Source organism: Agelaius tricolor, unplaced genomic scaffold (assembly GCF_023055355.1).
Source record: "Agelaius tricolor isolate 1412-34295 unplaced genomic scaffold, bAgeTri1.0.p SCAF_1, whole genome shotgun sequence".
NCBI lineage: Eukaryota > Metazoa > Chordata > Aves > Passeriformes > Icteridae > Agelaius > Agelaius tricolor.
This window is the reverse complement of record NW_027269261.1, coordinates 66,845,948-66,918,036: the sequence shown is the minus strand read 5'-3', so window position 1 is coordinate 66,918,036 and position 72,089 is coordinate 66,845,948. Positions and strand designations below refer to the sequence as shown.

At 39.3% G+C, this 72,089-nt stretch overlaps 1 protein-coding gene across 1 annotated transcript; it reads left to right on the top strand.

The window, feature by feature from the left end:
- Positions 1–15,344: 15,344 nt before the first annotated feature.
- RFX6 (regulatory factor X6) lies at positions 15,345–48,973 on the top strand. The gene is made up of 19 exons (XM_071438126.1): positions 15,345–15,742; positions 15,945–16,101; positions 17,649–17,772; positions 19,051–19,112; positions 25,844–25,921; positions 28,417–28,444; positions 31,933–32,040; positions 34,360–34,437; positions 34,531–34,644; positions 36,632–36,681; positions 37,102–37,261; positions 38,649–38,793; positions 40,031–40,140; positions 42,147–42,264; positions 43,352–43,474; positions 44,748–44,957; positions 45,479–45,988; positions 46,947–47,165; positions 47,911–48,973. The coding sequence occupies exons 1-19, from the start codon at positions 15,574–15,576 to the stop codon at positions 48,075–48,077; spliced, it is 2,730 nt and encodes a 909-aa protein (XP_071294227.1). The 5' UTR covers positions 15,345–15,573; the 3' UTR covers positions 48,078–48,973.
- Positions 48,974–72,089: the final 23,116 nt, after the last annotated feature.

The window sequence follows — 72,089 nt, the reverse complement described above, 5'->3', positions numbered from 1 at the left end:
AGTATGCCAAAACACTCCCAAAAGAATGGGTTCAGTCATAGCATATATTGTCTGTGATTGTATAAAATCTAGGTTTACACAGAAAATTTCAACCAAGGTTTATTTACTGGCAAAGAAAATTAGAAACGGGTTGTCTGTTATGCATTATTTCTGATAAGCATAATGCATACTGTATAAATTATTCAAATTACTATATTTTGCTTGTTTTCTCAACAGTCTCTTTGTAGTAAAATATCTATTTACAACCAAGATACTTCTTGTAAATGCAAATGCAATAGGCAAAATACTTGCAAGCGCAAATGTTAATCTCTAGTTAACATTTGGTCTTTTTATTTTAATAAAACAGTTTGTATTTCTTTCATCTGCCTTCTTTCTTTCCATGTGGGATTCTCACTGCTGGGTCAGTGCAAATAGTAAACAGCTGTGTGCCTTTTCTTTAATAAATATGACCACATTTATTTATGGGCAGATGTTGATACCAGTTTATTCTGCTTCTGCTCTGACTCACAAAAATTCCAGCTATTCCAAAGGTTTTCCTCTTGACTTATAACAGCATTAACTGTAGTCAGATGCTGGCCCTGAGCTATGAGACATTCACCTGCAAATATTCATGTACTTGCTCCTTTCCAGCCATGTAATGCAAACTAAAGCCTGGTTCCACATACTCTAGTGTTTCCTTTACCTTGCATATAATTCTGTATATAAAGCTTGTGTATACTTAGATGTAAGTAAGGCATAAGACTGGAGCTAGCTATTTCCTTAAACAAGTCATAAGAAATATTAGTATAAAATGTAGCTTTTAAGGGCTTAACGCTAAATATTATTATAAGGACTCAATGGAAACACAGTACTGATAATTTTAAACTTCAAATTTGTTATGGTTTATTATTAGAAGCAAAAAAGGAACTTTACTCTGGCCAGTCTCTAAAAGCATATTAATTTCTATAGAAGAGGATTTTACCTACAAATAGAAAATCCTTACTTGATCACTTTGGAAAGTGGAAGTTGACAAAATAAACATCACATATAATTGATGCATAATTTCATGTTATTTATAAAAACACCATAAAAAGAGGTGTGCTTTCAAGTCAACTTCACGGATTTTATGTCACAGTGTTGTTTTCAAAAGAAAGAGGGTTTATTGGTTTTGTTTATTTTCAAGACCTATATCTCATAATTACTACTAGCAATGAGAGGTATGTAATAGTTTTACTAATATATCTCAGCCTAGTATTGCAGAATTGACTTGAACCATTTGCAAATATCCTTTCTTCAGCACTTGGATGCAATAGAAATAATTGTACAGTACAAAGTGTTCTTTGTTTCAAATGTAGTGGCATCTCATGGGCACGACACCAGACTTTCACAGTTGTCAGCACAGGAATATTTCCTGGCAGATAGATTGAAGCATAAGGGTTGGGGAAATTTGGTAAAATTTGGTACCATCATCTCTCAAAAGCTGCCTCTAATGGACTGTGCAAAGATGGAAAACGGGACCCAACAATCCCAAAGCTCCTGTGAGAGCCATAGGTGAATTCTAAGAGGCCTTAGAGGATCTTGTAGGAGACAAAGAAATCCGGTCAGTATCTCTGTGTGCCCCAGAGTTACTGGTTGCCATGACAAAGTGGTTACTTCCACCTGGACTTTGAGAAAGACCAGAATTAGTGGGGTTTGGAGGATGGCCCTTGCAAGCCCTCAGCACTAATCCTTCAGGTAACCTCCTGTAAATTTATGCCTAATTAATTTTTGGCAAAGTGTTGAAAAGACCCACAATTAACAACGTGCAAGAGAAGCTGGGTATGACTTGAGTGTGAGACCAACAGGGTGTAGCCTCAGAGCAGTGGACACCTGGGAGTGCATCACCTGCTCCTCCTGTCTTTGCAGCCTCTAGACCTGGACAGGCACATCTCTCTGCTTTTGTGCAGAAGGAAGTTTTGCAACTCTCAGTTGCTTTGTCCAGCAAAGAGGGACTATACACTGTTACATGAAACAAAGACCAACATTTTGGCTGAACTTCTTTGTCCTAGCTGTTGTTTCTCATGGAGATGATACTGGCTTAGATTCCAACAGGAAAATCTTTTATCTGAAGCCCATCCAGTCAGGTACTGTTAAAGGAGAAAGACATTTTTCATGACTTTCTATTTTAAACTGGTTTTAATTGTGGTGTTTCCAAACATACATCAGATAGCAAAATCCTTGGCCAGACATGCACAATAGCTAAGGGAAGAAAGAAAAAATTGGGTATTCTCACTGTTATTCATTTGAATAACATTTGAATTTCATTTGAGTAGGGTAGTCCCCCCTCACTCAGCCACAACTTACACTGACACAATGGCAATTGTCCTTTTTGAAGAAGCCAGCAACATTCAAATAAAATTAAAAAGATTAAATATTGGTTAGGATTGCCAGCTTTCTTCATCAATAGGACCATAGTGTTTAACACAGTGATTTTGATTTACTAAATTTCTTTTAAGGAAGTTCAAACAATGGGAGAAAAAAAAAAAGAAGGAGGCATTTAATGATTTAATTTCAAGTACATTTAAAAATTCTCAAATTTATTAGGACTGATATAGATTAATATTAAATATGAAAATTAAAAATGGGAAGATAAATATCCATTATTTTTATCTCTGGTCTGTTATAAAAAACAAAGATAAAAATAAAAAAATACATGAACAGTGAAATGGAATTTGGATGGAAGCCAACAGCTCACATTAATTCCTGAGAAACAAACTAACTCAATTTTCAAGTTCATTGAGTTTGTCCTCTAGAGGATGTCAGCTGAGCTGCATGGTGGGAAGGACAAATCCTATATTTCTTTACCAGGTCACAATGTTGTAACGTGTCTCCTGATGCTCCTTGAAAGTTGAATTTCCCCTGATGCAAATGACCTTGTTGGAGTACTTCTGGTTGAAAACTGAGATGCTGGGGCATGGAAGTGCCTTCAACCTCCTCCTCCTCCCTGGACTGTCAGGGACATCCTGGGCAGTCTCACAACAATTTCTTTTACAGAAAGTGTTTTAGTAATTAGTCCATGTTGTACTCATTCAGTGCACCTCTGCTGTTTATGCTAGGAAAAGAGTACAATAAATTAAAACAGAGATGTGAAAGGGTCTACATTTGAACTAATGCCTATATTTATTTTTTTTAGTTCTGGTCAGATATGTTTGTTTCACTTAGCTTTTCTCTGATATTTTAATATAATTAGATTAAATTTCAAGTCAAACACAATTTTATTGTGAAAAAATCAAGGGGATTTGAATTTTCTGATGTTGATAGAATATATTTTTAGCCGTTCCAAAATTGAATTTACTTGTAAAGGACCTGGTTGTTTTTTTTAAATAATCCAGCAAACCTAATCCTATCCCACCCACCCAAGATAGTCAGCTACATTGGTTGGATGCAGGACAATTTTTCATAAAAGCCAGCATGGTAGGCATGACCCAACTTATTGAGATGACTTTTCAGAATTTTTCAGGTTTTATGTCTCTCCTTTGTTCCATCTCCCCCTCTTTTAATTGAAAAACAAGAGAGCAAAAATGTTATTCATCTGTTGACAATGCAAATATTTGGTCCCAGCCTGTAGTGAAAAGGTCACTCAGAGGGAAAGAAAAGCTCTAACTTAGGTATTTGGGCTTTCTCCTGAGAGGCTGGAGGCCAAGGGTCCTTCTGCCCGTGACTGCTCTCAATCCTAGAGTTACATCTTTGCTACATAAAAGGAGGGGACTCAAATCTTTCTTCTTCCAGTGTCCCATACTTACTAGAATGTCATTGAAAATTTGTTTGAGAAAGCCCTTCTTGCCAGAGCAGTAAGAACCTTCCTAAGAGAACAGCAAATTCAGAAATGCCTGGGGTTGTATTCCCTTGTATATCTAGCATGTTTTGGAAATGCCTCTCAGTAAGAAAGTTGGGCTGAAGATCACGTCACACAAAAATGCCAATGGCAAGCAAGTATGAAGTGTGTGCTAAGCAACTCTCAGTATTATTAATAAGGAATAGAGTTCAAAATAAAATTAGGTTTATAGTAATTTTAAAATGTAAATGGTTACACATTTTAGACATCTCCAAGGGTATTGATTGTGGAGGATCTGAGAGTGTTGGTTTTGAATACGAGCTGTTAAAGGGACAGGTAACTACAGAAATCCAGATAGCCATCTTAGTGACCTTGTGCTTATTCTCATTAAATCACTTTGCAAAGAGCATTTAGTGATTTTTTTAACCCTGTCCCACCTAAGTTCCTTAAAATATGCACTTCTTGTCCCACCTAAGTTCCTTAAAAATATTCACATTTTTCTTCAGTCATTTTGGAGATAAAAGAGAACTGCTAATATTAAACAGTAACTTGAATAAGAGAAATGAAAATAGGTTTTGGAAGCAGGGACTGAAAGTCAGGTCGACCTTAATTTTAAGGGAATGCCTTAATTACTAAAATGTATCATGAAAGTACTCACCCAAATGTTCACGTCTATTCAAATATCAGAAGATATCTATTCAAATATCAGCAATAATAAGAAGAGAGGATTAATTTGCTTCTGTCCCTCAGTATACTTTAACACGAACACATTTGGAAAGCAAGGACTTAAAACTCTTCAGATAGAAAAGAAAATCAAGTCCATGTCTCCAAAATGTGCTGGCTGACAGGACCTAGAATGGCACACCAGGAAAAGAGAAGGTGTTCACTTTTCCATTCCATAAACTTTTATCTTGTCACTGTCTTGAAACCATGTATCTTTGATATACTGAATACTTAGTTATCTGACACAGAGAAAGATGCTTTGGGATTGGACTGGAGAATTTCCAGATGTCCCTTCCAACATCATCTATTGTGTAGTTCTGTGATAATGCCACACTCAACAGCATCTGGGAATAGGGGCCCATAAATGCCAAATTGTAGAAGATGCAAATGGGATTTGAGGCTCCTCCCAGGACAAACTACTCTAGGCAGTCCTGAGCTCAGCCAGCAGGTCTTGGGGAACTCTGTTTCTTAGAATTTAAATCTCCTTATGTTTGTACAGGAGATAAGCTGTTAAGAGCTCCTTCCCCAGCTGTGAGGAGCTCTTCAGGAAAGGAACAAGATTCCCAAAAGCAGAGAGGTTTTATGCCTTAGTCCAGGTTTGATGCTTATTGATTCAAGGTTGTCATTGTCACCCTTATTCTGGACTTTTTAATTTACTTTGGTTAAGATCTTTTGAGATCTTAAAAGATTTCAGTTCACCTTACAAGATTTAACTGATTGTGTTATAAAAGTAAACATACACCTGCAAAGAGAGTACAGGCAGAACAGGTGACGCTCATAAAAATTCCTTTCAGATAAGGAAAAGAACCCAAAATAGTAAATCCATGAATCATTCTGGAGGCTGACTTCAACCTTCAGATTGAAAGACTGAGGAAAAAAGAAAAAAAGTTTCACACATTAACACCATTGGGAATGCTTATTTCTAAAAAGTTCACAGTTACAATATTGTAGAGTAATATAACATTCTACACACTTCCTACAGAATATTGTGCACTATTGTTTAAGGACAGCTTACATATTCAAAAATACTGCATTGTTGACTTTGACTAACAAGAAAAGAGCAAAAAAATTTTTGCTGTAATTTCTGTTCCCTGACAAGAAATTATCTTGGAAGAAATACCTCAAGGATGGATACACCAATTAATCTGCGCTTATTCTCACAAGCATTCTGCTTATCCACATTCTTTTAGAAATACAATATGAAATGGCTACCAGCACACAAATGAATTTGATCTTAAGTTTGGCATTAAATCTCTTTGCAATCACCCAGCCTTTAAAGCTGAGGGTGATAGAACAACTATCATGACCTCTATTAACTGGAAGAAACAAGTTATGCCAGCAGCTATCCAAAAGACAGCAAAAATTTACTAGGATCAACCAATAACAGAGCAAAATTACATTAACTATGTGAATTTTTCTTTTACTTGTTGCCAGAGACTGGTTGATATTTTCTCCAGTATATTTTCAGGCATTCAGTTTTCGGCAGTTTTCAGGTACTTCCATCATGGCCTACATAAATGAAATGGTTATTGCCACACTGCCAACAGATATTTCATGATTTCATAGAAAAGCAAGGAAGTTTCATCTGAAAAACAAGAAAAAAAGTATTTTCCTAGAGGGATACTTAAATACTTCTGTGTTTAAAAGATAGAAATATTTACCAGTCTTTTCTGTTAGATGGGGCCACTCCAAAGTTTGAAAAGATAAGTAAAAAACCTTGTACTACAGGTTGTTCCAAGGATTCCCCTTCTTTCAATAGAAAAAGGGGCTTCTATCATTTAGAAATAATCTAGAGGGGCAGCAAGAAAAACAACTTAAGGAGTTTGAGGTCAATTCACATAGTGTTTTTCCATCTGTTGTTTTGGTTTGGTTTTTGGTTTGTTTGGTTTGGTTTGATTTTAAATTAGAATGGTTTACTTCTTTTCACACATCAATTCTTTTATGTAAATTTCCACCACCCACTGGGGGAGCTCTGTTTTAATGTCACTCCTAGTGATAAGAAAAATCATATTTGTGGGGCATCTAATGTCTAAATTGTTAAAATTTTTACCTCTAATACATTGAAATGCAGATACTGCTTCTTCTAGATCTGTAGAATAAATGTACTTATATGCAGAATGTACTTAGATGCAGAATCCTTTGACATTCATTTGTCTAAGCAGTTTAATAAGGGCAGCAGACTGTCAAGACATATAAAATGGTTTGAACTGAAAAGGACCATTAAAGATCATCTAGATCCAAACTTCCTGCCATGGGCAGGAGCACTTTGCACTAGACCAGACTGGTGAAAGCCCCATCCAACCTGGCCTTGAACACTTTCAGATATGGGGCATCCACAGCTTCCTGGGCAACCTGTTCCAGTGCCTCACCACCCTCATTGTAAAAATGTCTTCCTTATATAAACAATGCAAATCCACCCTCTCTCACTTTTAAGTCATTGCTTCCTGTCCTATCACTACAGGACTTGCTTAAAAGTCTTTCTTCATCTTGTAAGCCACTTTTATGTACTGAAAGACTGCAAATATTTTCTTATTGTTCCTGAGGTAATATCTTGGCTAGAAAAGGTAATGCCATTATTTCCACACAAATGCATTCACAAATTACCAACAAGGCACAATCAAAATCTGATGATGATAATAAAATGATGATGATGATGGTAGTTCTCATTAGAGTCTGTGGATATATCTGTAGGTTAATGAAAAGTGATTCGTAATATCATGATTACAAGAAGTGAGGCAGTAAAAAAGGTCTCTGCACAGGTGCCACATTTAGTCCTATCTCATTAATGAGAAATGAGAAAACAGAAAACTAAATTATTTTCTGCATTACACCAGAGTAATTTACAGCCTAATTCTGCAGAGGTGTTTAAACTACACTCATCTGTACCCCCCAGGACTGAAACATGATAGATCTCCAGATAAGGTGTGAGACTATCATGTTCAGAAATGCCCCAATATGCCTTCCAATTCAAAGATCACAATAAAAGATCACAATGTGATCTATAAAGTACCAAGGCTTTGCAGACACAAGTTTTAATATGTGGCAATGTAGCATATGCATCACATTATTAGGAAATAAATGTTAATGGAAACATAAAAGAAAAGAAATGGAAAGTGAATTTTAGAGTCAGAATTGTTTAATCCCATATATCCAACACAAATATTTTGAAAAAAAAACCCTAGTCACCAGAGTTTCTCATCAGGAATTTAATTCCCGTGAGAGCTTTCTCTTTCTCCAAGGTCTAACCCTTATTCAGTCTGGTTTATTTATGTTATTTCCAATTCCTAAACTGAGCATTTCCAAGTGCCTTGTTTTTTAATGGCATGTAGCAGTAGTATTTGATTGGAATTTTGATAAATGTGCACATATATCCATGTGTAGTTCTGCAAGCTTATATGCAAATATATGAAAAAATAAAATGTAGCTAGATAAAGACCAAGGGCTGGTCTCTGTTTCCATTGTTACCATTCTTCACCCCAAAATAGAATGCATTATGATATCTACAAAGTTTCTCTGTGGAATTGCCCTGGCTGTTGAAATAATGTGATATGGTATAGTGGCCATGGTGGTATTCAGTCAAAGGTTGGACTTGATAATCTTGGAGATCTTTTTCAACCTTAATGATTCTATAATTCTATGAAAATGATCCTATAATTCAAACAAGGGCAACAGAACTGGAGAAGGGTAAATCCAACATGCTAAAAGCATGGAATAAACCTGTTTCTTGGAGCACCCCTTACTACCATCACAGTAACACAGGCATCACTTCAGGATGCCCTTAACTCGAGTTAGTTCAGATTGCAGTGGGATGTACTGCTAAATCCTGCACAAATGCTCTCTGCCCTTAATCACAAAGTCCATCTGTTGATAAGACACACAGCAAAGACCTTTCTGGTGTTTTCAAAACATGTAGCAGGTGGAACAGGTGGTGTTGAAGGTGTTCTGGGTGAAGGAAAGGACTAGCTCAGGCTGGCGGGAGCTGAGGAGATACTCAGCCTCCTTCAGCTTGGTGTGTTAAACAGAGCAGGAAACAGGCAAGGTGGCTCATTTAATGTCAGGGATTTGGGAGGCACCCTGACCACCAGGAACCTGCCTGCTACTGAGCACATCCAGTATCCCTTTATCAAAAAATCCTTATCAATTTAGATCCTCTGCATCATGCAAGGTTTCATGCTGTGCCCTCCCCAGGGCATGCTTGGCTTTCTGTCCACTATCCCAGCTACCCCAAGGATCTTGTCCTTGGCCAGGATTTATGCTCAGAAGTGCTGAAAACAGTATGACCACTTTGTGGTTGAAGTTAGACCTTTGACAGCAAGCAACATTAACTCCTCTTATGCAGATATTTGAGGTAATTTTCCTCCAGACCAGGTTCCAGAATCTGTTACCAGCAAGAAGCTGTGAATTTTCTTAGAGCACAATACCTCTCTGACTGTGTACATGTGACAATGTGAACTTTCATCAAGTGTTTGCTTAGCAAATAAGGACCTAATCAAGAGCCCATTGAAGTCAGTGGGAAGGATACTATTGCTTTTGCATCAGGCACTGAATTGCTCTCACATTGTCTTAAATATAATGTATATATTAAATGCTTTTTAAAATATTGCCCAAATATATAATGAAGGAAAAAATAATTTTTTCTTCTGTCCCAAATTTTAAAATAATTGGCTATAACTTCTTCATTACTGGGAAACACCATTTCATCAGTGAAAAACAGGGGACAGCAACAGCAAACATTTGGTTCTTGACCTTAGAAAACACTTGTCTGAAGCAAATCAGAGGCAAGCAGTGCATGAGTGTCTCTCCATCCAGGAAACAGCCTCACCTCCTCATCATTCAAAGCCTCACTCCTGCATCTCAAAGCACAGCATAGGCTAGAAATGGGAATATGAAAAGGGGCAAGCAGTGCTTTTGTTTCCAGATTAATTGAGGGCCTGAGCAACTTCCAGGTGAAGGCACTGTTTGTCCCTGTGCCTTTGTGTAGTGTGGCTAATTGATCTCAAGAAAAAAAAAATTCTGGAGAGAAAACCAGAATTATTCAGAGTAATAGAACACTAGATTCAGATACAGAGCACTTAGTAGATTCCTAGTGCAGCATGCTTCTGTTCATGCCTAGCTGGAAAAACATTGATAATATTCCTTTAAAATAGAAAGGCAAAGCAAGGCAAGGCAAGGAAAGAAGGAAAGGAAAAAGGAAGAGGTGACAGAATTGTTAAGTTGCACAGTAACTATGTGAGATTATTTGTTTAAAGGTAGCTTCATTAATCTAAAAAGCACATCTTGCACATCACCCATTAATAGGTCTGTGGTTTCATAGGCAGTTCAGCAGATTTTATTGCTGCAAAAGTGAGGAAAACTTTCTCCCCTCCATTCTTATGTATCCTCTATCCTGACCATCCTCCTTCCCTTTCCCTCAGTCCTAGTGGCACCATCCCACCCACGTTCTGGCTCTGATCACACTTCTGGGCTCATTTAACAATTTGAAATATCAGAAAGCCCTTCATTGTTTTCTCTTGGCCTTGTTTCCTGTTACTTCACTAAATTAAACTGATACAGCAGTGTCGACAAGCGCTGAATGCTAGCAGAAGGAGTGTGTGGCTAGGAACAGGGTGGACAGGCAGACACAGAGGGGGACACAAAACTTGTTTTGAGAAGTGGTGAGCTCTCTGTGAATGGAGCAGTTTAGTGAGCTGCACCCAGCTGGTGGTAGAACCTTCAGGACTCAGCTTTGCATAGAGAGAATAGTCCCTTGACTTTAGCGGTTTGCTTCTGTTAACACCTATTTAGAAGTTGTTTGCAGATAGGCTAGTTATACAAGAAGTGATGCTAATAGATCTGTTTGGAGTACCTGCAGAAACTCTCAGAATCACTTCTTTAAGGGTGAACATATCCTCTAAGCTCAGCTCTACTCTTGGATCATTCATAGAGGAACACAAGGTGTTTGAATAGCTGCTGAGTGCAAAACTCTGCTGGCCTCCTTAATATTTTTTTCCCTGAATGTGCCCAACAAAGCACAGTGCAAATACATGAATGGTGAAGTGGCTGTTCAGTCTGTAAGCTTGTAGGAGCATGTACTTATATGAATACAAACATTTTGTCCCAATTTGGCACAGGAAAAAAGAATACATACTTGGCAAAAATGGCATTTCAAAATCAAGATAAGTAACCTGAGACAACTGTTTAACATTACCTGAAGAGAGATGAAGAGAGAGGTAAGCATTGAGATTTTTTGCTTACATGTAGCCACATAAGGTCAGAACTGTACAGTTTACCTCAACTAACCTACAGAGCATAGAGTCTCTCTGGGTTTGTAGAGGACAGAGACATGTAAACTGTGAAAGGGATTAGTGTAATTGTATGGTTTATTTATTTTGAAGTTTGTTCTTTGGGAAGAAAAACAGAAAGGCCCACTTCTATATAAAACAGAATGGGTTTTCATTTGAAGATCATAGGAAGAGGCAGTGAGTAAAATATCCAGACATAAAGAGACAGAGAGACAGGTCTGGCTTTATCAGCTGGAGACAGACCAGGAAATACCTTATTAAACATCACCATCTACTGGATGCCAGCAATTTTTCCTTATAAAGGAAACTGTAAGCTTCTATACTGAATTAACTTGTCAGACAAGCTGATGCTTCCACAGACCTGGCCCTGCTTTTAAAGTTATTGGCAGGGCAAGGTTTGTCCATCTTTTCCATACCAAGTTGGGAAAAGATTTTCAAAATTACAGAAACTCAGAAAGTTTAGGGTGATATAACAAAAGCTATGAAATGGCTAATAAGGCAGAATGAGAACCTATAAAAAGAAGGTGGGAATAGTCATGCATGGAGGCAATAGCATCCTTTGGGTAATCAATTTACCTTCTTGTGGAATTTTTGAGTAGATACACACGCACATGTTCCTGATGGAGTTGAATGATTCTCTTCCTGGGTAGTCTGTGCTTATTGCAGTTCCATATTAACTTTTCACTCTGTTGGCTGCACAGATAAAGTTCAACCATATTGTTGTGATTTTACAGCATCAGGGCTGGGAGTTCACAGAGCTTGCTGGGGTCAAAAGGCACCAGTGCAGCCCTGCTATAGCTGTTGAGCTGGACTAGGTGGGCAATGAAACATCCTCCTTCTTGTCCCCACTGAGAGCAGAAGTCTCCAGCCCCACACTGAAGGATGCCACTTCCCTTGCCTGGTGCCCTCCCTTCACTTCCACATCTTTGTCCACCTTCCTCTACAAGCACCAGAGAAGCCACGGCATAAAGTGGCAGCAGTGGGTGATACAAGTATCCTCCTCTGTGGTAGAAGAGAGACAGAATGGAAAAGTGCTTTGAGGACCCTCCTCTTTCTTTCCCTTTGCTTTCTCTAACGTTTCACCTGGTTGAATGCACAAAACTGGTGACTCAAGACACCAGAAAGAAGCAAATTCTGTAGAGAAATCACTTATTGCTGACGTTTAAGAACCTTGAGAAGGGCTCAGAAAAAAACTGCAAAGACAAAAAAAAAATTCCCTTATCACTGAGTGATGTTCTCAAGCCATCATTACAGTTAATTTATCAAAAGGAATGATTCAATAATTATTGGAAACAATAAAGCTAAGATTTTGGAGGATGTTTCAATTTGTTTCAAATTTGACCCTTTAATTTATATAGATTCTTATCTAAAGAAATTTTTGTAATAAAAATCTATTCTTGGATATATGCTTTCAAAAGGTGTTGCCAGTGACGGCGTCAAATGCAGGAGCTCTTAGCTTAATGCACCGATTTTTAATTTTTTTTTTTAATTTTCAAGATGAAAATAACTCTCAAAAAGTAAACACTGAGATGTGGAAAGGACCAAAATAAATGGGAAAGCTATCTTGTTTGAATTGGTGCTGATTAAAACTGTTTCTTGCAAGGAGTCACAGAAAACCAGAACTGGAGTTTCAGGAAGAGCTAAATAGGTTCATGCTATGTCAAAGCAAAGAGAATGACAAACACTGACAGTTATGACAAACTAATTTATTGTATCCCTGTGGAATACTGGTAGGTGCCATACTTTACTTTTATGGTACTATCGGCATATTTGGAAAGAAAGAGGTGTTAGAGTCTACCAAAGAGTCCTGGCATCAATACCGTATCAGGGCTTCTGTGTAGTTCATTTGTCTGGGGAGGATATGAGGTGAAACAGTTTCCAACGCTTAAGTAAACATCATGCAGGATTACACAGGAACAGATCAATAACAAATTGTATTTCTATTGCTGCATTTATCTTCCAAACATTTTGCAGTTCAAAACAGAGAACCCCTCAGGCAGATTGTTGTTAATGGCAAGTCACACTGATATGAATAAAGTTGAAAAATGTTTTGTTTTCATGCGCTGTGTTGGCAACAAGGAAAAGAAAACACTGCAGCAAGATGAAATGGTGCAATACCTGAGTGCTGATAGAAAAGATATTTTACATGTAAGTTATAGAAACAAATAATTCTGGTGTCCTACAGAGCACATGTGTCTGATAATTTACTCCAGGCTATACAACAGACTGTTGAATTTTGGTGGGATTACATCATTACAAAATTTACCTAAAACTAAGCAAGGCTCCCTAGGCTCTCAGTAGAGACCTAGAAGGGAAACAGATTTGTGAGAAGATGATCTGTTCACTGGGTAATGTGCCTGGTATGAATTAGCTCTGAGAGACACCTTTTCTTCTCCACTGGCTCTAAAGGGAGACTGAGGTGAACAGATTAGACTAAGACCTACATAGATATATATGACCTATATATGACCTATATATGATCTATATATATATAGATATATATTAGACCTACATAGATATATATGTAGGTCTCTGTGTGTGCACAATTTTTAAACAGGAAAATTCTAAAAAGCCAAATATACATGGATATATGTTTTAACAGTTCTACTTCATAATCAGATTTTATTCAGTAATAAGCAATATGGTTAGGACCATGATTCTCAACAGACATAGCCCAGAACAATATTAAAAATTTCTAGGCACAAGCAATGCTGTAACATCCTTGGTACTTGTGGTTTCAGCTAGCCCAGTTCTATACCTGCCCCATCCTTTCTGTCTCCCAAAGGCATAAATCATACATTCAGGTGGATTGCTGACTCCAACAAGAGGGAGTGGGGAAGGATTGTCCACCTGCCATAGCTTTTGGGGTCTGTGCTTTGCTTCAGCAGGATTACAAATGCTTGCTGCAGGGTGGAAACTAGCTGGTCCCTGGTCTGGACCCCTCACTCAGTTAATCCCTGTGTTGATGATGATGGATAGAACTCATTAGTGCCACTGAGGATATTCTGCCACCATAAGAATCCTGTACTTTAAGAACAAATAGCTACATATAGCTCCATAATTCCGAAGTATCCATGTTCAATGTCACACTGGATTTTGATGACAAAAGATTCAACACAACAATATGCAGCTGAGAAGTTTTATCATACAATGGAAATACTGGTCATGGTGGACCAAACTGTGATCACTCGTGCCAATGCTCAAGCCAGCCAAAAGTCAGAGGGTCAAATGAGATTTTCCTGCAGCCTCAAACAAAGCCGTTGGAACCAGATGCTGAACTGTGCCAGTGAGTTACAGTAAGAATCGTCACAGGCACGTGTGGTCAAAGCCATACATAGCATCGCTTAATGAAGGAAAAAGGGAACATGGAAACAATGAAGAAATGTTGACTGGAGTAACCAGTAAGGAAAGAAATAAATTTTACACAGTGGAGGGAAGAGGTGTGAGCAGAACAGCAGAAAGTTTGGGCTAAATTCCATTTTTGATTCTGGGACCCTCTCACAAGTCTGCCTTGGGTCTGAAGTCCATAATTTATTCTTGTGATGAGGTTTTTGGCCTTTCAGCAGATATGGGCACACCATATTTGTTAAATATGGATTTGATAGATGATAGCTGGTCTGACAATGCATCTCTGCAGCAGTGGAAGTGGTCATATTCTGCTGCTTTGTAGTGCTGGTGGTGTCAATGACTTGAGGTGCAACAGAAGACTGGAAGAGAGTAGAAAGGAAACAGCTGTTCATGAGCTTTGTGTTTGTGACAGCCCAGCAGTACTTAATGGCTCAAAGAATGCTTCACAATTCATCCAATATAACATTTCAGGGCTGCTTGCTACCACAAGTCATACTACAATTTCCCAGTCCTTATCTGCAACAGCACAACACCTAACATTTTGTTTTAATGAGAATTTATTAAAACAGTAGATGTTGCAGAGATCAGACTAGATTTCCATCCTACTGACAATTTTGTTCTCTGGAAAAAGCAAAGACCACTTTCTGTGATTCTCTGCCCTGCCATCTCTCAGTCAGCATGCTGAAATGGAGCAAAGCAAAGCCACGTGTGCCAGATGAATGTACAAAATGAAGATGTTTTGCTCCGTTACCCACAAAATTACACAGGGAATTAAGGAAATACGGACAGTGACAGACAGTGCCCAGAAGGGTCCCACCACTGGCCCTGCGGCTGTCAGAGGCAGCTGCGAAGCGCAGAGCGCCCGTCGGAGGGGAGAACAAGGAGAACCTTCTGCCCTGGTGGGACGAGGGGACCCTGCGGCCGCCCCCTGCCTCGGCCGCCGCGCGCCGGGAGCTGCTCCCGACACCGGCCGGAGCCACCGCCGCCGGGAGTTAATCATTAAATCCCGGCAGATCCGCTCCTGGCCGGCTCCCCCGAACCTCCTCGGCCTCCAGCCGAGCCCTGTCCCCTTCTGGCCTGACCGAGCGCTGCGGCGGGAGGGGAAGCGGAGGCAGGGACGGAGACACCTCCCCGCCGCCGCCGCCTGCGGGCCCGGTGCGAGGCGGAGCCCCGGGGCGGGCGGGCCGTCCCTGCCCTCTCGGAGCCGTGTCGCCTCCCTGGACGGCGCCCTAGGGCACACCTGTCCCCCGCTGCCGCCCCCGCATCGCCTCTCCTCCCCTTCACGGCGGCGCTTGGCCGACGTCGTCTACGGCCGCGGTGCAGAGCCCCGGCCCACGCCTCAGCCCCCGTCCGCCCGCTCCCGTCCCCTCCCGCCGCCCATGGGCGCCGCCCGCGCCGCGCCGGGGCAGAGCCGGCGCCACTGAGAGCATGGCCAAGGGACCCGAGCAGGGCGACGCCTTCCTGCGCCTCCCGGCCGCGCAGGCGGCGCCCGCCGAGGCGCAGGAGGAGCGCTACGCGGGGCTGCTGGGGCCAAGCTTGCTGCCCTGCGCCCGGGAGGCGCTGCCCGAGCCGCCGCTGCCCGCCGGCATCAAGGCAGGTAAAGGCGGGGAGCCGGCACCGTGCCCTGCTCGGCCCGGCCGCGGCGGGCAGCGGCAGCGCTGCTCGGGCTCCGGCGGGGACGCGGCTGTCGGGTCCATCCCTCAGCCCGCGGCGGGCAGGGCGGCGGGCGGGAGGGGGCGGCTTGTGGCGGGACCGTAACGATGCCCTTGGGCCTCTCTTCTTGTCCCCGCGGCGCTCAGAAACACGCCTCGACAGCGAAACCCTCTCCTCGGAAGAAGAGGATGCGGATGCTCGCGACGGCACGCTGACAGCCGCCGACCAAAGCCCGTGTTCGAAAAGGAGCATCACGCAGATCATGAAGGACAAGAAGAAGCAGACGCAGCTCACCCTGCAATGGTAGGGCTCCAGAGAGACCCCGTTGCCCGCCCTGGGGGCTCCAGGACCGAGCCGGCGTGGCCGTCACACTCAGAGGGACCCTTCTCTAACAGCTGAGCCGGCGAGGAGGGCGACATCTCTTTTAGAGAGAATTTGGGTTTTTTTTCTGTTTTTGTTTTGCGGGTTTCTTTTGGATGAGCCTCATCTACAAATAAGGACACTCATCCCCAAATTTCTGAGTTTTGAAATTATGAAAGGTTTGTCACTTAAGTCTTAGTCAGATTCTCACACTGCGTGGCTATCAATGAAATGCATCATCAAAATGTAGAAAGGAAACATTATTTAAGAATTGCATTTGTGAATGACTGCCTTAATTATCCTTTAAGGTTGTCACAGTTAGATTTTCACTGTCTTAAAATGCATTTCTTTTCCATTACGTTCTCCCACCCATTGAGGCTGTAACTTTGGTTTATTTTATCTGGGGAAAAAAAGTTAACCAAATAAGAGGTCAAATTCTGCAGACATTAATTGATAAACGTTTATATTAAAATACACTTGAAAATAGGGAGGAGGTCTGTTGAATTAAATGGGAACTTAATTACGAAATGCAGCCTGTCAATAGAGATATTTTTTCCTTCTAACTGAAAAATTAGACTAATCCAAATTATTCAGTTTCTTATTCTAGTTTACTTCTGAGTGTAAATAGTTAAGGATTTAAGTCTGGGAAGTCAGTGCAAAATTATTCAATATGCAGCGTTTACTACACAGTATTTTCTTACAAATTTGTGTAATTTGAGAAACAAATTTATTGCACATCATCCAAGGAGTATTGAACAATGTAAAATGATAAAAAAAAAAAACAACTAACAGGACAGAGGAATACCCAGCTCTTACCAAGGGTTCTCTTCAAGTGAAAACAGTCAGGTTTTTGATTCAGTTTTAAAAATTTTACTTTAATGACCATCACTCAGCACTTGTATTCTGCAAACTGATTGGGAAGCTACACAGAAATTCACCTTCTTTAAAAAACACTGTTTTTTTGTTTTTCCCACTGTGATCTGAAGCATTTCCAGGTCCAGAGTGGAAATTAAAAAGCAAAACAATGAAGAAAAGAGACATTAGCTCAGGTGTTGAGGATACAGAAGATGGGACAGAAGATGCAAGTCCAGGTCCCTGGTCTTAAATCCTTTCAAAGGACTGACTTAAACCCAGGTCTTTCATGTCTAGTTAGGGCTCTTCTTTTCAAACTAAGGCTGGTTTGTAGGTGATGATAATTTAGTAATTTAAATGAAGCAAAATTTGTCTTAATGAGTCTTGAAAAAGACTCATTAAGAACAGGGATCTGGCTCCAGGTTTTCCATATTCTGCATCTAGCCTAAGCATCGAGTGTGGAGTCTGTCTGTAGTGCCTGTCATGTTCAGGAGAAACTCATCTGTGTGCTCTGATGGAACTCTTCAGTAAAATTAAAAAAAGAAGAACAACCAAAAAAAAGAGAGCAAAAACTGGGAAATGCAATCAGGAGAAATGCCATGCTGCTTCTTACTCTGGCAGTTTCTTTCTCTACACAGGCTGGAAGAAAACTACATTGTATGTGAAGGAGTTTGTTTACCAAGATGCATCCTTTATGCACATTATTTAGACTTCTGCAGAAAAGAGAAGCTGGAACCTGCCTGTGCTGCAACTTTTGGGAAGGTAATAAGCAAATGCCTTAATAATTTGTTAGATCAGTTGTTTGGAAGAGTCACAGTTTAGTACACCTGTGTAAGAATTCTTCTGAAATTCACATGCTTTCTACTGCTAATGTACATGGAATCAGACTAGCTATAACTACACTGTCTCCTATGAAGGCATTTCTTAACATCACCTTTAGGAGATTGAAGCTGAAATTCCCTTTGATTTATTGTTGTTTTTACAAAAAAAAAAAAAAAAAAAAAAAGGCATTTTCTCTGAGTGCTTCTTTTCTTTCCCTTTTTGTTCATGATATTAATAGGTTCTTTCCACCAGATCTGACATGGAGGACACTTAATAATTATACTAAAGGCAGTGTAAGGTGAGATGTGACACAGGCAATACTACTAGAAGGGAAAAAGAAATTAATAACACAAAGAGCTTCCAAATGAAAATTTGTTGATTCATCCTCTTTTCTACCCTTCTCTACAATTAATCCTGAAGTAATTTAATGTAAGAGAGATGTGAACTCTCCAAATTAAATCCTGAGTATTTAGTGAAACAGGAAACCAAAAATGCTTCAAGGATCATCTTTTTTTAAGCACTACTGATCTAGTAATTTTTTATAGATAGGAAAATGCATCAATTTAATTAAATAATGGATTTAATGGATTTTCTGGTTCATAAAATGTTAATTTCCTATTTTATTCCTCTTGAACTGTTTATACAAAAAAAGTGGATTATCTAATTTTCATATACAGTTTCAGTATAAATGAGAAAGACAATAGGTTCCATTTAAACATTATTTTGACAGTGATCTGTCTATTAGATATATCTATTTATCTATTAGATCTACCTCTATTACTGAGTTAATTTTTCAGATCACACATTCAAATAAAAAAAAATAAATTTCATTCTAGTTGTTTGTCTTTGAAAACAGAATAGCTAGAGGGCTGAGTTTCCCCTGATTTTGTTTAAATCTCTGAAGCCAAAAATACAGTTGTACTTAAGGAACTTGAACATAATAGGATTCTGGTGAAGACAACTAGATTTTAAAATGTAATAGTGAAAACAGACAGGGAAAACAGGTGGGAAGACTGGAAATAGACAGCAAGATGGGCAAGGATGGAAGAAAGCCTACAGTGTGAAACATGGCCTAATCGTTTGTGTTGTGCCATAAGTGTCAAAAATGCTAATTCATGAACTACCTTAGACCATATATTTACACTACGATTTTTCTGTGAACAGATTGCTAAGAAAGTTTGCTAGTATTAGAAACTAATGCAGTTATTTTCTCTTTAGACCATTCGCCAGAAATTCCCTCTCCTGACCACAAGGCGGCTCGGAACAAGGGGCCACTCAAAGTAAGGCACCATTACCTGTGTATCTGCTTGTAGAACGCATTTTAGGAATCAGCTGTATTTCCATGTCTCCTTAATATGCACTGATTGGCAGAGGAGTTTATTCAGATGGTACACTGCAAGTGATAACTTTCATGTATATGTTGAAACTGATACTCAAACTCAAGCATTTAAGTTTGAAAATACTGCTGCATAATTTTTAAAATTAAACTGATTAAGCTTCTAAATCTTGTCATTGCATTTATAGACCCATGCGTATATTGCAAATATATGTCAAAATATTAGATATAAAAATCATTTATAATACATGTCTTTTTATAGCTTCTCATCTTTCCATAAATAGTGATTTTATTTCTCCTTTGCAAGCCTAACAACTTTCATTGTGATCTCTATGTAACAATAAGGGTTCACCTAAATACACCACCAGAAAATGCATTGTTTTAAATTGAAGTTAAGGTATACTTCTGCTCTTTGTTGTAGGTGTTTTATAAAACTTTGAAAAGTACACCATCTATAGTGCAGTCATTTCATAAATAATGTATCCTATTAATTTGTATATTTGATCTGTAAAATATTAGCTTGTAGGAATAGATCATAGACAACTCTAAATCATCTGGTGCTAAAATTTTTATTAGTTCTGGTTCTGGAATTATGCTTTTGACCATGCATAATTTAGTGTAAAACTGTTGTGAAGACTTGTAATACACATTCCCTCACATCCATTTTGCTAATGAATAAAATAGAAAACCAGAATAATGATAGAAATAGGAAAAACTCAAAACATTCTGTTTGTTTGGGAAAACTCTTTATTTTGAGCTACTTAGCCTTGAAAGACAAAGTTACTGTTGTCTTTCAGTAGTTTATAAGCAAAACTCAACACAAAAGGAGACTGAAAAGAAAAAAATCTACAAGACTCGTTTTCCTAAGTGCTTTGCAATATACTAGAAATGTTTGAAAGATAATTTCTTTATTTTCATAGTTTTGGGTGGTTCTTAAATGTTGCTATACTTGGTTTTCTTCCTGCCTTAGAAATGCAAGAAAGAGCTAGTTATTTCACCTTAGTTTAGCTGAAGAATGAATGAGATGTCATTTGTGAATTTTAGGTTTTGTTGCAGAAAAAAATGAAGGTAGGGAAGAATTTAAATTCCAAATTTTTGCAAAGACACTCTATTTTTTGAGCATGTCTCAAGCATTTTAAATAACCACTAATAAAAAATAAAATCCAAAGGAAATAAAGTCTTCATATAACATTTTTTTTTTTGTTTGTTTTTTTTTGTTTTAACAGAGGATAGTTCTTGCATAGTGTTTCTCACCGTCTTAAAAATTTGTAATCCATTCACCTCTTTTAGGAGACAGTACACAGTCTGCAATATATAGAGGAAAACTGGACCTGATGTTCATATCTCTTTTTGTAGGTGATGCTGAGTAGAGGTGTTTTTAGGAGAGCAATTATTAGAAAGGTTATTTATTAGGGAAAAGAGGGATTTTATGTATTGCCTGGTGTGGTGAACTTAAGCTGTGGTTACAGGCATAAGATGATGTAGACATAGCTTTGCTACTGGTGTTCTGTTTAAGGTTTTAAGAGATCTGGCATTCACAATCTGTGCAGGAATATTTGACAATGTTCTAATTCATCAGTGCTGTGGTGAATTCTTAGGTACATAACCCAACATATTTGGTGAACTACTTATTTACAATGAATGAGATAATGCAAGGGAGAAGTCTCCCTCATGCTCATTATATACTTGTTCTGACATAACTAACAGATTTGACAGACAGGATCCAATGAGGATCCAAACTTCCAAACATGTCCTGTGTCTGCATGATTTAAGCACAATAAGTCAACCTTTATTAAGTAAATGAGTATGTTCCAAATGTGTATATAGCTACAAAATTGATTGTGTTGGAACATGTGTCACTGTAGTCCCCTTTTCTCAAAGACATGAAACAATATTAATATAGAAATAATGCATGCCCAACATTTCTTTGGCAGATTACATATCCCTGTTGACCTTGTTGGTATTATGTGCCATATTTTCATATGGATTAACTGTTCTTGAACAATTTCCTCAAAGAACTGAGGCATCATCAGGTTTTGTTTGAACATCTGGCACTTGTTCTGTATTTTTTCATTAGTTTTCCTCAGAGGCTTTTCCTATTCAATTCTTGTTTCTGCTAAGATGCACTTACCTTGATCCTAAAAAGGACCTCACAAAAGGCACAAATGACAATATTCCAGTTCAGAGACCAAATATAGCAGCAAGTAGTCATATAGAAGTGTCAGTATAAGTCATAGAATTGTAGAAGCATAGAATGATATAATGGTTGGGGTTGGAAGGGGCCTTAAAGATCATCTAGTGTAACCCCTGTGCCACGGACAGGGGCACTTTCAACTCAGCCAAGTTTCTCAAAGCCCCATCCAATCCAGCCTTGAACACTTCCAGGGATGAGAGATCCACAGCTGCCCTGAGCAACCTTTGCCAGTGCCTCAACACCCCACTGGAAAGAATTCTTTCCTAATATCTAATCCAAATCTACCCTTTTTCAGTTAAATGATCTCTGATAATCAATTTTTCTATCTGTGGTGTTGTGGGCCAAGTCCCCCTCAGAACTACAAACTCACAGAGGAGTAAATGAATTTCTGATTTCACCAGGTAGCAGTCAGTCACACAAATGTTATTTACAGAAGTATTTCCATTAAATAAAGTTAAGGGACTGTTCATCAGTTTCAATAAATTACTGTTCTTCTCTTTTTAGAAGAGAAGCATGGACTCTATCTAGCATGGACTCTAAATGTTACAAACTATTTCTGAGTCACTGGGACTAGTGGGAGAGTTGTTACTAGCAATTAAGTCATATTTTTTAAAGCACAGTAGTGTAGTGACATGATATTATTTCTGTCACTGCTGTCTTTATTACCACATAATGCTAGCAGGAGCAGTGTTAGCACTCACTATTCCTAGCAGTGATGTTTTATACAGCAATATAAATGGAGCTCTGATCATTGTCCAGGACTCCAGATGCTGCAAAATCATAATAAGGAAGAAGACAATTCTTCTCCAATGGAATAATTGTTCTTAAATTTAGAGAAAAGTTAACACCCTGGAGAAAACAGTGCCTTCCTGGATGCTGCAAGCATACACAGTAATCTATTGGTAGGGCCTGTCTGTGATCAGAAGAAAGCAAAGAAAATAATTTCCTTTTCCCATCGTCTTCAAGGTGGTGGAAATTGTTTTTCTCCCACTCTGAAACAAGCTCTTTCTGACATCCTCATGAGCATGAATTGAATTTGAGGAAAAGCTCCTACACTAACATATGGAATACAGTTGCTGTTGTAAGGTGTGAGATACACAAATGTTAGTTTTTCCTCTGTTCCCAAACAGCATTTGTCATCTCTAGTTCAGGGCAAAGGATAAACTTAAAACTGAGTCTGATGATCCCTAGAATTCAAGTCAGAATCTCTCTTTCTCTGTGTTTACATCCAACAACCCATTTGTGCAAAAGTGTCAGTACTTAAATTCATTTAAACATTTGGCCAAGAAGATCCAACACATTGGACACAATTTTGTTAACAAAATATCTTAGTCTCTCATGCCCATGCTAATCACTCTACATAGCTGAAAGTAAGGGAAATTTTTTGTTTTCACTCTGCTGAGTGAAAGAAGATGCAGCACTATAAATACCGCAAGCTGCTCTCTTAGATTAGTGTTTCATAAGAAACAGTTCTCTGTTCTGAATCCACCTTTTTGCATTGGTAATTTTGAACGTAGCACGGTCAATGCTAGAACTCAGCTGTAACTTTCATAGTATGCAAATCACCTGAAGCAGCAATTTGGGAAAATGTAGAAACTGCTCAGTCCAAACACACAGGAAGAGTATTTGAGCTCAAGTTACAATTTAATTTCTTTGTAGACTTTGATCAATGATGAATCTTAGCTTTTATCCATCATGTCTGAAAACTATTATCTTATTTATTAGGAGTGATTTAGTGGGTTAATAAAACTGATATGGCAGCTGGCCCTGTGATAAGAAGTTATTGCGATTCCCTGAACAGCTTAAGCCTATCATTTCCTTATCAGCTATCATTTGTGTCAGTGTATGCTAAAATCAGAGCTACAAGTTGTGTAGGAACATATGTTACAACAAACCGCTGAAATTAAAAGAGGAAAGTAGTTCAGCTTGTTTCATAAAATGTTTGTTTCAAAAATTGAGAGTAAATTCCTTGTAGTAATTGATTACATTTTGTTAATTACACAATAGAAATAATAAATAGTAAAATACAAAAATACTGAACATACACATAAAAATATGCACATAAAGAGATGGAAGGCATTTGAAGATGTAGGTTAAAGATGTTGTCAATGTGTCTGGTATGGGTATACTACTCTCAACAGGGAGTCCAAAATAAGCTATTCAACTAACAGCTTGTAAGAGAATAATAATCTTTATACCCTATTACTCTATGGAGGATACCAAACAGAGCTTGAAAAGTAAAATGATATTATTTTTAATAGTTTCTCTGTTGTGAATGGAAAGCTGTGGTTTTTAGCAGTAAAAGTTCAACTGCACATTAGTGAAGAAAAACAGAATGATCCCTGCTGTGCTTTTAATACAGATGGAATATGTACTGAAAATATCTATTGTCTACATAACAAGCTGTCTCAGTGAAAAATTCTGATATCCTGGGACGTTCCAACAGGAACAAGTATATCGCATACCACTGGATACTTGAGAATCTAAATCATACGACAGTTCCTGTTCCTTGCCCAAATATATTAATATTGATATAGATGTGAAATAATCTAGATATTGAATCATAACTTTGTAAAGAAGTAATGCTTTTCCTTGCCTCTGGCCCACTCCAGCCTTAACTGGAGGGAATGCCAAATTTATGGTGAAAGTGTAAAAGTCTTTATTTTAGAATTTTAAAAATGGCATGTGATTGAAGCTAGGAGATTTAAACTGTTGGAATGAGACGTGGGCAGCTGCTTGTTCAAATGGCCAATGACAAATGGACAGATAACATTGTTAAAGAAGCAGTCACAACTCTATTCTGTTTTTCATCCTGTTCAATGGACACCCTTTGCCATATGAAGAGTAAGTAAATGCTCTCATTTCAAAGAATCCGTACTGTTTTTTTCAATACCTCTTGTGTCACTGTAAGGAAACAGGGGAGACACTTTTAGCTTTCCTAGGGGTTGACAGGTTCCACAGTGATCTAGCAGTGTTATGTAAACTCACCAGCTTCAGGAAAGCAGTAAAAGCAATGGTGCCATATTCTGTCATGTTTCTTGGCTATAAAATCCTGAATGCACACAACAGACTGTCCAGAAACAGAAAAATTATTTCAGCTGAGATTGTTGCAGCTATCTAGGCTAGGCAAATATATCATCCTAATGAACATTTTCTTGGGCATAATTTGTATTTAATGCCTTTAACCAGCTTTGTAAATAAAAAGCACGTGAGGGTTTTGTTCTTACCTGTGACAGTTCCATACAAGAACAAACAAATATTGTGTTGTTTTTTTTTTTAATGGTCATCACCCGGAAGAGCAGAGATGATATGAGATTAACAGTTCTGTTGATGTGTTCTATGAACTATTTGCTGGGGCTTTGTGCATTCTTAAGAATGCATTTATTCAAGCTTTTGGGGAGTTTGAGTGAAATTGGTGCAATGTGTTGCAAAGTGGTACTTTGAAGCAGCTCAGTTAAACCAGCTGCCATGGTACTTTCAAGCTAATAATAGTAAAAAGCAAATGAACCTTTGTATTCTATCCATAACATTCTTGGACAAATTTGGTTTAACATAATCAGTTTTTAAATCTATTGAGTGGAATTTATAAGACAGGGCCTATCAACTTTGATAGATGAACTCAAGCAAACTTTGCTATGACTGGTAAGGAAAGAGCTGCCCCCAGCTTGCTCTCCTGCCCTTCTCTCAGAGGTCACTTATTTTGTAGCAAAATCTGTGGAAAGCAATAAGTAGCTACTGCACAGCCAGTTTTCTTAGCATCAACACAACCTTTTTTGCATCTTTGGTGTCTTTGGTTAAGGTGTTGGATGTGAGCACTGCAAAGCCTGAGCAATAGGCATGTTTCCTTTTTCAGTCTCTGTTGGGGAGCAGTAATCTCCAGGAGAGCAACAAGGGAAACAAATGTGGATGCAAAGTGCCTAAATGGCTTAATAATCTAGAGTTAGTCAGCCTACGACCTGACAGAAGAATGAATGAATGACATATTATCATTATTAGTCATAGGTGACTGAAAGCTAAGTTATAAGGTGCACTGGCAAGCTATTTTCAACTAAGAAAGGCTCTGAGGGACTGCAAATGTAACGGTGGCAAGCGAGATAAAATGAACCTGATAGATCAAACCCAGCACCCTTTCAAACAAATGAAGTAAAGTGTAACAGAAGGCAGGTTAGGGAAAAGAAATGTAACATGTTTCTGGGTTTTCTGTTCTAGCTACATTCTTCTAGTAAGAGAGAAAGTATTTTAATTTTAACCCTTGAATTTGGATCAAATCATGACAGTACTCTTTTCTATGAGACTAGATTTTGTTCTGTGTCTATGAAAGGAATTGTTAGACCCTGTTTAGAAAAGTTCTCAGAAAGCGTTTAAAATCAGTCTGACAGCTTCCTTTACTTTCAATTTGGCAGCTTGGTTTACTTGACATGTCACTCATAAATGCTCCTCTTTTCTTTTTTTTCTTTTTTTTTTCTTTTTTTTTTCTGCAGATATCACTATTATGGAATTGGCATTAAAGAAAGCAGTGCATATTACCACTCTGTGTATTCTGGAAAGGGCTTAACCAGGTAAAATAACTTCTGAGACTTAATCAGTGAAGGTCTAGCTATAATCTTCCCTTAGGAAGGTATATGTAGGACTCTAATTTTTGTTTCTATCAGAACTAGAATTGCTGGTTATCTCAGTGTTTAAAAGGTTGATATTTTGATAGAGTCTTCCAGTTTGACCCCACCACAGTCTTTGTAGATCTGTCAACTTTTAACAGCAGAACATTTGTTCAAGTCTATATGAGGGAGCAAAATCCCATTTCCAGAACACTTGTCTAATTTTGTTTGCCAGTGTGTCACCCTGTGAGTTCTTTCCCCAGGACAGCTTTCCATTGTGAAACGTTTAGGGAATGGTGTGAAGCTGGCACCTGTGGGGCAGGAGGGAGGGGTCAGTGTAGATTAATATTTACAGGTCCTTTAACTGGCTAATATCAGTTTAAACCTAACCCAGGAAGCTCTAATTATATTTATTTAAGGGACAGCTAGCAGGATCAATACGTTACGATAGCTGCCTGTTGGTTTGCCAAAGATTAATAGTTCGTAAAACAAATGTTTCTGTTCACATATGGCTTGAATGATGGCTTTCATTGTCTGTGGCAGTATACCTGGATAAGTGAGACTCTGAGAAAGGAAAGGAATAAATGAGTTTATAATCACACATAGAAAATTCGACTGGTGGCAGATTTAGCTCATATCCAAAGAGACCTTTTCTAGGCAATAAGACAAGTGTACAAATTGAGGGTAATAATGCCAATAATGCTTAAAAAGGGAGGGTTCACTCCACAGCAGTACTTAGGGTGAAATAGATTAGAATATTCTATTTATTTGTCTGATATGTTTCCAGAGCTGTGGAGGTGTTGCTGGTACACAGTGTATTTTTCTTTCATAATAGAGAATTATCTTGAACAAATTGTTCATTTTGTTGACTAAAAGACAGTTATTTTCATTTAAAATGATATAATAATTCTTACTCCTCTTACAGTTTTATGTCAGGCAGGTACAATCTAGTAGCAATGAGTGCAAAGAAAGTGGAGGTTCTGCAAAATTCCCCACAGCCAGGTTTCTGAAGGAATACACTCACATGAAGATGGCATATATACTGTCTAAGATTTTCAGAACTACTCACTAGATTCACTAATTAGGAACCTTTTATTTCTGTTAGGACCTGTATGAGATGTGGAATTTTCAGGGTCCAGCAGTTCAGCTGCCTCCCTATCTGAATTAAAGCAGAAGCTCAGATGCTCACTTTCTGGTCCATCACAGTAGCTGGGTTTTCTGTGTGAAGAGAATGGTGCAGTTGCTTGGGGTTAAGAACAAGCCTCTGATAATGAAAGAATCAGGCAGTGTAGGGATTCAAACTCCCAATTCCTAGCTGCTGCATATAATGATCCATAAATCTGTCCTTTATATCTCTTCTAGTCCTTGAGGCTCTGGAAGAGCAGTGCTAGCAGATGCTGCCTCTCATTTTTGCTGTACATGCAGTACATTTTGCTGAACATGTGGAAATCCAGAGTCCAAAACAAATACATCTAGCCTTGAAGTTAATTAGATCCACGTTGTAATCAGCTGAGTGATGCCTTCATTTATACTTAACTCTCAATGCAAGGGAACTGTCTAGGTAACATATGCTGGATTGTCATGTGGTGGGAACTGTCAGGCACCTGTGCCAGGCCTGGGCAGGAGGAATTCCACAACTGCTCAGCCTCTGGATTTTGAGAGCATCTCAGAGAGCAGGAAACAGCCAGGGAGCATCTCAACAGCAGGAAACAATGATATTGCCACTAATAATTATGAGACTTCATATTGCCCACAGTATCTTATCAGTTGGCAGCTAGTGGTACAGGAAATAACAATAATCAAACAACATTTATCATTATACTGATCCATTAGAATCGCTATTATTGTGCATTCTCTACTTTAATAGTTATAATTTAAAATGTTCTTTCTGGTTTCTGCAACAAAGGGTTGTCTGATAGTCCAATGACTTCATTGGCAATCTCTCAATTGGACTCCTAATAGGACATTCACTATACAGCAACATATGTTTGCCAGTTAAGGAATCTTTTATCTCAGAAATGTATGTCATTAGATCAAAATAGTACTGTAGTGAAAAAGAATGGGAAATCATGATTTCTTAATTTTTCCAAGAAATGTAAATTTTATATATATATATATATATGTATACTTTTTCTACTCTGAATTTATTAATGCTACACTTTTGCTGTTTGTGAAGTGGGAAAGATCCAAAAAAACCCATGAAACTGGATTTTATACCTTAGTGTTTAGTCAGTGGTCTTAACCTTCATGTTTTATAAGACATCAGTAGGTTTCCTGTTATTCCTAGTCATTTGAAAATCAGTGGAAGAAGTTAAGGAAAAAAAAAAACATTAAAAACCCATAAAAAACTGTAATTGAAGTTAGAAAAATGTGATAATTTTCTAATAGATCATACATCTATATAATCTCTACAAATGTTCTGCCTAGGAAAAAATAATCAAATGTGTTTACTTTCAAAGGTTTTCTGGAAGCAAGCTAAAGAATGAGGTAAGTGCTGTAATCTGTTTCCTTTTACTTCTGGTACAATACAAGTATTATGTGACCTGTGGTTTCCTTCACATTTCTTCCTTTGAAAATTGCAACATTATTTTTCATTAAATTTTATACTGCATAACCTTTTTTAACAAAGCTGAGTATTTTTTTCCTCTAAATATTCAAAGAAAAATAAGATTGGAAAACACCTTTTAGGGCTCCCATTGCAATCCAGTTACCCATAACTGTATTAAAGCAAAGGATCAAGCTCCAGCTTTATTTGTTTTACATGCTACTTTTGCAGGAGGGCTTTTTCAGAATCTCGTATGTCTGATTGGAAGCTGAAAAGATTTTTTTTTTAATGAACTGAGATTTGTGCCTCCTAGTCAGTATTGCCTTCTTCTATTTTTTGCTCTTCATGACATTTTGTTCTTATGTCTTGTTGCTGCTTTTGCTTGCTGGATGGGACAAATAGCAGCTTTGAGTAACTTATCAGCCTTATAGCCTTCCACTGTACTTGTTCTGATTTTAATATCTTTAGAGTAAAATAAATCATAAAGTCTTGTTTGCAATTGCTATTGGAAATATCCCTTCTGATGAACCCTAGAAAAGGATCTGCTTTGTTGGTTTTTGTTCTCCAGCCCCCCTCAAGTAGTCTACATTTTTATTACTGTATACTATGATATAGTCACTGTCATTCTGGTCATATTAATAGTAGAAAATTATGGATTATTGTACATTAAAGGTTAAGGGTTGCTCACAGTATTTTTATTTGGTGCTGAGTTCAACTGGCATGGCATATCCTGCATCCATATTATTATCTCCTGAATCTGCAAAAGGACATAGGGACATCTCTGCTACATTGCCACAAAGAAATGTCTCTAATGTGAGGTACATGTTGAAATATGACTGGAGGTGTTTGGGATACTGCTAATTGGCACAGGCCAAAAGAATGCCAGAGGCCATTCTGAGTGATACACTTCCAGTATTGCCTGGGAATGTTTCCTGACACCATTTAATTTACTAGACTAAATATACCTTCTGTGATCAACTGATACACAGCAAGCCTTTCATCTTTTTAATTTCCAGATAAGCAACTCCTAGCTGATAGCAGACATTTTTATTTGCCCCTGAGAGTGTAGTTTTGCTCTATTGATTTTCATCCCCCTTATTACCATTATCTCAAAGCCATCCATGTCTTTCTACATGATCTCTTGGTCTTTCTCTGTTGATGATTTCATTAGCTCATGTCAACCAATTTGATCTATGAAATGTTCAGTCAGATCAGCCCCAGGTCTGATCTTTGGGAATTTTCACTTCAATCCCTTTTCAACCCAGTAGTTTCCTTGTCAACAGAACTTGTTAGCATTTCAGCCAGAGTCAGTTTCTTAAATATTTTTACATTCTTTTACTAATCCCCACTCTCACCAGCATAACTGATCATTTCCCATGGTGACACCATGTCAAGTATTTTAGTGAGGTTCAGATAGATTAGATCTGTTGCATTTTCCCTGTTCAGATAATTGGCTATCTTATCAAAAAAAGATAGTGCTATGCCATGGGATATCCCCAACATACTCATGAAATTACTGAAGCATTCATTCATTCAGGGTTTTGAGATGGAATATATTGGGCTCCTTTGGCATAAATGAATGCATATTTTCTTCCATCTCTGATATGGCATTGGCAGCCTGCCTTGGAATTGACAATCCCACAAATCTGTCTTGTAATCTGTCTTGTTTCTGACCCAGAGTTCCTCTGTTCTCCCAGAAAAAAGTGTTCACAGATAAGTTGGTGGAAATAAATGAGAAAGGGCACATCATTGTGAGTTCTTGATTGTCTAGCTCGGTATCGTCTGAAATTATTCAGGCAGGTCTTAAGAGAAAAAAAGTCTTTAATGGTCAAAACTGAATTATAATAATCTCAATGCACTGAAATTTTAGCATTATATTTTCATTAGTGTGAACAGGCGATAGATACGTCCTTTTTCATTTGCTTGAAAGTACATGCAATTAGGGATTCCAAAAAGATTTACAACAATTGCATAAGGTGTAATTCTCAGTGGGAACTTAAAGACATTGAAAAGACGTTAAAGCACTGATTGTCTAAATATACTGAGTAAATGGCATTTGAATGAACACTTATTGAGTGCCAGGGACACTGTTTACTTCTGGTATGTTTTATCACATTTTCTAGTATTCTCTCTGTAGGGGGAGATATCAGCAAATTCTTTTATCTAAACCAGTTAGTGCACCATTAGAGTCTGTATGGTTAATTAGGCAGATAATATTACTGTCATTATCTTAATGTTAAATGGCCATTAGAAACAGATGGCATTAAATTGAAAGGGCAAGTGGCAGCAGGTTAAAATATTAAGCCTAGAACTGAGGCACAGTTAAATAAGTCCATTAGCAAGTTAAAAAACATTGCCGATTATCTTCTCTTAAACCTCCCACCACAATCACTGCCTTTTTTTAAAATGAACAAATCCCTTTTAATCAGAGCTTTTAATATATTTCATGGGTAATTGCATAATAAAATCATTAGAATTACTCCTGTTAAAAATACCCTCCTTATTGCATGATAGGCAATTATAACACTATAGAAGTATTGACATGAAGAAGTACTAATGTTTCTAAATTTCTGCAATTTCTTTTACTTAGAGCTTTATGTGTATTTGAATAGTAGATAGCACAGGCAAAATTAGTTTACATGATGTATGCTTTTGGTTTTTTGCTGTATGTTTTGTCAGACATATCACACTATAAAAATAGGGCTATATTTTTGTTGCACTAGTCAGTAACAGGTATGGTTTTCTGAATTTAGTATTTGAGAGAATTTCACTTGAACCTGGCCTCTGATTTATAAGTCAACATTTACAGAAAAATAGTCACATTTGCACACTTTTACACTATATGTTGCACTATATACCTACCATTCCCACTTCAGTGAAATCTACCTGTAGGTAAAGAGGCAGGAAAAGGTCACTTCAAGTTCCATTCAAATGCCTTATGCAAGATCATAAATTTCATGCATTAGTACAGAAGGAGTTTGCACAAAAGTAGTAAGATTTTCCACAGGACTTTCCACACTGCCTTTACATAAGGACTGGTTAGGCTAAAATAGAACAAAGGGTTTAAGCCAAATCATCTTTAGATTTGAATGCAGTCCTATGAGAACAACTACAATTCAGCCAGTAAGGGCAGAACCATAAAACAGATTGTATTTTCTTCTCTTGAGGATGAGAGTTTCACCTTAATCATGGCATTTGAGACCTTAAGAGTGTTCTGTGGAGTTTAGATATAGACACACATTTAATAACCTTCCTGAGCTGGGGTCCAGATCTGGATAAGCATCAATATTTTTGAAGATTTAAATGAAGGCAAGTATTGTGGAACCTTGAAAGACTCATGAAGTAATATACAAGTTTAGCATGAATTTTTGGTTTCAGATGTAACAGTATTAGCTATTTCAATGTTCCTGTTTATTCCCTTCCATTTCAGGGTGGTTTTACTCGTAAATATTCTCTGAGTTCCAAAACTGGAACACTCCTCCCAGAGTTTCCAAGTGCTCAACACCTTTTGCTTCAAGGGTGCATTTCTAAAGACAAGGTAAAAAGTGAGCTCCTTCTCTTCTGTCTAAGTGATCAAAAATTTGCCACAGAATGTTTCTTCATATCTTAGCCTTTGAGGTATTGACTTGAAAGAGCCAGAAATGTCCATAATCAAACAGAGGTGACTGATTTATAGAGGGGGCAAACCTTTACTAACACCGATTAACCAGCTTTCCAATGGAAAGGTGGTTGAATTATTTACCTATTAACTGACCCAGTATTTTACAAACTGATGGTATGTAAGACAGGGAGAGCAAAACAAACAAATAACTGAGAGTTGTATTCTTTAAAAATGCCTTTGGATTTAAGGTAAATTTTGTTCTGATTAGAACAGAACAAATAATTCACAACAAATAGATGAATTTTACTGTCTTTCATTAATTACTTGAAAAGCAGCTGAAAATCTGAACATGTTTGGGGTTTTTTAAAATTACTTAAATCATTCCTCAAATCAATACTTGGTATTTCTTACCCTAAGGATAACTCTTCAGTTGGAAATACCTCTCATGTTTTATGTCTTTGACTCTTTTACTGCATGTTACATCTGTGTTGTTTCTTGTCCCCTTACAAGCTGCTACATTGTGCTAGAAATCCTTTGACAGACATTTTGAACTTTTCAATTTAGTCTTCAGTGCTGGTGATAATGGTGACTGGTTTGAGACATGTTGTTTTGAGACCCCCTCCTCCTAAGCTTGTTCTGAGAAAGTAGTTAAGCCCAGCATTCCTGTAGGGAGAAGCTAAACAAAAGGAGCCATCTAGAAACCTTACCATTCATAAAGAAAGCCCAAGAACTGGTATACTTAGCAGTGTGCACCACCTGCTGCTATAGTCTCCATCAGTGAAGTGACATCTCTCATATAGACAGCATTCTCATTGAATTTAAATCTGACAAATGTTTCAGGTTCCTTGGAGACCCAGCACAGCAGTATAAACAAACTGATTTTTACTGCTCCAACAATGGAGAAAAACTGGCAATTCATTCTCCCTTCATTTTTGGCTCAGCAGCATTGTGCATGATTGTCTGGGGGCAGACTTGCTGAGTTATGAGGAGACTGTGGGAAAGATGAATTTCTGTGTATCCTGAATTCTCTTTCCTTGCTGCTCTTTTCTCATTTCTTGTTTTCTTATTTCCTGTTTTCTTTTCATACTGCCTTTTCCCTCCTTCAGCTTATCTGACCAAAGGTTATAGAAACTAAGATATTTAGGTACTCTTGTTGAAGACAGCCCATACATGAAGTTTGATTCCTGCATTAAACTCTTAAGGAGTTGCTTGCAACTCAGATGTCTGGAGAGCCGATAAATACAGCAGTCTGCACTAAAATAGATGGATAATTCCTGCATTTAATATTTCTGGAGAGAACTTACCCAACCTTTACACTTCCATCAACTCCTTTCAAAAACAATTCTTTAAAATGTTCTTGAATCTCACACTTCGCTATTGCTTTTCAAAGATACATAGTTAAAGAAGCATCTGAAAGTCAGAAAGGTCTGGTTTCAAAGAAATCTGCATCCTGAACCTATTGCAATAAGATGCAACCAGGTTCATTTGAAATCTGATAGTGGTTTGCTGGAGAAGTTAATAAACTGTAACAAACCTTCTGTGACTCAGGACCAAAGAATGGTTTTTCCAGCCCTTTTCCTTCCTTAAATTAATTTGCATATTTCTTGTCTTATAATTTGCTACAATTTTTAAAAATTACTACTTTTTTTTTTTTTTAAATAAGGAAACACTCCATTCAGATAAAGTAGCTTGATGAGATGAAAGGGAGTTCTGCTTTTAAAAGCTGAGTTCATGTGAGGCAGTGATTAAACTTTGACCAAATGACTGGCAGCTATTTTCTCATTTGTCCAGCTAGATGATGTTTCCGAACACTCATAGACGCCTATAGTAGCCTAATGATTAACTTGCACTGCTCTTTGGGATTAATCTTAGCTTCAGAAAGCTGAATTTACTTTACCATCTGACTGACTAATCTGGCTATTGCCTTACTTTATTATCCACATTTTCACAGTTTATACAGGTTCAGATGCTACATGTCTGACCACAGCATCAGTGCTTGACTTAAATAATGACCTAAATAATGCTTGAATAATAATGATATAAAGCTGTTGATAAAGCTATAGATGAGTGATGGCCTCATCACTTCTGGATATAGAGGCTGTCTATTTGTAAATATGCATTGCAATACAGTTTATATTATGTGTTTAAATACTAGCTACACAAAGCAGAAATTTAGATCACCGTAGCAGTAAAGAAAAGATTTTAAAAACTCTGTTAAAGAAACTCTCTGTTTAATATTTCTTTCTTCCAAAACAGGTAGATACTCTTATCATGATGTACAAAACACATTGTCAGTGTGTCCTTGACAATGCAATTAATGGGAACTTTGAAGAGGTAAGGTTGTTTGAACACACACTCTTGGTACATATGCATGGAAAGCCAAGAAAGCATGATTTATGTCTATGAACCTGGTTCCTATTCCTTTAGATCCAGCATTTCCTATTACATTTTTGGCAAGGAATGCCTGACCATCTTCTTCCTCTGCTTGAAAATCCCATCATCATTGACATTTTCTGTGTCTGTGACTCAATACTGTATAAGGTAAGTTAATAATTTAGCTACATGAATAATCTCACCCACAGCACAGCTTCTGCATCTGTAAAAAGATAGAATGACAGGGTGACATGACTGCTTTCTGCTGTAAATCAGCAAGGAAATAATTGAAATCAAGAAATAAAATGGGCACCTGTAAGAGCCGAACTCCAGTCTCAGCTCAGCTGAACACCTGGTGTGTGACCACGGGCAGCACAGCAACAGTGAAACCTTGACATACTTGCTTGAGTGTAGCTAAAAGAAATGCTCATGTGCTCACTGACAAGGCTGACTAACGTAATCCTGGATGAAAACTGAAGCCTTGTTTTCGCTGAAAAGAATATTGCAATTTCTACCAGAAAAGAGAGTCTGTGGCACATCTGTAGGGTGATTCCACATGCCAGTCTGCTGCTCACAGGTTATGTCAGGCCATGGTTTCATGCGACCAAGCTGGAACAATGCATTCTTGCCCCTCCTGCCAGCTGCCTTTCATTTCTGTTCTCTTGCTGCTACATGTACCAGCAAAACTGCTACACTCTAAAGTGCTCTGGGTTTAAATAAAAAAAATCAAGGAATACTTGTTTTGTGGAGCTTTTGTACTATATGAATTCTTTGATCTAACTCATGGCATGACCACATAAGAAGTTGAAACTAAGTGACCCTTAGGAGTGTTGCAAAGTCAGGAGTAAGTTATAGAGCGCTGGGGAAAAAACATTATTTATGCCACCAAAGTTTCCTGAGTTTTTCATTTGGAAAGTCGTATCAGATGATTATTTAGTAGATGTAAAGTACTTTAAGTTTCTTTGATAGGACATGCCATAGAAATAGGAAAGGATTCTCATGTAAGTGTCTTTCTAACAGATCTCATATCACATATTGATGAGAAGAAATAACTATTGGTTTAATAGTAAACACCAGCCAGTCAAAGCAAAAGACTTGAAGCTTTTTAGCTCTGATGCCTTATTGAAATCTTTCTTTACTGTACAAAAATATGGGGGGGAAGATCCAGAAAAGATGAAAATATGTATTTATTAGAAGCATAAAAAGCTGTAAAGTAAGAAGTGTTTTAGTTAGCATAGTAAAGCAAAGGTAATTAGCAGTAAGAATCATAATTACTACCCAGGAGATGGGTCATTAAGCCTCATTTACTTGTAGAGGTTATAATGTACCTTGAGTTTATGAGGTTTTTCCTGCTCTAAATGTGTTGTCTCAGTAGATTCAATATTAACTTTATTTATGATAGATTTAATGTGACAGAAGAAGAAATACTAGAGGAGCATTAAATTATAAATTGAATAAGACTGAATTTCTCAGAAGTTCATAAATTTGCTATTTGCCTCTTCTTTGTCTCTCATTATTTCTTATCTATAATCATGTTAGATATTCTTGACATCTGACAGAAGGAATAAAGAATTACATTGGATTGTTATCAAACTATTTACATTAACAGAGAAAGGAGATTTCTGAAATTTTGTCTAACAGCTTTGTCCTCCACAGTAATATTTCCTAGGGGGTATGCCAGATGGTTTTTTGCCAGAAGTGTTCCACACCACACTTAGCTACAGAGAACTCTATGGTTAACTCTGAATGCCTGCAGTGCCATGTCCAGTTTGGTAGAAAGGAGAGTCAACAGCAGTCAAAGACTTGGGAGATCTTTGAGTATCTGCTTTACAGAGACGTGGTGATGCTAGAAAAGACAAAGTGTTTATGATCTCACTTCTGCTGGTTTCCCTTCTTTAAGACATGGGGGATAGCATGTCTTGTTTGATTTCTTATTTTACTGCTATGAAGATACACAATAAGTATGTGAATGTCTCATATGTTCCTGTCTAAGAGTGATTGGAAAAATCCAGGCATATAAATATCTAGACAGTAGGTTGAATGGCTTTATTCTGTGTAAATTTTCTGCAATCTAAGTAGACAAGACAGACATGAATGAATGAATAAATGAATGGCCAGTAGAAGCATGATGTCATTTTCTGTTAACTCTTTGAAGGTTCTTACAGATGTACTCATCCCTGCAACAATGCAAGAAATGCCAGAAAGGTAGGTATTTGAAAATAATCACGGTACATTCTGATTTTTAGGCATATTCCAGATAAATACCAGTAATTCTATATTCTAGAGAAATTTTCTCACTGTATTTATGCTCATTTTTAGAGCACTAGAGTATGTATGGCAAAATAGTGTCAGCTCTGAGGGCAGCTATAGAGCAGCTTCAAATATTGGATAGCATTTTATTGTCCCAATTGGCCCACAGTTTTTCCCAGAGGAGGTATGTATCAATATGTAGTCAATATATAGATCAGTGATTGATCATTTCCTGTTTCTTTTGGTAACACCTCAGGAGGAATTTCCAGATATGTTCAGAAGTCTGTTAGCCCTAGATTGAAACCCAATTATTTAAGCTAATGCCACACAATTTTTATTGGTGATTCTCTAAATCACTTTTTGTTTCCCTTATAGTTTACTGGCAGATATAAGAAGTTTTGCAAAAAACTGGGAACAGTGGGTTGCTTCCTCTTTGGAAAATCTACCAGAAAGCCTGATAGATAAGAAATTGCCTATTGCACGAAGATTTGTTTCCTCCCTGAAACGACAGACATCATTCCTACACCTAGCACAGGTAAACAGAATAAGATTATACATTCGAAAATGTGTCAGTTGTAGTCATTGTACCTTTCTGGCTATGAGATACAATACATTATTTTTTCAAGGTTGACCTTCAGCCATGGAAGACTTAAATCTTGTAGTTTTAACCATGAAATTAGAAAGTGACCATAAATAGATCTGACCGGAACTTCAAACTTTTGTACCAGAAAAGAGAGCAAGGAGCATGGTTATAATGAACTGCCACCACGGGAACTATTTTCAATAAAACAATCAAGTGGAATATTTGTGTATTTTGCTTAGTACCAAATTGGAAAAATACTGGATGATCCTTCTTGCTTAGCAAAGATTCACTGCCTTGTCCATGGCTATTTCTATTTGAGTTTTAAGTGGAAAGAAGAAATGGGAGTGACAGGTAGTTGGAGACTCCAAGGCTTTGTTGTCAGGATACAGGTATCTGCAATTAGGAGTCACCTCCATGTGATGGTTTTGTAGATTATCCAAAAGGATACAATGCCTTTCAAGAAACTTCCTTCCGTGCTGGCATCTTGGGCTTTGAGGTGGTGGTCCTCATGAATAACTGTAGGCACACCAGAGATTCATCTTGATCTGTTTTTCTCTTTCATAAATACAAAAGCAGTATATAGGTGATCTTGTGAAGATAATCTGATAGGAAGGCACATTAGAAGAGCATCAGGAGTCTAATGAAAGGGAGACATCTCATCTGACCTGGTATGATCCTGCCCAGCCATAACGATAAAATTAAACATAATATGATTCTTCTCTGAGCATTTTTTTGGGTGCTCCCCAGGTTTTGGCTGGGATAGAGTTAATTTTGTTCATCATAGTATGGGTCTATATTTTGGATTTGTACTAGAAACTATTGATAATTCAGGGCTATTTTAGTTACTGCTGAGCAGTGTTTACACACAGCCAAGGTCTATTCTGCTTCTTACACCATATTGTGAGCAGGTAAGTTGCAAGTAAGCTAGTAAGTTGGAGGTGCACAAAAATCTAGCAGGTGACATAGCTGGGACAAGGATAAGGATATTCCTTACCACAAATCAACAATAAAACTGGGGAGAAATTTGATAGGGGATCACTGCTCAGGGACCTGGCTGGGCATTGGTCAGTTGGTAGTGAAAAATTGTTTTAATTGTTGTTTTTTTAGTGTTTCTTTTAAACTTTTCAATTATTATTGTTGTTGTTATTTTTATTATTTCTTAAAAAAAATATCAAACTGGTTTTAACATTACCAAAAAGTTTTCTTACTTTTATTCTTTAATTTTCTCCCCCATCCCTTGGCAGGGTATGGAGTGAGTGAGTGGCTGTGTGGTGCTGAGCTGCCAGCTGGGGCAAAACTACAGCAGGGTCTCAGCATTTTACCTTGCTTTCTCTTGCAGATTGCTCGGCCAGCTCTATTTGATCAGCACGTGGTGAATTCCATGGTGTCAGATATTGAAAAAGTTGATTTGAATAGTATTGGTTCTCAGGCCCTCCTTGCAGTTTCAGGGAGCACAGACTCTGATGGGGAAGTTTACAGTGAATGTAAGTCCATGGTGATATATTTTTACCATTAGAAGTACATTCTTTCATTCCATGCCACACCAGTCTACTTGGGCTGACTGAGACAGGGCACTCATAGACTCTGCTTTCTCGAATCTAGTTCACCATAAACTTCAGTAGGTTAAGAAAACCAATTAGTTGCCCTAGCATGTCCTACAAGAACAGAAGCTTGTGCTGGAAAGTTATCTCAGCTAGATGACTTTGGGTGGTTGCTGAAAAATTCATTTACATGTCAGTTGCAAACCTCTTTTGAAACTTGGCCCTATCCTATGTGGGGATATTGAACAGATCAGTTCTTGAAAGGTTTGTCTGAAATTCCATTTCATTTTGGCCTAATGTAATGGATATTTGAACTAGTTTACTTTTTCTTTATTTAATCATATTTTCTGCTGAAAGTTGAGCTTGAAAAATATATGTAATTTTTTATTTAGTGTAGCAGCTATTTTCATACACAAAATAGAGAGAAGTATAAATTTTGAGGTAGTAATTTTCATATACATTGTTGAAAAATAGATATAGTCATTTTCTCTGTTAAAAAGAGAACTTTGTCATAGGAGTCACGTTGATCAGGGTTTCAAGAGCTGAAAGGAATAGCAATGTGTTGTCCTGTAACTATTATTACTTTGATTATGAAAGGTTGTTCTCTTTAATGATTCACAATCCTATTCACATTTTCATTTGAGTTGCCCCTATCCCATATTTTGTGTAGTTATTTTTTATTTTATTCTTTGTCTTCTTTCACATTGGTTAAAAAAGAAAATAAGAAGAGAAAGCTGGTCCTTCAGGCACTTTTTTGAAAATGGGAATTTAGGAAAATAACTTTATATCCTATTGTGAGAAACTTGTAAAATATGAAAGAAACATAAAACACTGCAGATCTGTAACATTACAGAGAAAGCTTTATGCACGTGTAGTACTAGAAAGGTTTGTGAGATTGAATCTTCAAAGGAATGAAAAATACAATAATCTTCTTTTGCTTTTATTTTCTTATAAAACCATATTGTCTTACAACCTGTATCATTGTAATGCTTAAGTAATTAAAATGCATATGTGTGATGGATGTATGTGTGCTTGCTTTGCTGGGGAATTACTTATTTCTTTACTGCTCTAATTCTTTGATTTTCCTTTCCATGCTACAATATTGTCATATGGCTGGTGAGTGGCTTTTTCTCATGTTCGGAATAGAGTGCAATGATATGTTCTCCTTTTTACATGGTAGATGACTCTATTACAGTGTTCCAAGAACTGAAGGACCTCCTAAAGAAGAATGCCACTGTGGAATCATTTATTGAATGGTTGGATACTGTGGTTGAGCAAAGGGTTATCAAGGTACCTTTCAAATGTTCTGCCTGACTCCAGACCAAATCTTACTCCCCTAACTCCTTATGCAGTCCCATTGATTTTCCACAAGGAATTTTCATCTTTGCTCCTATCTCCTTTACTGTGACTGGGAAGTTTGTAATATGGTGTCAAAGGTTCCTGTGATATTAGTCCAAATTAATCATGCTGAGCAGTCTTACATGTGTGACAAACTAGGAGGTATTGTAGCTAAGACACTAAAGTCAGCACTTTCACAAACTGTACATGACAGAAACCCTGTGACCTTATGTGTGCCTGCAGAATCGCAGGGGGATTGCTCTGAGTAAGGTGAGCAAAAGTTGTTTCTTAGAGAAGCAATTCTCTCTCCCATGGCATTTAAGTGGTACTGTGTGGTATAAGTTACTGCAGCAGGTGGATTCAGAAGTAGCTAGCCTCCTGAAGGATTTCTACATTTCAGGATGGAAGATACAGTTTTGTAGCTTTGTAAGGTGCTTAACTCAGTAATTGATGGTTTTGATGGGATTCCCCTTCCCATCTCCAATTACCAAGATGCATTTTCATCACAAGTATTTTAAATATATGTAGTTGTGTAGGGATTAATAAACTACAGCTCAGAACAAAAGAAAGGATTTTTTCTTATAGCTAAGTAAAATAAATTTACCCAATTTGTGTCTCTAATTACTGTAAACTAGTAGAATAAGGTGTTACATATTGTTGGCTAATAGCTGAACACTGGTCTTCTCATCAGACTTTTTTAAACTGAAAATGCAATATCTTATTCATCATTTTGGGTAGGATCTTGATATGGATGGGTGCAAAAGGATAAGATTATACAGTTAGCATCAACTGGCTGGCAGAAGAGAGACTGCCACTTACAGGAAAACCATAGGCATGCCCTTTTTCCTTTCTTTGCCTGTTTTCCCAAATTTCAGTGGAGGCAGGGATAATTTCTTTCTTTTTAAAGTACTCTGAGTTTCCTAACAATTGCTGACACATGAGCAGCACAGTGAGGAGCTTTGGATTACTCAGGGCAGCAGAGCCAAAGTCCTCACACCGAGAAATCTCCCTAGGCAAAAAAAAATCCCATTGAAGCTGAGTAATCTCAATAATTTTAGACTGGAGTCTAAATTTCATTCCACAATTTAGAAGACAATTCCTGATAAGCAAAGCAGGCAGAAAAGGTGAAGCAATTTTCCATTCAGCATCTACTATGTGATACCATATTATTAAAGCTAATGATTATGCTTCCTAGCATTGCTTTCATGTACTTAAGGGAAGAAGTACCAACAAGTTTTGATATGAAGCTAGGTCAACTTGAGCAGAAGCTAATAATTTACAGAACACATAATCCTTCCACTGCTGTTTGCCTTCTGTTCATGCTAAAGTGTGGCTACTGTCAAACTCACACAACAGCTTCTTTCTGCCTGCTGTGTGAGAAAGTAACAGGGCATTCATGTTGCCACACAAACAAATCATTGCCAGAGCAAAGTGACTGTATGAAATGAGCAGTATTAAAAGCATCACTTTGATCATCATGATGGTATCATACCATTCTGTAAGAGAAATTCTGACCAGTATTACACAGATTAAATTAGAGTTCAAAGACTAATTTCTATTCCCCTTTATTATGGAATAACAGTCCCAGAGGGTGGGACCTTCCTTCCTTCCTCCCTCCCTGCCTCCCTCCCTCACCTGCATAGTTACAGAACAACTTGGCACCTTTAGTAGTAGACTATGGAGTAATTTATGTCCCATCAGGGCCCAAGCAGTAAGCAGTTTGCTTCATCTGACTTTGACAGACAACATTCTGTGATTGCACTGGAAGGAGAGAATGCTGCTGTTTTACCAAGTTAGGTCACAGAGCAGGGATATAGTTTGAATCAGGCAGCTTGATTCACTCTGCCACATCAGCCTGAGTTAAGGAGTCCTTGATCTCTCAAGGATATTCAATTCCTCTCTCCTGTTGGCAGAAAGCAAGTGAGCATACCTAACAGTATTTCACTGTTCTCTTTCAGGCAAGCAAGCAAAATGGGAGGTCTTTAAAGAAGAGAGCTCAGGACTTCCTTCTGAAATGGAGCTTTTTCGGTGCTCGAGTCATGCATAACCTAACTCTAAACAATGCATCAAGTTTTGGTACCTGAGCTTTATAAAAACACTCATATTTTGTACATCTATTTTAAGCACTTACCAGCTTTCCACTGTTTCCTCTTCTGAGGAACACATCCTAATCTAAAAATTCTTTGATCAAAGCCACAAATACTGTTTGATGTATTTTTCAAACTAATATTTCACAGTGAATGCTAGCAATATTTTTTGCTGGTAACCTGTGTCATAAGGTTGTTTGTAAATGGTATTTTTCTTTTGACTTGCTGTTTTGATACTGCTTTGATACTTAAGTGCTAGAAGCTTTGTTTGTTTTAATATGACAATGATTGCATATCATTATAAGAGACAAAAGATTTAAATTATTGGTTTTTCCTGTGGATAAGTTTGGTAAAACAAACACTGTTGTATATAAGTTCTTGTGCATGATATGTTTTAATAAAAGCAAAAGAAATTTGGCAGTCACCACGCACTTAATTCTGGAATCAGCAGATGATTGATTTAATAGTTTGTGGCTTTTAAAAATTAAGGGTCACATATGCATCTTTAGGAATGTTTACATTTTTGGGAACATTCAGAAACAACCTTATATAAGAGAGAAGATGGCAGAGCAAGTGAAACAAACTCTAGTACATAATGTCATATGTTTAGTCATAGGTACATTGTTATCTAAAATTCAGAGGGTAATTGAAATGACTGGATGGACACATACATTTTTTTAATGTGATATATCCTTGAAATAAGGTCAAAGACTTTACCAGTTATTGTCTGATTATTTAACACAAGGCAAACAGAAATAAAGCAGAGGCATTCTAGCAGACTTCAGCCTTATCTAGTTCCACTGTGTGCTCTCTTCAAGTATAAAGCATGTCTCACTTTCATCAGTATTTTTCTTTGATGTAATTAGTGGTCAAATAGCCTACAGGACAGTAAACAATTGAGCTAGGTGGGCCAGTGCAAAGAGAGATTAGAGCTAGAAGTTAGGCACTATTCCTTGTTGGTCTTGCCAGGTCATTTAAAGTCCACAATTATTTGTTTGTTTCACTGGCTTCTTGTGGAGTGGTGAGAGATGGTCACAAAGATAACTCAGCTACTCTCTCTCTTTCTCCTCCAAAAGGTTCTTTTCATTTGATCCGCATGTTACTAGATGAGTACATCCTGCTTGCCATGGAGACACAGTTCAATAATGACAAAGAACAAGAACTCCAGAATCTACTGGACAAATACATGAAGAATTTAGGTAACTAGAGCTTGCTTCTTTTGCATGTACTCTGGTATGTTTAGAAATTGATGTATTTGTTCAAGCAGAAGCAAGTTTACTGTGTTCTCCTGAAGGTGTGGTTATGTGCAACATTGTCAAATTCACCTGAAAAGTTTGTGATCATTCACTCAGCAATTCATTCCCACCTTCCTACCACAGTTCACTTAATAACATTCTATTGGAATGTCAATACTAAGGATCACTGAAGTTATCTTGGATACAGCAAAGACTTACATTTGAAGGGCCATGAACTGAAGTGTGAAAAGAAGTATAAGTAGCAGAAAGGGCAGGAATTCCTAGTTCAGTTTTTCCCCAAAGCTTAAATATGTAATTACAACTTGAACCAGGGATCTATTAAATGTTACCAGAGTGCAAATATCCTTTCAAAGTTGGAACACAAGTTTGGAGCCCTATTTACCATGTAGTTGAACTATTACTATATGGAAGAGAAATAGAATTATTTGAAAACAGTATCCTTAGCATTTTCCATCTACCAGGCTTCTTCAAAGTTAGGCAGTTTGAAATTATATGTTCCAGGTCCTTTGCTATAAAAAGAATGAAGATTGATTTGAATCAAGTTTTGGTCCATTAATCATAATCCACCAATCAACTTTGGTCAAGTTAATCATTAAAAATCCATTGAAACTTCAGAAACTTGCAGAATTATTTTTTATTGGCATTAGCACTGGCAGTCAATCCTTAACTTTTTGGTTGTTGCTACTCTAAATCTGCACTTTGCTGCAGGAAACATGCATAGAATTTGTCTGACAGTAAGTCTGCACTTCTTTCAATTCAGCCTCCAGAAGAAAAACTTGGCCTGTGTGACAGTTGCCTTATCCTTGTGTGTTTAGGTGAAGTACTTGAAACCATAAGGTAAAATCATGGTTTCCTCTGAAGAACAGCAAAACTGACTTTATCAATTGTCTGCAAAAAACTGAAGAACTCTTGAGTATAACAATTACTTTTCTCTAGATATCAATATGAAAAGAGAGTTCAGGCATTCTAAAGTTGCCATTGTTCATTCTTTAGGAAGAAATGCCGATCCTGATTCACCCTTAATGCACTTTATTTGACTTCATTGTTGACATTTACTTCAAGGGAACAAATCTGATTCATACTTTCAATATAATGGCTTCAGTAAGGAGCTGAAACTGTGTGATATAGATCTGTGGTCAGGGAAAATGATACAAACGTAACTTGTGTGCAGTGAGGAAACGTAACAGCCAACAAGGGTTTTCATTTACCCTTCCAGATGCAAGCAAAGCCACCTTCACTGCATCACCAAGCTCTTGCTTCCTAGCAAATCGCAACAAAGCCGCTCCTCTGCCCAGTGACACTTCAGTCAAAAATGAGTGCCTAGGAGAGCAAACCTACGTGCCCTTGTCAGCTGGCCAGCCCAGCAGTGCACCTTCTGGCCTCAACCCCTTCACCACAGGAGATGGGGAGAGTATGCAGCTGACAGGTGTGTATCAACTCTTCCAGCTTCCCCTTCCCTAATTTGATTGTTAGTCTTTCAGTTAGTGGTAACATGTTGCTGTAGGAGGAACAGTGACCACATGCATTTATGAAGACCTCCAGTAAACAACATTTCATGAACTCACCTTGTGTGGTGATTTACAGAAGTCAGCAATTGTAATTACCCTGCCAGTAAAAGTTCCTCTTGGAAAAATGGTAAAACTATCTTAGAACTCTTGGCTTGGCGAGGTTCTTGTGAATAGAGAATGAACAGTAAACCTGGAGAACATAAGGAATGTAACTATTGGGAATTCCCACTGAATGTGACACCTCAAAGCTGGAAAATTAAAGGGAGAAGCTTTATACCCTGAAGCCATGAAATAAAAGCTGTGAATTATATAGGTGGGGGGCAGTGCATATCTTTTGTAAAGGTTTCAAATGATAATCTGCACTTCATTAGATGGTTTGTGTCTTAACAGCAGTACTGAGGTATGGACACTAATCACAGTTAATGTTTATTTATTCCAGATCAAATGGAGCTGTCTCAAAGCACTGGTCACCTCATGACTCCACCCATTTCACCAGCCATGGCCAGCCGAGGAAGTGTTATCAACCAGGGGCCAATGGCTGTGAGACCTCCCAGTGTAGATCCCATGTTATCGACACATTCACAGTGCTCTTCCTACTCAGAACCCCTTTATCAGACTCTGTCACAGACTAATCAGAATTACTATGGAAACAATTCCAATTACCAGGCTATGTTCAGGACACAGGCCCATTCCACTTCAGGAGTTTACGACCACAGAGCAGAGCCCAGCCGATTCAATGCCTTGAGTGAACAGCAGTTCTCCAGAGACTACTTCAGCAACAGTTGTGCTGTGTCTCCCTACAATGCCAGATCCCCTTCCAGCTATTGTCCCTCCAACATGTCTCAGGACACACACAATATGCAGTTTCTGAATAGCGGGAGTTTCAATTTCTTGAACAACTCAGTGTCTACATGTCCAGGAGCAGCTTATCCTGCTAACGCTTCCAATGGTATTAATACATATTTTCTTCTTCCTTTTGTTTCTCTTTCATTGCTGAAGTAAAACACTTTTTCTCTGCCTTTTTTTTCTGTGGAAGATGCATTTCAGCTTTTATTTTTACATTCCTGTTTTCCACTTCTCTGATAACACACAGAGATTGTAAAGCATCCTAATAAGCTACTTAAGGGTTTATTTTCCTCTGGTGAATCCTCAGGTGACCTCAAATGCATCTGCTGCCCTATGTAATCTTCCTTTGGTATCATCACCAAATCTTGCACAAAGGAAGCAAAACCAGGATGATCTTATGGTTTAACAATCTCTTGAAAAGCCCCCAAAACATTTGCTGTGAAACAGAGCAGACACAAGATAGCTTACCTCAGGGATCAGCATAATGGATCGTTTGAGTTGCAGGGTGGAAAGAAGTATAAAAATGTGCACTAGCAATAGTTTGGGACTTTGTCCCTCTCATTTCTCATACTTCAAATGTAAAATTACTGCTTCAGAGGTATAGTCAGCAAAACACCTCCCTCTTCTGGAGGAAAGGCACAGTGGAAATGTTACTTTCATATGGATTTGTCTATGCAGGGAGTACATATTACCCTGCAGATTTTCTTTCCATGTATGCTTTCCTTCATCATAAGTTTCAGAAGGAAGCACTGAACTGTGCTTATGACTCCCCGTGGTGTCTCTTAAGGCCAATGATTGCAGGCTATGTTTGATTCTGAACTTAGAAGGAAAGAAACTGAAGACATGACTGAACCCTTATCATATTTTGGTTTCCTTGTTACCACCTCTCTTTTGGGTCATCTTTACATATGCTGCTTATTTTCCTGAGCTGTGTGTGTATATAAATAATCTTATTGTGAAGAGCTTCATCCAGTAACAAGTACTGTTTTTCCAAGGTTATCACAGGCTCATACACTACCCAGTCATTCCATTCATCTTCTTTTTTTTAAATCTTCAATTAGGATATTATGGAAACAGCATAAACTATTCAGAATCTCACAGACTTGGAACAATGGTGGACCAACACGTTTCTGTAATCAGCAGTGTCAGCAGTATTCGGCCACTGCCATCCTACAGTGATGTACATGATCCACTGAATATCTTGGATGACAGCAGAAGAAAACAAACAGGCTCCTGCTACTCAGAGTCTTCACCTTCAATAGTCTGCCGGACCCCTATGCGTAAGTACAGCCAACAACTGAGGAGCAGATGTGAACTTTTAGTATCCTATCAAATGCTGAGTGTTTAATTGTAGCTCACATACACAATATATGAAATGCAACATAGAGATGAAGCAGCTTGGTACTTAGGATGAGTTTTCTTTAAAACTGAGTTTAATAAATTTGCTTTGAGGTCTATAATCTGTTGTCCAGGAGCAGTGGAATGATTCACCTGAGTTGCATAAAAATGTGTATTAGGAAGCACTTTCTGATTATTAAGTTAACTAATAATAGACTGGGCTTTTCTAGGGTCTCTTGGAGATGCTTACTGTCAAACAGATCAAATGTATCCTGGGTCAGGGGTGTCTCAGTATATACTTCCTGTGCTCTGGTCCCCCATTCTATGCTTTAACAACTGTGTAATAGGCAATGCTCCCACTGACAGCGAATTTTAGGCAGAAATACCCAATCCCGAAGGGTTTATTTTGGTATATGTCTTAAACAAATAGCAGCCAAGTTTGGTCTCACATTCCAAAATGGGTTGCATGGAAGACATGAACTATAGCATTTTATTTCTAGACAAGATTAAATCTACCTACTGCTTACCTGTTAATCCTGCACAGAACATCAGACATTTTTGTCTGTCAGATGATGTACCTCATAGATAGGCGTTTCCATCAAATGAAATTGGATTGTGATGACTGTGATTTCTGTTGAATTCAATAAATTGAAAACTTGCAGTGATGGTAACCTTTTCTCCTCACAGCTTCAAACTTGCAAACCACATCTTCATCACAGTGTATGTATGGAGCATCTGGTCAGTTCCCTTCCCAGGAAAATCTGGAGGTCCATGCCCCACCAAGCAGAGATATGGTGCCATCTTTACCACCAATCAACACTGTCTTCATGGGAGCAGCTGCTGGAGGAACCTAACTGAGAGAGACATGTCTGTGCCCTAAGCTTTCTTTCCAATCCCAGACATTAAGGCTATGATGATAATTCCCTTCCAAGTTGGTGGAAGATAAAAGTAGTACATATAGTGTTAAAGAAGCCATTTTAGCAATGTTATCAGCCCTGCACACACAAAAAATAGCGATATTTAGATTGGGTCCTGCTTATGAATCTCTCAGGATTGTTCTCACCACTATAGCTTTTCAGTCAGAAATTCAGGGTAAGCAGAAAGAGACAGTGATTCTTGCATGCAAGAATAAGTTGTAAAGAAATTATTACATCTATTCCTAATTTATTAAAAATGCTATTTTAGTCTTTCACTTATATCTTTTTTTATATATATAAAATGTTTATTTAATGCCTGTGTTGCTCATTATTTATTAGGACCACAGAGTAACTGTTTACTTTCTCATATTTGACAGATTGTCAAATGTATGTATCCTACCTCCTATGGAAATGTTTACAAGGTCAGTTTTACTGTTTTAAATGAAACTAAGCCAAACTCTAAAGTTTTTTTACTGTTGTGCTCTGGAAAGTCAATTTCAAATGTTTAGTGCCTACTTGTGTAAGTGAAAGTCCTCAGGAAATAAATAAAACATATTATGGAAATTTTATTTCTTTTCCTCTTAAAATAAAACCAACAAAACATGCAAATATCATAAGCTAAGTAACTGCAGTAGCCTGCTACTGTAGCTGGATAACTGAAGGAAATGAAACTATGCCACTAAATGTCATGAGATTTCAGAATTACCTCTGGTACAAGTCCAGATGTTTTTCTGATGGAAATCCATAAAAATATGTTCATCAGCTTTCACTGATTTAGGGAAACTATGTAAACTGAGACTGAAAGTAATAAAGATTATTAAAAAATTTTTCAACCCTTCAATAGCTATTTTAATTTTTAAAAGTGTTTTACAGATGCCATGATAATCTGTGCACAAATACACATTTGTTTATGGTTCTGGAGAAGCCGAGAATATTCTCTAGTGGTGTTAGAGAGGACAGAGAAGAGAACACACTAGACAAACTTCTTCTATGCATTCATGAAATAGCAGGTGTTATTTTATACTCAGATTATCCCAACACCAGATTCAGGTTTGGATTTAAATCCATGCCCATTCAGTCCATTAAATATATGCTGAATATTGTGGAATTGAAGAAAAGTGCATTTTTGGTGAAGGAAAATGGATGATACCAGGATGCAGTTTTTCTTTCTAATTCTGTAAAACTTCCTTCAGTATCTCTCTATCATGAGAAATCTGCAGAAAAGCAATCAAAAACACTGACTGGACTAGGTTGCGAATAATTCTGGATATGAAACACTTTATGTAGAAAAAAGACACCATAGTTCAGTAATTGAGAAGTGGAAGACTTCAGCTCAATTGCTTCCTAATTCAGGATGAAGACTTAGGCTGTGACCAAAAGTACCATAACAGTGCAAGAAAGCTTTGGCTTCTGTACAAATTCATGATGAGATGTAATGGTAACACAGATTGTTCAATATTTACTGGACAAAGCTTTGTAGCAAATGAAGTACTGCAAAAGAGTTCTTTCTTCATGACTGTTTGGGATGTATTTTGTCCAAAAATTAGTCCTATAAAAGTCAGGTTCCCTCCCTATGTATGCAGGTGACCTCCATAGTCAGTGACAGGAGAGGAGATACCTCCTGTTCCAAGGAGTTAAGATGGGGAGTACAAAGGTAAGGGATATGCCACTAAAGCAAGGAATATGCCACTATCCTGAGGTCCTTGGCTCCCTCAGCTAACCAGTGACATGGCACAAATAAGTAATTTAAGGTCAAAACTTCCAGGCTGTTGAATGTATGTGAGGGGAATATGTAGAATTTAGAGAAAGTAGGCAATCACTAGCAGACAGGGTCTTAGTCCATTAGGCTCTACATAAAAAGAACTCTGTGTACATAATTTCTCAAATGGGGTATCGGATTCATATGCAGCATTTCCAGTAATTTTCTTGTTGTTATGCGAACCATTTTGCACTGGGGTTTGTTGGATTTTTTTGGGCTCCCCCCCAATAAATTACTGTGTCTGCACATCATCTGAGATAAGATATGATCATATGTCATTACATGTGCAGATTCTCCAGAATTCTGCAGAACACAAAGTTGCATAAAGTATCACACTGTTGGAAATTGCAGTTCATTGTCAAGAGCAAAGAGCAATAAAAATATTGTAATATTCAAATAGCCAGTTGAGAGAATTCTCTCAGTGCTGCAGAACAAAACAAACCCATCATAATTGTAACTAGCAAAACCAAATGAGAAATTTCCCTTTTTTGACCCATTAGTTCAATCAAATAAATGGTTTGATGAATTCAGTACATTTGTCTGTATAAAATGAAATAACTCATAGCTTTTGTGTATAGCCCATGGGAAGATTTTTATCTTTTGTGTTGTAACAGCATTACAGTAAATTATATGAAGAATTAATGGAGTCACTGTTTGGTGGTTTCGTATTAGTAACTTCAGTTGCATTTCTGTGGATCGATTAATACATTGGTTTTAATATATACATGCCTGGAAATCTCTGTTAAAGATTGTACTTATTGAGTACAATCAGTGTCAAATGAATCTTGCCTAAAGGAAAAAACAAAACCTTTTTTTTTTTTTGAGAAAGAAACATGACAAATTAAATCCTTTTGATCTATTTGTCAATATCAATTACTCTGAACTAGTACTAGGAAAGGCAAAAGAGGTGGGTGAGCAAGTCAATTTTGCTTCCACTTCTAAAGTAAAAGTAATTTGTAATAGAAATTACAAATTACAATTTGTATTTTTAGAAATTGTAATTACAATTGTATAAAATTGTATTACAAATTGTGTCAACCAAATGAAGCAATATTGGAGATGAACCAATTGTCTTGTGTGCCATGAGCCCATGCCCTCGTTGTGCAAAATTTGTGCTGGAAGAGGGGTGCAGTTCTTTGACCCTGAAGGTAATTAGGACCATGGGAATATTGCTCCAAACTCAGAATTAGTGAGAAAGTTGGCTTTTACCTTTAAATGTGCAGTGAAAGCACTGTGAAATAACTTGCAAAAGGTGAACCTGTGTATTGTTCTGTCATACCACATGCCAAATCACTGGTCAGATCAGCATCCTGTCTCCATCTTGTATGTAAGTGATTGTTGGTCACTGGGAGCAGGGGAGTCTTTGGTGCAGAGCCATCTAGCAGAACTTCATGCCTGCTGCACACTATTGGAAGGGGTAGGAACAGATGTTTTGTATGACACAGCACAGTATTTTTCCCTCAGTATGGGGTGAGGACTGAGGGAACTTTAGGCTTATGGAGCAATAAACAGTGGTACAAACAAATCCCCACTCTTAGAGCACTTGGAGAAAACCTGTAGAGATGTCATCAGTCTTAGAAAAGCAGATATTTGACACTAAAGAAACAATACAGGTTATTAATGCCATACCTGTAGACAGTACATATTGTACTGCTACAGGCAGGGCATCCCATACCACCAACATTACTATGCTGTAAGTAAAACTGGCCATCAAGCAAAACATAAAATGGCTGAGGCTGCATGCTGGTGATTAGATCAGCATAGTTCAGGAGGCTGAACCTGCTTTTAAAAACTGAGGGTAGATTAGAATTTGTTTTCAGTTCAATATGCTCCAGGTTATAAGTAACAAGCTTTTGTATGAATAGTTTTGGGCTATGGTTTAACTGAAATCACTAACCTAACTTTAAAGTTTGGATTAAATTCTATATTAGCCAAGGAATGTAGTCTGGGCAAGGATGGGTTGGTTGATATGGGCCTTAGGACTGCTGCAAATAAGGGCTGGTAAAGCTTTGGTAAATTGCCTGTCTGAAACAGGTTGTAGGTTTAGTTTTTATTATGAACTCTGTAGGATTTGGGAATAGCTATGACTGGGTTTATGGATTTGGATTCAGGCTACCATGTTGGATGAGCCTGCATAATGTCTGAGCTTGGATTGTGTCTTTTGCCATAAAGGTTTGCATGGTGTGTTTAACTTAATATAGTTAATTCTTGAACATTTGATGCTTTCTTCCTAGTGATGTACTCAGGACAGAGCTTAAATCTGATTTATCTTTGCCATAAGGGTTAACTTCAGAGGGGCAACATGAAGCTGAGACCACAAAATATTGTTGGATTTAGAAGTGTCCATCAAGCTTGACTTAATGCTGCTGCTTAGAGGGACCCACAAGCTATGCTTAGTTCTAGAAAAAAACAGAATGTAGAGACAACAATATAGATTACTATTGTACTCAGAACTTTCATTATGATTGACTTAGATCAGGCAAAAGTGAGGTGTTTCTGCATGTTTCTGCATTTTTAGCAGGGGTTTTTGAGCTTAAACAAAGCTTACTGTCAGGCCAGATATCTAGTTATCATTTCTTCAAGGTCTAGACTTAAGACTAGACTTAGAACTGATTTGAAATTTACATCTGGAAGTGAAAGAAGACTGGCCATTTAGGATAAAGCCAGATCTAGAAGAAACAAGTGAGACTAATTTGGGGGTTTGGTTGATGGAGATCACATTATCAATCATACTTCTGAGACTGGCATAGTGAGATCTGAAATTATGGCTGGGGTTCAGGCCAACATGAAGCAATGAATCTGAACTAATTATGAATTTAAAACCTTCAAGGGTTTATGGTCATTACTGACATTAATAACAGTCTTTAGTTCCAGATAAAAGTTGAAGTAAAATCTAGGACTAGGTCAGTAACTGTGTAATGTAGGATCAATGCATGTCTAAGTAGTCATTAGCTGAAACTTCTTTGATGGAAAGGAGATGCATCTTCCACAGCCTAAGATGAGAATGATTTCTTTAATGGAAGGACTGTAGGACCTGCAGCCCCAAGAGAGATTCTGCAACATTACTAATGGTTAGACCTCAAGTAACCAACACTACTGGAATGGTGAGAGGTCAGCAAAGCAGGAGATCTTATTGCAAACTATGCTGCTTCCATAGTCACCAGACATTTACAACTACAAGTCTCAGCAGAATCCCCTCCTGCAAGGACCTGAGGCCTTATGCCAATGAAGGCATAAGCAGGCAAAACAGGAGGAAAGCAGGGCTGGGATCTGAAATATCATGCACATTGCAAAATGAGAGTGACATCAAATACCATTTCTCTACATTTGGATTCTTTGCTATTTGCACAGTTTTTTCCATTTAACAATGGCTGCATGTTACAATGCTGCACGGAGCAGCGGTTACACAACTGGGAACACGTAAAAGATTATATTAGCAACTGAACTAGGAAAATCTGCTTCCCTTCCTTTTGACTTAGTTGATTATTATCCCTGATCAAATAAAGGACCACATGTTCCTACTGCCCTTGTGCCCTGGTTGCTGCAGTAAAAAGAGACATACAGTGAAATTTATAGTACTATATGCCGTTTTGGTTTCTGTCAAGTTTTCCCATACAATTCAGTTTTGTACAGACTTCAGTGTTTAGTCGCCTGTTTTGCATCAAAATACGTAGAGATCACTCTAAGGTTAACTAAAATGACATGTTTTTGAAAATCTCCATTACAGTAAAGATACCAACAGTGCGTAATACAGTAACAGGCCTTCCTCTCTTTCTATTATGGTTTATACCAAGCTTCATCTTCAAAGTATGATCAGCCTTCAAACACTAAGACAAATGTGTGTAATCCTCTAACAGCATCATTCCCTTGTCTCTAAATGTTTTTTCCTATGTAGGTGGGCCATCTGACGACTGACCTGCTGGGTCTGTGCTCCTCCACACCCAATCCACAACAGCTGTGATTTTCTGACAGTCCCCACATTTCAGTTCTTGGTGAACACTTGCATTTTAGAGATCACATGGCCAATTTCCAGGCATGCTTCAGACAGCAGTGACCCAGCTTCTGGCTCCTGAGAAAGAACTGATGAAACACTTTCAGTGCCCTGGATGTAACAATTCTCTTCCTCTTCCACTTCTGAAACTAACCAAATATGTGTCATTGTATGATTGATAGTGTGGGCAAATGTAGTCTAAAGATTTTTTGAAGACAATATAAAAAGTTTCCTACTACTAAGTTTCTTTTAGAATTGAAAAGTGAGTTCCATTCCAAGTAAAAGCTATGTGGAAAATTCTTGGGAAATTAATTTTTAAATGAGTGAAATATTGAGTATGAAACTTAAATGGACTCAGTCCATTATACTGGGGAGATAATACTTCACTTAAATAAATAAATACTAACTAAGCCATCAATTGTTTGATATTAAACTATTCCAGATGATCATGGTTTTTGCTCATTTGGAAGAAAATCAGATCTCTGATCCTGCTCCAAAGTTTACATGTAGTGGAATGGTGCTGTCAGAAGAAACTAAAAACATATCTATATAGTTAGCTTAGTTTTCTCCTCTGTTTGCAGAGCGATCTTTATCTCCTGACTGTACAGTCAATCCTGTACAGTCATGCTCATGCTTCAGCCTTTAGCCAAGATGTTCCCTTTGCAGAAAAATAGTGAGAAAAACAATATTTTGTCCACTGCAGGGTCGACATCTACTCTAGATCATCAATGTAATCTCCACCCCTTCACAGTCTTTCAAGAGGAGCCTCCCAGATCTCCTGCTCCATCCAAAGAGTTGGGAATGAGATTCACACTACTTCTGCCAGCAGTCAAGACATGATGTATCACTGATAAGGGAGATGCCCCTGAGGACAACTCAGATGCAAGCAAAACTGTACTATTTAGGCCTAAAACTTTGTCCCTTTCTCATCTACCTCCGGGCAAAATAGTGCTTGGTAGCTGGCTGTCCCTAAGGAATACTTTTGCTCAGCAAATCCTTTTCCTTAGCCCTTTCTGCTCTTAGACATTCTTAGAATTGTGACTCACATGATTTCCATGAGCTTCTCCATGTATCCTGTGGGAATCTTAGATGCCTCAGCTGAGACTGAGATGTCTGGTTGGCAACAGGTCATGTAATTGTCATGCAGTTAGTACATGACAAGCTTTAAGCACCTTCATGGCTGGCTTTCCATGACCCTGGAAGGTCTCACTGGAGTCTGCAATGTCAGGGTGAGATGTTTTTCCACCAGCTTGGACTACTTGGTGAGCCCCAGCCCCAGGCTGGCTGCAGCCCTGCAACAATGCAAATGTAAGAGCTAATTCTGGCCTCCAAGAAATGCTGGTCACATGGCAGACCAGACTGAACTGGACATCACACAGCCTCTAGGATGAAACCAGATGTTTCAGAGAGTGTGCAGTGGAAAAGATCTGTATAATCAACATCTGGCTATGTGCTGTATGTCCTTGTGGGTAAGCTGAGAGGTGAGCAGAGAGATAAGCTAACAAGTGCTTAGGCATTTTTGGGTGGCATTTGGAGTTCAGCTTTGTTTACACTGATGGGTACAGAGAGCTTTTGATATGAGGAATCCAGTCCTTTATCCTATAAGTAATAGAAAATATCTTCCAAAAATGTCCAGACATAATTTATATAGATATCTTTATATAGATAATTTATATAGATATCTTGCTTCTATAGCAGAATTTATCTATCTTTAAAGAAATTCATCTTCACCCTTGCAGTGCTAAGCAGAAAAACAGGAAAACATGTAAAGCCCCCTGAGACTGCTGGTCTCACATTTGAAAATGCTATCCTCTGTTCTTTCATCTTCTTGACAATTCTAAAGGTAAGGCAAGGCTTCCACATCTGCATTCAGTTTCTCAAGTAAGCAAACAGTTCTTCTGAAGTGTTGCCCACTCAGCAGTTCCTGCTGGCTGGCATTAATGAAATGGCTTTACCAGGAAAGTGCATGCTGGAGAGCCATGGAGATAAAAACATAACTCAGAGTGGGGATGGGTGGGGGTGGGCACTGCTCTCGCTTCATGCCACTACGGCCTACAGCAGCACTGGGTCAAATACTACAGTTTTCCCCAACTACAGCATGGCACAAGGGTCCTGACTTAGGAAAAGAAATAGTTACAGTGGGATTGAAATTCGTGAAACCCAGTGTAATTGACAACAATGGCTACTGCTGTCAGATGGGGTTGAAGTTAATGGAATTTCTTGACTACCTTCAATCATACAGCACTCACCAGTTTTCTGTCAGCCTTCAGAAATTTTGGTGAATTAGTAATTTCCCTGTGAGAGGTTCATGAAGCGAGTCAGTGGGACAGGCAGTCTGAGACATACCAAAGGATGGCCAGCCCTCTATCAGCTTCAGGAGTCCTGGAGTGCTGACACTATTTAAACAGCAAAAATCTGCCTCTCTCAAGTTCTGTTTTATCTGTTTTGTCCCTCAAGAAGAGGTTAAAAAGCTGTAGTGCCAAACAAAATTAGGCTGAGATCAAAGCACAGGTCTATGCAACCTGTGATGGACACGATATGTGGGAGAACATTTGGGTCAGAGATTTAGGTATATTGAACATTTGCTGTCTGATTTAGCAGTTTGATCTGTCCTGAAAGAAAACTATTCTTTGGCATGTTAGAACAAGAGAAAAAAAAAGTGAATTTTGATGAATACAGCTGGGAAGATCCCCTGCCAACTCTCTCCCTTTTTTTTTCAATAACTCAGGTTTATGCAACAAGATGTGACAGTGCGTGTGTCTCTCTCACATGGTCAAAAGAGCTCTGCCAAGCTGACTGCCAGGGACAGAATGCAGGTGAATACACAAAACTGCTACAGGATTAAACAAAACTAAAAAACATATTTAACCAAGGGGTGCACAGAATTGCCTGACCTAGTGATTTAAATTCAGAGCAGCAAAGCAGGAAGCACGAATCCAGCAAAAGCCCTGCTTCATCTCAACACAAATTCAGCATGCATTTGGATCTGCTGAAATTGTAGACCAGAACAACTCATAGAAACAAAACAAAAGAATCCCACACAGCTGGGAGAAAGGAAATTGTTTTACCAAGGCAGAGAAAGATAGCCCAGGTTTTAATATCTGTCATTATTACTGTCATAACTATTTCAACTAAGATCATCTTCTTTGCAATGACTTAGTTGCATTGGTGAAGGCGCAGAATTCAGGGTTGCCAAGTGCTGATGCTCGTTTTGATGGGAATGCCAGATTATTTTACCCTTGGAACAATTTGCTATGGCTTACTCCATACTAATTAATGCTACTTGCAGGAATAGGCAAATCCTGAGGTATTTGTGCAAAATTATACTGTGTTTGAGCAGCATTAAGAACTTCAGCTACAAGGTGTTGGATTTCCTGGTCAGCAGGGGACATGCTCAGGCAGGCCAACAGACACAAATGGCTTCTCTAAATCTGCTTCTCCCTCTTCTGCTTTAACCTTTTCTTCTTTTTTCTTTCCCTAAGCCCAAAGAGCTCGGTGGTTCTCCACAGGAGTAACCTCTCTTGCCAGGCTCTGCCCTGTTTGACCTGGGGGTCCATTCCCTTTTCTTACTTCTCCTAGTGGAAGTTCCTGGCAAGGGCTGAGAAGTCAGTCAGAAAAGGGAGGTGCCCACTCTGAAGCCCTCTGCTTTGCTCCTGGGACAGGAGGAGCCAGCAGTGGAAGCTCTATGTGCACGTCCTCTCTCAAGGAGAGCAAATTCCGTGCACTTTTGCAAGTTGCCTTAGAAAAAGGAAATTATCCTCATTTTCCCCTCTATCCCCATCCTGAGGGGGGCTTTGCAATTAAAAGTATGATTGAGTTTTGTACCCAGAGAGGAGGAGCGGAGTGGGGGGTGGGGAAATTGCCATGTACCATAACAGATGGTTTAAGTGTGGTGATTACAAAATCCTGAAGTTAAAATAGTTTAATTACAAAGTCAATACTGCCTCCAAGCTCTGCTAAGCCCCCAGTGTAAAAACAACAGACGGTATAGTGCAAACGGTAGGACAATATTTAACCAGAACTTTGCATTAGCTACTGCAGTACAGCTCTCCATCAGGCCTTCAGCAAACTGAAGATTAACTGATTTTCCCAGCCTCTATTTGTTAACCATCTCTGCCTCAGTATCAATGGGCAGCTCTGAGAGAGCCACAAACAACCCCAAGGAAACAAACTGCAATACTATACTGCACACAGAGGCTCAGCAGCATTGTATGTAAAGTCCAGTATTTCAAGGGTACCTAAGAGAGTTATTAGCACCTTGTCAGGAATGAATACAGAGGTAAAAAATATGAGAAGGTAGAGGTATTTCTACATAAAATGAAAATAAAATTCAGTGAAATAATTTTTTTATACCCTGGATTTTATTAAAAAAAAAATACTTGGGCAGGCACAGGAAAAAAAAAAAAAGCTGGGAATGATCTGAAATAGGCCAGACTTGATCTTTTCACATACACAGGGAAAGCAGCAGCTCTATAGAGCAAGTTGTAAGGAAATGTCACTAAGCTGTGCTCTTGCATCTGAGAGCCTTGGGGCTGGTCTTAGCCCAGTGTGTACATATGCTGCATGTTCTTTAACAGTGACAAACCCTCCCTCTGTTGGCCTGTGTCCCTTATAAACACCCAGTCAAGCATGGGGCCAGGAGAGTCAGAGGAAGCCTGGCTCCACTCTGTTAGCAATCTGCTAAAATCCAGTCCCATCTGCCTCCATCATGACACAGCATGAGGTGTCCACCACTGCTGCTGCACCTGAAGCACTGTGAGGAGCTGCTCACCCCTCTATTTGGGTGGGTAAATCAGGGACTAGGCAAGATGGAGACAAGAGATACAGACCCATGAAAGCAAAAGCCAAAAGAGACACGTGGGAGATCATCTTCAACAATTTTTCTTATCACTTATGACCCCCAGGCAAAATCAAAAAGTAAAGCAAGAGGGAAAATGAGCTCCAAAAGTGATACTACAACATGGAGAAGATCTCATAACTGTGATCCCCCTTTGTAATTTTTATTGCAGTTTTTGAGAGATGAAGTCTAACTTTGGGTTTTGGGGATCATAACTGCAAAGTCAAATAAGAGTTTCTAGTGGCTGATTTGTTTCTCTGGAGTTCTTCATAAGTAACAGCATTTGGTTCAGAGAGCTGCACTGGCTGAAATGAGGGGAAAGGAGACACTGCTGTATCTAAGGGAAGATCCTCTGTAATGATAAGGTGAAAAGAGGAAACATTCCTAGGACCTGATCCTTCAGGTTGCTGTATATTCCAGTCCAGCTTTTAGGAAGTTAACTTTACATATATGAGTAGATTCATTGACTTTCAATTAAGACTAAGTGCATGTTGAAGTGCTTCTTCTCATTAGAGTGGAAACAATCCTCTTTAATAACAGAAAAAAGCCCCATAAACGAATGTTCTGGTGGAAATCACAGCATGAATGGCATAGCAGTGACAACACAAAACCAGCTTGAATTATTTTTATACATGAATAGAAAATGCCTTTTTCTTTTCCTAGAATATGATAACAAATGGTTTTGTTATTAACTGTAATAGCAAATAGCACTTTAAAGTATGTTGGAGAGGACTTGTGAATGTCTAGTAATTTCTTTAATTTTCAGGTTTGCCTCTTTTTTTACCCTAAGCAGGTACTTGTAATGAGGAAATCAAATAAATAAGGCATGGTCACAGCCTTATTTTAAAGATTTTCTAAAAATCTTAGCTTGGGGCAGCACCCATGAGTTTGTATCTGAGCTCAGCCTCTCCCCACAGTGTGTGCTGGACACAGTTGCCATGACTGTTCTCAGGATAATCCTGTTTTTAAACCAGTAGCTCTTTAGTGACTGCTCTCACCTCTCACCCAGAACCACAGGGACTGATGCTCAGTGCCCAGTTCTGGGAGCAAGACTCTTCTCTGTCAGGAGATAAAGTACACCTTGAGCACCCTTTCCTGAACAGATTCCTTGAGGGAAAAGCTGTGAAGTGAAAGCATCTCCTCTGTCTCCTCCTGAACCCCAACAGGAGCTAAGGATGGAGGCTGTCTTCTCTGAGGAGCTGATTCTTACAGGTGTACATTATTTAGACCCAATAGATAAAAATCCATAGGAGCTGGGATACCAATAGTCCAGCTGGAGCTTGGTACCTAGGAGCTCCTCATCTCTCCTGCACTGGCAGGGAGACAACAGACACTGTTTCTTTGTCCCAGTGTCCCACCAAATAGGCACTTTTTGGAAAGGGCCTGGTATCCTGAGGAGGGCACAAGAAAATAGGTCACTTTGAGTGATTTCAGCTTAGGTACTGCTAATCAGAGACATGCTGGGAATACTGCAGTACTCGGCTGGGAATTTTGGCTGTTGTCATTGCTAGACAAGCACAGCCCCAGGAAAAGCATGCCAACATCACAGTTATGATGTGTTTCAAGAAACACAACTCTTTGGGAGAAAGTGTGTCTGGTGGTGGATTATCACAATGCTGCTAAACCAGGCTGTCCAATGGTGGCTGCTTCACACAATGAACATTCAGATATGCCACATTAAATGTTGCTTTCAGGAGGAATTTTGTGAGTAAATTAGACAGAATTCAGTCCTGATGACCGGAGTTTTGACTTCACACACTCACAGAGGAGGGGCACCCTGAGCAGCTCCTCACAGTGCTTCAGGGGGCAGCAGGGGTGGTGGACACCTCAGGTTGTGTCATGATGGAGGCAGATGGGACTGGATTTTAGCAGATTGCTGCACCTGCAGATTTCCATTCTTTGTGGGATCTCTGTGCTCTGAAGACAGCTGATTTCACTCCAAATTCTTTGGCAAGACTTTGGAGACAAAGTGCCGGCACAGGGGTTATCGGGGCTGCCACCGCTGTTATTGGTGCTCTCAGAGTGCTTGGTGACACTTGGGGATTACAGCCCTGCTGTTCTGGCAGCACCTGGGGCACGGGGACCAGGAGGAGGAGGAGAAAGACACTGAAGTGGTCAACACTCTAAGCTCGCCCTCTGAAAGTCTGGAGGTGAAATGGCAGTCCCTGAAGCCTGAAATCTATCTGTGCAGCACGCAGAGGAAGACACATTTTAAAAAACTAAGCAGGAGGAATGCTGTTGTTGTAGACTGACCTTTTTTCCTCCCAACAAACATTTACCCAGGGTTGTCTCATGACTGGTCAACTTTTGTAATCCATTAGAAGGTGATGCTGTTGCATGACATGATCAAACACCAAACACAGCAGAAAGGCCATAACTATATCTAAAAAGCCTTTGCTTTGTCAAAGCCTTTCACTAATGCTAGCAACAAAATTATTGAGGTCTGTAATGAGCTGATCTCTTGTTAAATAAGCCTCCTTATGAGAGTGTTAAGCTTTATATCTGCTTTCAAATGAAAGACTTTGGATTTATTAATGTTTCCTTTCCTCTCCAAATTTCTTTGTTGAGAAGAGGTGCCAGAGGAAATGTACTGGCAACAGTAGGATGTGAAGTATAGTTTAAAATACATTAAACATATGTTGATGGGGCCATTAGCAGAGTTTATAGATACCACCACCTGTCTCTTATTCTACTTGCCATTACTTTAGTGACAGAAATCATACTGCAAGAGAGGTGGTGTGCTACCATTAAATCTTTACTCCTGTGTCAGAAGGAACATAGCAGTAAATTCCTGCCTTATTGCTAATAAGCATTTTCAATAATGGTTCACTTATTGAGCCATATACTTTTATTTATAAATAAACCTGAATAAATGAGTAAAGCAGGGGCTAAAGAATAAATACACCTCTGAGTTTGGATGGAAAAGAGTCTCTGAATATCTGATAGGGAAACCCTTTGCCACTATAAATACTCGGCGGGGCACTTAATGCTTTGCTTGTTCCTTTCAAGCCAGCAAGTGTGGTCTTGGAGCATCACTACCAAGGGTATTCTTGGACCCACCACATGATGGGTTTATTGCCTTCGTGTAAAACAAAAAAGAAAACTATTAAGGAAATACAAACAAATCCACTAAAAAAAAAAAAGAAAAAGAAAAAAAAACAAGTAATAAAATAAAACTGAGACAAAGTAAAGTAAAATGAGTTAAATAAAGGGAAAGGAAAGGAGGGCTAACACCGCCTCGGCCCTGGGGTGCCCCCTGGCGGGCGAGGTGCGGCACTGCCGGCCCTGGCAGGGCGCGGAGCGAGCGCGGGGCGAGCGCGGTGCCTGCTTGGGCGGGATGTGGTGCGGAGTGTGGGGCGGGCGCGGTGCAGAGTGCAGAGCACTGTGTGGGGCGCGGTGCGGGACGCGGTGTGCAGGGTGATTGGGCGCTGTGCCGGATGCGGTGCGCAGTGAGAGATGGTCACGGTGCGGGATGCGGTGTGCAGGGTGATTGGGCGCGGTGCGGGATGCGGTACGCAGTGAGAGATGGTCACGGTGCGGGATGAGGTGTGCAGGGTGATTGGGCGCGGTGCGGGATGCGGTACGCAGTGAGAGATGGTCACGGTGCGGGATGCGGTGTGCAGGGTGATTGGGCGCGGTGCGGGGCGTGCGCACGGGGCAGGCGCGGTGCGGAGTGGGCGCGGTGCGGGAGGAGCGCGGAGCCGTCATTCTTGAGCAGGTTCGGAGTGCGGGTCACGGCCCGCAGCACTGCTTCTAAACCCACGGTGAGAACCATGCCCTGCCTGCCGAGTGGGTGCCGGGTGCCAGCCGAATGCAAACGCCCCGGGTGCCGGCGTTTGCCGTCTTCCCGAGGGGACCACCCAGGGTTTGTGCGGCAGGGGAAGTCACAAAAGTGTCCTTCGCCTCATGGTTAAAAGGGACGCAGCAAGGCAGTCCCCCCACAGGAAGAAAAGAGGGGCACGAGTGGCAGGAAGGAAGGAGGCTGTGCAGCCTCGTGCAGCCTCAGGGAAAAGAGAACGATGTCAAGTCTCAATGCTGAGGTGGGAGAGGGGAAGAGACCGGGCAAAGACCTGTAGGTGTTGAAGTTGTATCTGCTAGGCAGACTGAGGAGAACCCTTCTCAAGAGCAGCTCTGGTCCTCCTCTGAACCCAGCCTCAGTGCCACTGCCCGGGGGTGTCCTCTGCACAAGCACTCATGGCAAACAGAGCAGGGGTGAGGAAAGGGATGGGGTCCCTTGCACAGCACAAGTCCTACACAGAGCAGCCAAGGGAGCTGGGGTTATATACCCTGGAGAAAAGAAGGCTTGGGGTGACCTTATGTGTCTCTACAATTACCAAACGAGGTTGTAGTGAGGTAGGTGTTGGTCTCTTCTCCCAAGTAACAAGCACTAGAACAAATTTAGTGGTTTAGTGGTGAAGCCGGTGGTGCTGTGTTCAAAGCTGGATTCAATGATCTTAGAAGTTTTTTTCAACCTAAATGACTCTCTGATTCTACTGTCCTTTCTGGAAAGAGAAGGGAAAATGTTGCTAGCCTTTGTTCCAGTAGGCTTTCATTAGGGGAAGCCTCGCGTTTGAACGGCAGATGGCAGCACAGTTCCGGAAAGCTCGAAAACGCTCCCACCAACTCTCTCTCCCTGTTAGCAAAACCTCAGGACTCTCAGGGAAGAAAAGCACCCTTCTGCCCACTAGAAGAAGAATTTAAAAGGGAAACCCATGCATATGCTCTGTAAGTACTTGAACTGAACTACTAAGAACCCAGTTAAAGATCTAAACAGAAATTGGTACTGTCCATCAGAGTTCCTAAGCATGGCGAGGCACACATCTCACTCCAAAATGTTGCAAACTTTCAGGAGAGAAAAAAAACCCTCCCTCAAGATGAAGTGGCAAAGATAACACTGGAGACTTCATTGTTTCAGTCCTTTTAAGAGTTTATATGGAAGTGTCCACGTGTCACCAACACCAACAGAAAGAAAACTTGAAATGCCTCTGTCCTGTTTTCCAGCATAAGCCTTAAATGGGTATAAAAAGATGATTTAAAAATTTGTTAGAGTGATAAGCAGGGCTTTATGTCAGACCCACAAAGAATCTGCTGCTTGATGCAAACCCAGAAACAAACCTGTAGAAAACATGAGGTAGCTGAAAAGTCAAAGAAACCTGAGCAAAACAAAAATTGCTGCAAGTGAACTATTTCTGACTTATTCCTAGATGAGCATTCACTCAAGAGATGCAGGCAAAGGTGTTAATATCAAACCACATATTCTGCTTCTCTCTGGCCTCAGACTCAGGCTTGTTCAATCTGTGATTGAGGAATTCCCACTGACCTGCCGGTGTTGCCAGGAAAAAAATTTGTAATTCATTAAGTGGTGCTGAAAGTTTTTGCTGGAAGTGCCATCATGTTGACTGTGTCAGCATTTTCTAGAGCTGCTCTACCTGAGGCCTTACAAGGGGAGATGCTATTGAAAAAGCTGTTTGGAGTTAGTTTGGCACCATCTCTTTCACCTATGCCAGATTCAAGACCTTCTGGAATTCACTGAATATACAAACCAGTGCATGTAACCCCTCTTTCTGCACTCCAACACAGTCGTGGATCCATTTAATTTTTGACACTTTATTTGGTATTGGAAACATTCAAGGAACATAACAAATGGAAATTTAAGGTTTAGCCAGAATGTATCAAATGTTGGTATTGGAACATCAGTGAAGCTCAAACAAGTTTCATTTGGCAGGACAATTGCACAAAAGCATTTGATGTTGAATCACAAGCTATTTTCAAGGCTCATACACACAAAAGGGTTGAAATATAAGCAAATTAAAGCCCCAGTATTAATGAAAAATGTTCTCCTTTCCTTTCCACTTGCCAACTATTTAACCTAGTCAGGAGACAAATTCACTTGGGATTAATTCTATGGAGCCAACCTCGGGTACCTCCTGAGTTTCCTTGAAATAAGGTATCCTTTGCTTCCCTTCCTGCATGGTTTGGTAATGCAGCTGCACATTGTTGAAAAATTGCCACAATTCATGGCGGGATGGCTGCGCTTCAGCAATGAGAGAAGTTATTTGGAATACATATGTCTATGTTTGCATGCTTGTGAAGCTTACATGTCTGGCTTGTTAAGCTCCAGGAAGCTCCCTGATGGACAACACCATGATATACAGTGGATGGCAACCAAGCCATGAACCTGAATTAAAAGGGGCTGATCCTCAGCTCTGTGAGCTCCAAAGGAACTTTAAGATACTTTTGTAATTCAAAAGGCTAAAATGTCCTGTAGAGCAGAAAACCATGTAGAAGATGAAGCAGAAGACATGAAAAATCCTCTTCACAGCCAGTGACCCCTGTGCTCATGTTGTGTGGGGATCACGCCTTAGAGCCTGTAGAGAGCACCAGCAAGAGATGTGACCATGAGGAGCTGGCCAGAGGCAGCTCCTTCCACCACTCTTGCCCCCTGTCCCTGGCTGTGCCCTGGCCACACTGGGCACTGGTGGGCACAGGGGGCAGCATGCACAACTGCTGTTACAGACATTCTTCTGAGGTTTGAGACTCACTGCCTCCCCCTTTCTCCTGCCATGTGATAAGGGGGGAATGTTGGGCCTGGCAGTACAAACACCTTCTGTTTTGGAGTAAGATTAGAAATGGGAGGAAAAAACAGAGATTTTGGCTGTAATCTCAGTGCTCCAGTCTTTCTTGGGCATGAAGGCACATCCCTGCACAAGTGTAACACAGAAAAGCAGAGGGCTCAACAGGGCCTGAATGGCACTGCTGCACATAAAGATGTGGTGACTGGGACAGGGAAGTGCTGGGGCTCATTCAGATCCACAGTGTATTAACTAAACCTGTGTAAGCCAAACTCAAACTTATGTAGGCTACAGCCCAGGAACATGATCGGCACATTTGCTCAGCAGCCGTCTAATTGCAAACTGAAAAAAATCTCTCCTTACAATGTGTAGTGGCTGGCACTGACACAGAAAGTGTTTGTGCTGGTTTCATTTGGCCCTGAAAGAAATGTGTCTGCCTCTCAGGTGCACCCGTTCTGTGAGCACTCTTGGAGCCCTTATGTGTGAAGGCCATGAGAATATCATGCAGCAGAAGCCTGCTCTTTCTCCATCTTTTTATTTAAACACAAATGATGGGTCCAGGAGCATTTTTAAACTGATACAATAAAGGCCTGCTGCAAGAGCCCAGATGAAGGTGGGCACAAAATGCTCCTGATCATAAATCCTCCCCACAATGCTGAATTTGTCCCCAGTGCAGCGGCAGGGCTGCGTAGCACCTCTAGCCATCGGCACGGAAGCTGGGAATGGAAAACAATTTTGACATTGGCAGCCTGGAGTCCTGCCCTTCTCAAACACATTTGATGTTCATACATGGTCTTTTGGCTGCTGCTGCTGGGGACCATCTGTTGGGATGGCTTCGTGCCTGATCAAATGGTGGTATGCCAGTTTCACTGGGACATGAAATACATGCCAAACAAAATGCGTCTGGTTTTACTTCTATTACTCTGAATTCAAAGCACATGCTAATACTAATCCCCATTTTAACACCATTGTGGTGCCAGTTAAAGCTTCATTTTTTCCCAGTGTCTGCCAGGTTTCTACAACTTAGGAACTTAACAAAATCCAGCAGAAATTGTTACTGCCGATTTTACATGAACAAAGGCACTGTTTGCAGGAATTTGGTGAGAAGTGTTAGCCCTAACAGCAGAGGTGAATGCATGAGTTTCCTGCATATATAATACAGGATTCTTTAAGGAGTTGAACTAGGACATTTCTTTGAAAATTGCCTCTGAAACCCCATCCAACTCTCATAAAATTTTCTGCCCAATGGAAATGTGACTTATCAATTTAAAAGCTTCCCTGAAAACAAAGCATAGTAAAAAAAAGGAGAAAAAAAAAAGCCTCTGACAACTGTGTGAAGGCTTTGAACAGTATGTGAGTACTGAGATGCTCTAAGCACATTTTCTTTTCAAAGTGTTGTGAGTTCACTGTAGCTCCAAGCCTGATACACAGTAAAGTCTTCTGTGCTGTGGCTGGCTTTGCTGTCTGGGTTTGTATGACTAACTCCCTGTGAATGTTCCACATACAGAGAAGTGTGTTCCTGACCTCAGCCAAGATGAGTATTATTGTCAAAGCTGCCATCATTGCAGCTACTGTGGGTTTTCAGATTCTTCTGGTGTTTGTGGGGAAAATACATCTGCTACAGATGTTCCCTTGGAGGGTGGATTTTCTCCTCTAGTCCCATAATGGGTCAGGAAAACCTAAGGAAACATGCCCTGATGGGATTCCCTTTGCTCCTCATCCTCCTTCTACAGTGCAGTGCTAGGAGCTGGAGATCTTGGGCACATTCTTCTCCATCCTTTTCCTCCATCTGTCCCTGCAGGGGAAGATGATAAAGACTCAGTCCCGGCCTCCTCAGACCAGATCCCACTCTGTGCAGGATTCAGATGTGCCAATTGAGGTTCCCAGTTTTAGGAAGTGCTGGGACTTATTCAAGGGTTTATTTCCTCTGTTCCTGGATTCATTATGATTTAAAGCACTTAATTTTGTTAATAAAGTAACAAATTTCTGAGTTATTATAACTTAATAACCTTGATTAACTTCTTAACCACCTTCCTTACATTGTCATCTTGTGTATGCCTGAAATAAAAGTTATTATAGAAATGTGAAAAAAATTGCCATAAACAGTTAAGGAAGTTGGAGAATGTGCAAGTTTATGAATGTCATTTATCATTGTACTACCAGAAAGAAAAAGTATTCTTTGAAATGCTGAAGTAATATGGCAGGGCTGGGAGCATAGGCCAACGAGTGGCATTTGGACCGGCCATAAAATTAAAAATAAACTTAAGAGTAAATGTGCAGCTAAATGCAGACTGTGAGGATAGGATGTGAACTTCAGCTATTTCCTGGAGCTAGTGTGGTTCCAAAGTTTAACAGCTTTAGCCTTTGGAGACCTGGAGGCGTGCATACTTGTGTTCAGTTTCTCCTCCTTTCATCTCCCCCCACTCGGAGCCCTACCACCTCCCAGCTGCCCTGCTCATTCCATCTCTCCCTGCAGAAGGACACTCCTCCTGCCCTCTAACCAACATCCCACGTGGCTCTTGGCACTCAGCATCTCCTTGCAGCAGCAGGGCCTCCCTTCCCATCCTGGTGTCGTTCAGCGCCGAGGCCCAGATTCCCATTTGCCCTCAAGGTGCTCTTAGGTCTCTATTTTCCTTGACCATAGAGCCATAAGGTCTTGGTAAGAATTGGGATGATAGAGGAAAAAAAATTGTGTCCTCTTTATGTGCTACACAGTCCACCTTTACACTAATTTTCTAAACACACTATCCTCCAATATTATTTTATTCCAAATGTGGTGAATAACATAGCGTTGCATATTAAAAAAACCCAAGATGAATAAACATATACAGTATTTGTAAATGTTTCTAAGAATTTTACTTATATGAAGGATTTTCAAGTTCCCCCAAAATAATTTCCTCTTTGTGCTGTAAGTCAGAAAAGATAGAGAAATTAGAGGCCCACACAAGGAACAGTACCAGATTTTGGGCTCTCCTTTCCTTTTTATCTGGTAATTAACTCAATGAAGACTTAATTACAGACTGGTTTTTGTGTGTAATGCCTTAATGTTTGTGGATCATTATCATGCAACTACCTTCACCACTGCTCTCATCTTACAAAATTATCAATCCTGCAAATGATCTACCAAACTAGTGCCCCTGAGGGGAAAATCCCACTAGTGGCCCTGTGGTAATAAGTGAAGCAGTTCTCAAAACAAAGGGGCAAGAAGTAATCCTGTATTTGGAGTACTGATTGGAGTTTCATCTCTTGAAGTAACTCTTCATCTGTACATTCAATCCTCACAATGTTTCAACAACTGGGGCTAGCTGTCACTTCCTGAAGAACATTATCACCTGTGAAGGACATGGAACACCTGGGGACAACTTCACCTGCAGTTTGGGGAGAGCTTTCTACCAGGAACTGAAGGGTGGGAGGAGGGAAACCAGAGACTTTTTTTTTTTTTAACTATATGATTCAGTGTGCAAAATCTTAAAAAAGAAAGTATTTTGTAGATTAATTGTTTGAGGAAGTGTTTTGTAAGTGAATTGTTCCTCTGAGGTGACCTTTTCTTTTACAGTGCTTTCATGAAATGTTGGTGAAAATAGCAGCTTTGCTGAGCATGTTAATAACACCAGTTTGTATCCTGCAAACCATTTCATGGGTCACCAGCTAAGATGGAGTTCATTAAAAGACAATTTAAGTTCTTCTGCAGTCTAAGCAATACCAGGGGAAATCCAAGGTAAGCCACTTATTTCATGTTATCAATTAAAACAAAATTGCCTGAACAATCTTAACTCTGCTTTATTGTGCATACACATTGTGGCATAGCCTTGAAGTACATCCCCATGTGCTGCTTCAATCCCACACCAGCAGAGTTTTCAGCTTATTCTGATGGGATGATGAAGGGCCATTCAAAATGTTCAGTTTTTTACATAGCCTTCAATGCCTGGCCTTTTTCATAGTGCACTGCAAACTACAGTTCTCCAGCACAGGATTCATCTCATTAACTTTAAAAGTCATAAGCCCTAATTATGTAGCCTCTGTAGGCACTCTGTACTCCTTTCTCCAGAGGGTGATTCATCTGACCTATTTTAGACAACCACTTATGGTGAGATATGTCTCTTGATTTACACAGTTGTGTTTCCTGTGAAATGATTGAACCCTCAGATTCAAATCAAACACTAACATGATCTAGGATGATCAAATTGGTTTTTTGTCAAAATTTTCTGAATTCCTTGTCTAAAGAAACAGTGAATTAATTCCTTGTCTCCTGAAAACTAGTGAGAGTTTAAGACAACTTATAAAGTTATTGGGTTAATTAAAAAGGTAAGCGAGTGTAAAGAAGACATCAGGCTTTAATAAGAGAGCTGATGAAGTGATGCAGAGAGGTCTTCTGAATACCAGTTGTTGCTGTCATTTTTCAAACCTGGATCACTTGCCATAGCTTTCTTCTTCAGTAAAAAATGCTCAGTTCTTTCATCCAACAGACTTGCCCCCAAGATTTAGCCCAGCCTGCAGCAGACTGGCTGTCATTTTTAGGCTGCCCCTCTCAAACTGTGCATGACTCAGCTGCCCATGCATCAGTATGAGCATGGATCCTACCCTTTCAGTTAGCCTGGAAGTTCACTGTTGCAAGGACTTTCTTTTACTGTCAGTTTTATTCTTTGCATGTGTAACAGGTCTGTTCTTCATACATCTGTGTTATAGTACTTGTTGGTTCTGCATTATACAGAGTTATCAACACTGTCTGTTGGCACTGGCATTAAAAGGTTTGTGCAACATTTTGCCATTTCACTCGTTTCTCTTTTACACACAGAAATAAATAGCATAGCTTTATTTCACATATTCATCCTTCATCTAATCTATTTATCAAGCAATATGAGCTAAAAACTGTGGAAAAATACCAGGTGATTCAGCAGAGAAAGTGTATTCTGATCTATATGCTGGCTGGTGTATCATAAACCCCTGTCTCCAGCACACGCCTCTCAACCTGAGCAGGGCTGTGGGTGCTGGAGTGGTGTAAGCCAACTCCACCATCAGGCATTACAGGCATTTCTTTCATTGGTGGGAAATATCTGGAAAATCTCTCTGCATTTTTGGCACTGTGCATCTTGTGCTTAGCCACAAGTTAGAGATAAATTATAGTACATTCAGCTGCCATTAATTTTGAATTAGCAGGGTCATTTATATTTCTCTCTTTTTTGTTTCTTTCATATAAATATCATTAAAGCTACAGATTACAAAAGTTAGGATATATATTAACAGAGTATGCTTACTAATCCCAGGAAGATCGTGCCTCCTGTTCCATGGGATTTAAGCTTGTATCTGATTCAAACAGATTTGTGATGTGAAATGCTAAACAGTGCTGCTGGTGACTGCTTTTACACAAAGGCCAGTGCTGGTACCTCATTTTTCTTGCCCTCACACACTCTCCATTGCACTGGAAACTGCAAAAAAATTGCACTGGAAACAAACAAGTGAAAAAAGCCACTGTGTTTTCTTCCATGGTCGGATGCCAGTAGTTGGCAAAATGAAGGCCTGGATTGAGAACTGAAGGCTTTTTCCATTCTCACTCCCTGCCATACCAAAGGGGACTCATGACCCGCAGCATGCACAGGTGGAATCAGGTCTGACCCAGCTCTTTGTGTCCTTGACCCTGGGCTGCTCGCTGCAGCCTGTGACACCAGGCTAGAACAGAGCCCAGTGACAGGATGCTGACACTGTTTTCTGGTGGCCACTGTCAAAAAGTGTTTAATTTATATGCTTTGCCATATGTGTGGAGCAAGTTTCCTTGGCCTCATCAAGACACTGGCAGGGAGAGCCAAGTCATGTCCCTTGGCTTGGCTCATCTTTGGCAATTGTTCAAGCTTTCGTCTTGCCTTAGAGTAGATGACATTCACTCACAGCAATCCTTTGTAAATGTTCACCCTTCAGAAGGCAGTGAGTGGTCTCTGTTAGTTTATATGGGTCCAGTTTGAAGCTACATTTGAGGCCTGAGCACCTTCCATCCTTAAGGAATGTATCATGGGACAAATGGGGAGGTCTACAGGTTCTGCAGAGCATTGGATTGAATGGAAAGCTTTTTCCCCATTCTAATAGTTTTCTGAATTACTTCTTAATTTTCCTAAAAATGAGAGAGACAGCCTTGTATCTTAGAAGAGAATTAATAATGTTGTTTTGTGCTGGAGAAAATCCTCCTTCAAGGTGTAAACAATCAGACAATGAGAATAATTCATCTCAGAGACCGAGCCAGCCAGACAAAAGATAGCAGACATATCCCTGTTAGTGCCAAGCTGAGACTGAGGCAGCAGATGCTACCTCTCAACAGAGCTTATTAGACCATGCCCAACAGCATGTTGACATAGTTAGATGGTATCCCAACTAATGGTATCTGGCCTGCAACAGCTTAGCTCATTGCAAAATCAAAGGAGCAGGCAACCACACAGGACCTGGCAGACACAGCTAGACTCCAGGACTCTGGGTTTGTGGAGGGCATTTAAAAGCAGCAGCAGGGTGAGCTGAAAGCTCTGCTGTCCTTTGCACTTTGGAAAAGTCTCCCCCTTGACTGGCACACCAGTTCCCTGGGCTGTGGCTCTCTGCATAGCACAGCATTTATTTGTACTGCAGATGGGCTGTTGCTGTTACATTCGTGCACTGACCATGGACCAAGTGCATGCACTGGACATCAGGAGATCTCTTACATAGAGGGGCAGTCAGACCATTCAGCTACCAGAAGTCAATTGAACAAAAACTGCAGTTTTAACCACTTTGTCCCTTCCTGCTGCCCCATCTGTGTCCCAGACCTGTGTGC

What these genes read in the sequence shown, in the direction of transcription:
- RFX6 (XM_071438126.1), top strand. Translation starts at nt 15,574, where the DNA reads ATGGCCAAGGGACCCGAGCAGGGCGACGCCTTCCTGCGCCTCCCGGCC. An exon ending in TCTGGAAAGGGCTTAACCAG is followed by an intron (nt 25,922 to 28,416) that starts GTAAAATAACTT and finishes TTACTTTCAAAG; the next exon opens with GTTTTCTGGAAGCAAGCTAA. An exon ending in CAAATACATGAAGAATTTAG is followed by an intron (nt 43,475 to 44,747) that starts GTAACTAGAGCT and finishes TTACCCTTCCAG; the next exon opens with ATGCAAGCAAAGCCACCTTC.